Here is a 72,089-nt window from a genome sequence, read left to right as displayed (position 1 = left end):
TCTCGCTTGAAGATCCAGCCATGTTTCTTTCCAAAGTTTCACACCTCCATTTTGATCTTGATAAAAGTGCAACTGTATCTGCATATCAGATTTCCTTAGAGCTACGACCGTTATTCATAGTCAAATATTAAATAAATTTTATAATTTTGTAATCATCCACTAGATTTTTTCAAACATTTTTTAACAAGTCCGCCTCTGTAGTGTAATGGTCAGCACGCTCGGCTACCGTTCTGGAGGTCCCGGGTTCGATTCTCAAGGGGGGTAAAATAAATATATGTGATTTTTTCACTGTAATATTTATTCAATATTACCATGGACTGGTACCTGAAGCGGAGGGCTGATCACCTTTCCTTCATGTGTAAACGATCAAGATAACACTGAGTTTATATAACACAGTGCCTTATGCACCACTGGGGTGCGGATAAGGGTTTTATTTATTATATTTATTATTTAAACAAACATTACTCATTTCCATATAGAAATTGTACTAAAGTTAAAAAAAGTAAATTAAAAATAGAATGCTTTATATTCATTATTTATGTTAAAATGTAATGTAATATCATATTTATAGTGTCCAATTTTACAAGAATAATGAGAACTTTTAATTGAAAATTTAATCAATTAAAAAAAGATAAATATTTCTGATTTTATTATCAACACAAATATTTCAATTTTATACTGTTTCTGTGAGCCTAAGCGGCTCATTATTAGAAATAGGTATCAAATTGTGGTTTAGTGGGTTTTAACCGAGAAACTCTGACTTAAGAGTCCGCGACACTAACCACGGGACCACAACCCGACATAGTATAATTCAACCAAGTCAAATATTGAAGTCTCACTCAACCCCTATTCGTTTTTCTATATTTAAGTTCATTTTGTTAAATATTCTATAAATAAATATAAGCATGACCTTTAAAAAAGCGCTTAGATAGGGTTCATCGTCAGGGACTTAAAGTTTATTGTTTTCAAATCGTTTGAGTATATTCTTATGATACGAGTACATATATTTCATTAAAATTTAATTTAAAAAAATCGATCTTAACTGGAAAAAAACTACGGATCTCACAGTTAAAGTAGTGAAGAAATCTAATTTTTGATGAATGTAAAAGAAATTACAGTTATAAGTTGGTGAGATTACGTCCTTAAATAATAAGTAATATTACAATAGGGAAAAATTCAAAGGAAATAAATATATTAAAAAAAAAAACAAAAAAAAACTAAACAAAACACTACTTAAAAAAAAACTATTATACTTGAATTCTGTGAAGTATTGGGATACTAACCTTTAAACCTTACATTGAATGTTTGTATTTTAACTTTTAAAAAATACTTTAAAAATACTTTTTACGTTAGATTAAAAATGTATATTTACCAGTTCATAGATATTTATTTTAATAAATATTAACAAATGTTTAAATTCGACCCCTTACGTTACACGGACTATGAATCGCCGAACCGGCATAGTTTCTTTCCATGAATAAAGTTTGAGTCTCCGTTGCGTCCCTCACAATCTATGCAGGTTTATGGTTTATTATTTATGCTTCCAAATCCTGTCTGGAAAGTTTGAAAGTTTAACCGTGGAACTTGGAGCGCTGAGCACTGCAGATGTTGAGAACCATTCGCAGGAAAAAGAGGAAAATCACTGCTCAAGAGTCATACAAGACCCAAATATGCGCAAAGGGGTTAATGTGTATTTATTAAATTTACTACATAATCTTAAGCATTGAGAAGTTTAAAATTTGATCTTTGTAGTAGCATTAACGTAGTGATATTCTTGGTTAATGTACGCAAAAAATGTGTTTTATTTTTTTTTCTTCTGCCTCCGTAGTGTAATGGTCAGCTTGCTGGGCTACCGTACTGGAGGTCCCAGGCTCGATTCCCAGGGGGGATCAAATAAATGAAAGTGATTTTTACACTTCAATATTTATTAAATATTACTCAGGACTGGTACATGAATCAGAGGGCTGATCACCTTTCCTTCATGTGTTAATGATCAAGATAACACAGCGTTTATATGATGTAGTATCCTATGCTCCATTGGGTGCGGATAAGGGTTAAACGAATAAGAAGATCATTTTGAAATTAGATTAATACATGTTTATTATAAAAACCAACCCAATTATATTTCTATTAAAAATTAGAAAAAAAATAGATATTAATTTGAGAATTTGTTATGAATGATTTTTTACAAAAAAAATAATGCAGTTTAGATTTTAAATTCAATATTTATGGTAAAAAGTCTTATTTGAAACATTTTTTTTAAATGTTCTTAATTGTATTTTTTTTAAACAAACATTTTTTTAATGATTATTTTCTTAAGTGTTTAAATGTATGTAGGTATATTGTTGTGGCCGAAAAATTTTAATTTCCATGAAAAAGTAATGTAATAAAGTCAGTACACAAAATTAAAAAAAATAAAGTACTGCTACATATATAAATTAAAAACAGCATACAAAATACCTTTCCAGGTATTTCAATTTTGTGTACTTAATTTGCAAAAAATATTTTTTTAGGGTAATACTTTCAATTATGAAATAATTTGAAACGGTCCAGCATAAACCTTGAAAGACCCTTTTCGATGTTTTTTGTTTCACATTTAACAAAAGCAATTAGTGCAGGGAAGAAAAAAGATTCACTGCCTAATCCCGGCATAAAATAACATAAATGTCAGAAAAATTCTGTACATTTTTTCTGGAACAAATTTTGCCCAAATAATTGAATACACGGTAGCACTTAACTAATGACTCTTTTAGAAAAAAAGTTTATTCACAATGCGCTTGAAACTTTTTTAAAACAAGACCTTATTTAAATTTAATATTTAAAAACTGATAATAAAAATCTGATCTTAGAATAGCATGATATTTTTTAAAATATTTTTATTTATTTACACGTTTAAAATAAAGATTTCTTTTATTTTTTAAATCATTCACTGAAATTCAGAAAACTCTTAATTAATTCATAATATTATCAGTGTGTTTAAAACGTTGTAAAGTAAAAGGAGTGAAAAGGAGGAAAAAATTCTAGATTTTACACAAAACACTTATTTTAACATACTTTTACTTTAAGCGTGAAAAATATAAATTTTTAAAAGTTTTTATTTTATGTTCATTCTCATAAAAATCCTTTAACGATAAAAAAATATATAAATTATTTGATACCGTTTTTAGATGGAAAAAAATTAGGCAAAAGCGCCAACCTTGTAATACAATCGTACAGAATAACAATATGAGTCTAAAAAATCCTTTAAGCTCTTTCTTCCATACACATGTGGGATAGGTACTTACTGCTTAACGCAGATGGTTAATTTAATCCAACAAAACCACACAATATATCTTGCACCAACCCCTTCTCTTTAGGGTTACATGGGGCGGATTCAAAAGGATCAACTTTGTAATAAAGAGAAAACCTTGAGCCAGCTGATTTGGTGTACAAATCGATACGTGTAAATTGTATTTATCTATTGATTAGGCGTTTAATTTGTAGAACTCCATTTTAATATATGTATTAAATTCTAAATCGAACACCAATTTTTTGAGTCTACTAAATTGTATTTATTTATATTTTGACATTTCTTCATCTTTGATGAGATGTCAAAAAATAATATGAAAAATAACTCCTGTAATTGGGAAGAATCCAGATTTGTACACAATGTTGTATTGGACACACTCAAAATGTTGTATTTTTAAGTTGTATTTATTTATATTTTGACATTTCTTCATCTTTGATGAGATGTCAAAAAATAAAATGAAAAATAACTCCTGTAATTGGGAAGAATCCAGATTTGTACTCAAAATGTTGTATTTTTAAGTTGTATTTATTTATTCTTTGACATTTCTTCATCTTTGATGAGATGTTAAAAGATAATATGAAAAATAACTCCCGTAATTGGAGAAAATCCAGGTTTGTGAACAATGTTGTATTGGACACACTCAAAATGTTGTATTTTTTTATTGTTAAAAAACACATAAAAATCAAACTGTAACAATTGTTTCGCCTAGTTATGGCATTTTCAAACGAATATGAAGATTAAATGGACTGACGGTCCTTATATGCCATTAAATAACAGGCGAAACAATTGTCACAATATTTATTTTTATGTATTTTTGAACAATAATTTACTACTTAGTTGACTCAAAAAAAAAAAGTTTGATTTAAAATTTAGTACATAAATTTAATGCATGAATTGTATTTGCTGAAAGCATACATATGCTTAAAGTGAACATGTCATATTCTTAGGTTCATTATTATCTTAGAAATTCACTATCGCAGTATAAGCTAATTGTACCTACTCATAATATTGCCAAGTAAAGTATTGTAAATGGCATTTCTTCAAAATTATAACTATTTCCATTCTATATTAGAAAACTTTGAAACCAATACTGAATTTTTTTTACTGATGTTTGTTCATTAAAAATAATAGTAATAAGGAAAGGATTTTTTTGTTCATATTGTTTTTATCTCATCAAAGATGAAGAAGAATATGGAAGTTTGGGCATTTACGGGGCTGACGACCGTCATAAGCTGGTTTAAGTGATCACTTTACACACGTGTTTTATGCCGTGCATTTAAGTGATCACTAAAACCAGCCTATGACGGTGCTCAGCCCCATCAATGCCCAGACTTCCATATTCTTCTTCATCTTTAATGAAATGTCAAAAAATAATATGAAAAATAACTCGTATAATTGGAGATAATCCAGATTTGTGAAAAAGTATTTGGACACACTCTAATTGTTGTAGATTTTTTTAAATCGAATATCCTACATAAATATCAAATCACGAATCTTTTTTATGTTTTATGCTAACAAAAGGGTGTGAATTGTCATCTGAAATCGTTTTGCGACATATATGGTTTCAATTAGTGAGTGCTCAAACATCGTCTCCTCACTTTTTTTCGTATCCAAAGCGTATACCCATATATGATATCCGCCAAGCAAAAACGTTTCTTATAATATTGTTAATTAAGTCAAAAATAGAAAATAGATTACAAAATTCGACAAAATGGTCATATTTATAGTATAAACTTGGTAAAAACTAAAAAAAAATGAATTAACAGCCACTTGAGTTTTGACATGTTTTTAAATACAGTTTTTTTTCAGCATCCCTTATAAAAAGTCACACCACCCCGAATATATATGAATAATATAAAAATGAGTGTGTTTGTATTTTAATTTTTCTCATTATTGTACCTACGCATACAATCTATTTTTATATTAATTTTATTATAAATTGATACTGATATTAAAATTTGTTTGCCTATAAATAATATGAAATCGAAGTATCTCGCACATTCCTAAGAATAATTTAGTACGAGTACATATCATTTTAGATCAGAAATACTAACTTTCTAAATTACTTAAAAAATAGATGTATTGTACATAATACGTCTATATTTTAAGCCAATATTACATTTACGCAGATACATCTCACAAAAAAATATAAAACTTTTTGTTTCAAATATTTAAACCAGAATTTTGTAAAGATCAAAATAAACATCATTCGTATAATTAAAAGTATTCTCAGAATTTTTTTGGCTCTTTCTATTCAATCTTCGTGGATATTATTTTTTAACCGTAAAAAACAAATATTTATATTTTCAACCTTTGATTTATCTAAGATGTTCTCAATTATGCGGGGGTTTGAAGGTTATTTATTAATAAAAGTTGTTTGTTTTAATTGAGTAAAATGAGTAATTAATATAATCAAATATTTAATCATCACTCAAAGTTGAAACTTTGTAGTAATTGAAATTCCGAGAAACATTTACAAAATATCAAAATGTAAATAATTTTTAAAGCATTTTGTCGAGAAAAGATAAAAAAAAATATTATTTTTAAAAAGGATTTAATGAGATAGTAGGTACTAAGCTGTTTGCTTAGGTTTGTTTGCTTGTTTGTAAAGTTAAATTTTAATTTTAATACATCGTACATTTTCTAGTACTCGAATTATAAGTTATATCCTAAAATGTTTCCATGTACTGAAGAAGTGAAACCTTTGAAAGTTCCAAGGCTTTATTTTTATTTTTCCGTTATTAGGTCTACAAACTGACTTCCGATATACGGAAAATGGCTTGGGAGAGAACGAAAAACTTTTCCGTAGCTAAATGGAAAACTTTCTGGTATAAACAGTTCTCCCTGAAGTATTATCAGATGTTTCGTGGGTAGTGGTGAAGAAAGGAAAATCATCGGGAAAGAGAGATCTAGAAATAACCATGGATATCTGTTAAAAAAAGGGATCATTTTTACATATTGGTAGAATTAATTATTCCTGAGCATTTTTTTGACATCTTCTTGACATTTTTGGACATTTGTCATTTATTTTATTTTATGTATATATTTGAAAAAAAAACGTTTGATGAATTGTGTTTAGGCTTATTATCATTACAAAAATGTAATAACTATGTTCTGTTTAAAAAAAATAGTTAATGTTAATATAATCTTCTTTTTCAAAATTTTATTTTAGGATTTAAACAAACCATTTAATAAGTATTGCATTATTTATATATTTTTAAAAATACATTTTAATATTTTTTTAATTTTTGAAATAAAATTTATCAATTTAACTTGATTTTTGTGATAAGTTGTAACAACTGTTTTATAATCAATATCATTTCGTTTTTATTGTCTGCTTTGAAAAGGGGTAAACTTCAAAAACAATTTAAATAAAAATATTTGTTAAAGCTTTCTTAGAGTTCTAAAACGCTATTTTAAAGTTTTATTATTATTATTTTGTTATTTATAGACGAAAAAGTAAGGGATGGAAGACTTTTACAAAATAAATAAATTCATAGAAAATTTTGACTGAAAAATGTATTTGATGTTATGAATCCAAAAAACACAATGTTTGTCACGATATTTCTTTTATTGATTTTAAGAGCGTATGAATGATTTATAGTTAGTAGGTAGAAATTACCATCATTAAACTTGTACTTAATTACCCTACATTCCCATTTTCCATTCAGTGAATCTAGCATGTTAGATAATTTTCCATTATTTAATAGGTAAACTCTAAGGGTAAAAAGTATTCTGTGGCGCCACCTTGACTTTCTTCCCAAAAACAGTTTTCTTGTTTTTTTTTAACAGACTCCATTTTAAATACATCCACAATTTTTGACTTCAGTATGTAACTTCAAATTAGATTAAAATAGCAACAAAAAAAATGCTTTATTTTTTTTTACCTTAAATTTACAAGAGAAATAAACGTTTCAAACCACATTTTTAATGACACTTTATTACGCTTTAAAAATGAAACGAAAAAAATTATATAACACTTAAAAGAAAGAAATATACAAATTTAAGCTTCTGTTTTACACATGTGTTTGAAGTAGAAAACTTATTTTTTATAAATCTTTGAAAATGATATATTTTCATGAGTATTTTGACTTTATACAGAACAGTTATTTAGGTGCTTAAGGAAGTAGGTATGAAATATCTACATTTGTATTTGCCAAATATTTATTTGGAAAAATGAGAAAGATTAAACGATATTTTCTACATTCAAAATAATTGCAAAATGGTTCATTAACACTGTTATTATTTTAATTAATTTAAATTACACATGACATTTTAAGAAAGATATTCTATTTGTGATAATTAAGGCATAAGGTAAAATGACCTGAGGCTGTGAAAATTCTTGGCTTCAAGGATATCGGATGGAAAAGACTGAGAAGAGCTATGATTTATAAAATGTATAAAAAAAAAGTCAAAAATAAAATTTACAGATTATTCTCTCTTATTTCTAATCGAAATCAACTAATATCTACAGTCGAAATACGTATTCATAATATTTTCAAATACAATTTACTGATATTTTACTTAATGCTTTAAAGCTGTAGAAAATATAGTACTTTCCCTTGATTTACCTCAATGAAGCCTGGCGATAATGAGAAATCCAATGAACTCATTTTAATGAGTGTAATGATATACGATATATTGCGGTCAGTAAAGTAAACCCATGTTAATTATAGGGAAAGAATTGTGTCTTAAAAACCATCGTTCCTGATGTTAATAGTTAGATTCTAAATGTTTATGGGTCGAAATAATACTGATAGATGAAGGCAATTGCCCTGTTTGTCAGGATGAGTAATTAAATGCTAGAAAGTTTAAAAAAGACTGTAAAGGATCAAAACTAGCTGTACAATTTGATTGATGCATAGGGTACTGCATCAAAGCAGTGTTATCTTAATCATTACTCACATGAAGGCAAGGTGATCAATTCTGCGTCACAGATCCAGAATAAAATTTAAAAAATATTACAGTGATTTTTTTTTAAAGTGGATATAAAAAAAGTAACAACATAAAATTAGTTAATCGTTTATAAAAATATCGATATTTTATACCGTTTTAGCTTACATGGATTTGTTGTCAGGCTGATTATGCTATGACTGACGCTCGTTACAGCCTTAAAATAAAAATTTGCATGGAAACCAATCCATTAATAAATATTCAAATTATAAACACCACAAAAATAAAAATTTTCAGGCGTCCCCAGTGTGTAAAATAAATCGGTAAGGATCTTGTATACACTTAAAAATAAGAATCTCTGCTAGGTAAAAAGTGTACTAAAAACAAGAGTTAACGTTTTCTGCTAGTACACCCACGATATATTCAAGGTTGAATATCTGTTAGTACATCGCTCATTCCTTTCAACAAAGTCCTATATCAAAAATTGTCAACTAACAGTTGTGCGTGCTTTCGGAATGCCCAGAAAATGAACTACATCCCAGCAAAAGCGGCATTTTTTAAACTTAATATTTACCCGCTAGAGGGCAGAAAGTGTTGTTTTTGCATTTTGAAGAAAAGGTATTGTTTAATTTTTTTTTAATGAATTAAAATGGAGAAAAAACATTCAGGTTTTACCTAAAAAGATCTGTTGAACAGTAAAAAGTTCAATAAGTAGCTTGATATTTATTTTTAATACATTTCATCAAATTCTGAAACTTTAAAAACGATCTCCTGAAAAATCAAGTTTGTTGATATATGACGTTGTTGAAAGGAGTGAGCGACATGTACTATATTTCTGTAACCCTTTAGTTTTTGAGTAGTTAGAAGGAGGCACGGTAGGCTCCAATGGCACCGGAGCCGACCGCAGAGCATCGAGTTGGACTGTCGACGGGTTGTGTAATTTATTATCGGACACGCTGCCTGAAATATTGAGGCTAGCCCGGCACTGCCCGCTCATTAAACACGTCATCGGGCAAGAGAAGTGTACTCCAATTTCGAAATATATCTTTGACTCGCGCCAAATGTTTGCTTGATGAGGCGTAGAACGATTCGCATCGTTTGTATTTGATGTGTTCTATTAAAAACAAAAAAATAAAGAAATAAAGAAATAATCGAAACACGTTCAGATTCACCCAAACGTACACATGCGTACGTGGCCGCCAAAGAATGTATACTAAGATTAAATTTCTAAAAAAAATATATAATTTTTTAATATTTCTTTTTACAATATTTAATATAATGCTGTTATATATTTTGTTCAATACTATATTTTTAGATGAATGCCTCACTGAGCAAAGCCCGTAACGAGACGTTCATTAACATTATTAAAAAAATATATAAGAGGATATAATAAAAAATACAGAAAATGAAAGCAACACAGCACAAAAAAAGGAAATTAATAAAAACAAAATTATAAAAATTATATGTTTATATTATATAAATATTGACTCTTTATAATTGATTTTAAACCCTTTTAAATTGAACCTGAATCTTCCAGCATGGGAGCCAAATGCCTAACCACTACATTATGGAGGTTAGATTAGGTTGCTGACGCATTTATAATATCTTATTTTTTAAAGAACGCTTGTATATATACCGTTAAATCATAAGAAAACATGGCTGATTTTTTTTATGAGTTTTTAGGAGCCCTAGTTATATTACTAAAATATTACGAACTTAATTTAAATTTAGACTATTTTTAGAAAGATAATTAAAAAAAGTTTTTGTGATTTTTTTTATTTCAATGATTGTTTCTACGGTCAGTTTGTATTTATCTATCTATTTTTAATTTAAATTTTACTTAGTAATTACGACTAGTCATTACATTTATTATGACACGTGTTTCGATACATTCCGCATCATAAGATGTTTGAAAATGATGTAGAATGAATCAAAACACGTGTTGCAATAGATTTAAAGTAAAAGTGGTATTTACAGAGTAATTTTTAAAATACAAATTAACGATATAATAAAATTATTGAATGAAAAGATACGTGTGATTTGATTAGCTGTAAGCGTAAAAGGAAAGGATAATTAAAATTTCCACTTCAGTCAGTATTTGACTGCTAGAGTGATACATAAAATAAGGGTGGATTCAGTAGTTAGAAATGTTTTAAATAGACTGGCATGTTCAGAAGACATTAGAGATAAGTCCGATTAAGCATTCATTCCGCGCATAATACTAGAATAGTAAGTGAGTGCACGGTGCCACTTAACTTAGGCGCATAATTTCGCGTAGCAAATTTTTTTTATTTTTTTTATTCAAACCATGAGGTGAAGTATGCAAGCCTCAAATGACGCATACATCACATAACAAACAATAAAAAATAATTAAAAATACTGTTTTGTTTTGACATTCACGCAGTTGACCTGTCTTACTTGTACAGAATCCACTGTAGTATTTTCACCGATGTATGTACTTTTTTTTAAACATAAGGTTAAGTTTAAGTTTCTATAAGAGAATCCATGAGTTGATTATTTTAGAGTTTTTGTGGATAGGTTTTCAACAGCTTAGTTACTTTATGTTGGGACTTGCATTAATAATTCATATCGAGCCCGTTGTAGCGTACCTACTGAACAAATTGAATGCTTAAAATTCGAGTATTACCATAACGCTTATACAATCAATGAGCAATTTTACCCATAACCTAGTACCATTGTATAAAATGAGGCATCCCAAATGTCCTGGAAATATGGCAGTTATTTTTATTACTTTAATATTCGTATAAATAAAGTATCCTGTGGATGATCCCACGATTTCTGTTGCACCGACTAGTTCTAATACCACGAAAGTTGTTTTATTGCCCGTAAAGTGGATTCGTTTCACTTAAACACTCCAAATGCCCATTTCACACCTTTTGTTTAGTGCCAGGTTAGTTTATCACCTTTCTAATTTGATGAAGATACACTTAATTTTCATTTGGAGTTTAAGTTGATCCGAGAAAAAGTAAAAGATAAAAGCAATTATTATATAAACAACTTCATTTTTTACTAACTTCATTACTTTTGAACATACCTGTTATATTTTGTTGTATTAAATTCAAATGACATATATAATAACTGAATAATGTACGAGTATTGGCACCTTACAAAATGGCAGCCTTCAAAAGAACTGGGAGTGCGATTAGGACTCGCAGGGTCCGCACTTAACAGTATGAAGGCTGTCTGTAGATCGGATTTATACTCGGTGAAGACCAAATGCCACCTATACAATGCCTGCATTGCTCATATTCTATTCTGTTGTATACATATATATAAATAAGAATATGGCTGTGGAACATCGCACCTTACAAGGGTCCAGAGCAGCCGTGTACTGAGCTTTGAGAAAAGGTGTCTGCGAAGAATTTTATGCGTGCGGTGGTTGAACTTTGTGAGTAATGGAGAGATAAGGCATAGAATGCAGCAAATCTTGGTCACAACTATTGTCGAGAAAATTCAATTCAGTTGGCTTGCCCATGTACTAAGCATGCCTTCCGAGAGCCTTAATCAGGCTTGCCTCTTTTACAAGGCATCAGGTTTGTGCCGCCCCAGATGACCACTGCTAACAATTCGTCTGCAGTTTTCGTCTGTACATCGGAACGCGGATCTGACTTGGGAGGATGCAAGGGAGCTGGCGGCCGACAAAAAAGTCTGGAGACATTTTGTGGACTCCATATGCTTAACACAGGGAGCGGGTATGGTAGAATAATAATAAAAAAAATTACCTACTGTATACACAATTTTTACAATTTCAAAATTTCGAATGAAAACGTAAATTATGTGTGTTACATTTTGTATTTTTTTAATGTTTTAAAATACACATATTCCTGCCAGGCTGACATACATACGCCTTTAATTAATTTCCAATTAATTTTTCAATTACCAACGCGACTTCATAAACACAGAGGCGTTGGAAAAATGAATGACTTCTCACTGCTAATGGTAAAAATAATGTAGCAAAATTATAGAGAACGCGAACCCTCACGCGAACAGTGGAAATGATACTACTCCCCACCATAATAAATTTATTTTAAGCTCTTTTATTGGGACGTTATTCTCCCTGTGGGGTTTTTGATCATACGTAACCATAAATATTTTTTTTGTCAACTCTGCAAAATTTTGTGTATGAAATTGTTTTATCTGCCAAGAAGCTAATTTAACAGAAATAAAATTAATATATGGCCTACCCAATGTTCTAAAAATAATAGAATATGTGTCATTGTACACATAAAAAGAAGAAAAAAAACAGAAACAGAAATTTGACGTTTATATATATAATAATAATAAAAACCCTTATCCGCACCCTAATGGTGCATAGGGCACTGTGTCTTATAAACGCAGTGTTATCATGATCGTTTTACTTATGAAGGAAAGGTGATCAGCCCTCCGCTTCAGGTACCAGTCCATGGTAATATTGAATAAATATTACGGTGAAAAAATCACTTTTATTTATTTTTACCCCCCTTGGGAATCGAACCTGGGACCTCCAGAACGGTAGCCGAGCGTGCTGACCATTACACTACGGAGGCGGATATATATATATATATATATATATATATATATATATATATATATATATATATATATATATATATATATATATATATATATATATATATATATATATATATATATATATATATATATATATATATATATATATATATATATATATATATATATATGTGTATAAATATTTGAACCCTTATCCGCATCCCGATGGTGCATAGAGCACTGCATCATATACACGCAGTGTTATCTTGATCGTTAACACACGAAGGAAAGGTGATCAGCCCTCCACTTTGGGTACCAGTCCAGGGTAGTATTGAATAAATATTAAAGTGAAAAAAATCACTTATATTTATAAAACCCCCGCTGGGAATCGAACCCAGGACCTCCAGAACGGTAGCCGAGTATGCTGACCATCACACCACGGAGGCGGACAACTACTCGATTATTTAATACGTAGGGTCCAGAAATGAAAAATTAGAAAAGTTTTTTTTCAGTTTTAAACGCAACCACTTTTACTCCATTGACATACGTATTGCTTAGCTACGCCTCTTCGGATGTCGCCCACAACACTCTGATTGCATCATGCGTGGCGCGACAGTATCGCTACCTGCTCACGCAACATCTGCGTGAACGAGTAATAAATTCCTTCCTTTATATTGTACGATACCTACCAATGTTGAACAATAAACTTGTAAATTTTATAAGTGGTTTTAGTAAATCCCTCTAATACCAACATATATAATATGTGTATCAGGTCAAATTATTTGAAAGGCATTTAAAATTCTAATAAAATTTTTATTTGATGATATGGATTACAGATTTGTGAACAAGTATTTAGAGTCAGTCAAAATGTTGTAAAAAATCTTATTTGGTACATTTCAAAAAAACAGTAAAGTTAGAACAAATAATTTGACCTGATACACATATTATATATGCTGGTATTAGAGGGATTTACTAAAACCACTTATAAAATTTACGATGATCAATCATTTTTGCGGTGAAATTATGCCATAGTTTGAAATTAATTTAACCACATGGTGTATAATAATATCTCAAATGAAACAAACACGATCTGTCTGCGTAAAAGGCACATATGTATGCATGTATTAAGATACATTCGCGTTCATTGATAGATTTATGCGATTAAATTAATGTAATATAAATTATAACGTCAGATGGTTTTCATGAAACCGTTTCCCAATTTAATTAAAGTCAACGTTGAACAGAATAATACCAATTTTCTATTTCATGGAATGAGCCACGTCCAGGATTCGGTTTTAACGGGTTCGTGTCTGAAATGCTTATGGGAAATTATACTTTTCTTCCATTTCAGTTCAACGATAGGAAAGAGTTGGCGCAGTTTTTTTAATTATTTGCTGATGCAACTAAAACTCTCTACTTTCCTAACGTTTGCTAAAAATACGAATTTCTAAGAAAAAATATCAGCGTATTTTTACACTCCTACCAAAAAAACACATCGTTCACTCCTTTCAACAACGTCATATATAAAAAATCGTCAATTTTCAGTTATGCATGCTTTCGTAATGCCCAGAAAATGTACTATATCCTAGCAAAAGAGACATATTTTTAACTTTATATTTACCCGCTACAGGGCAGAAAGTGTTGTTTTTGTATTTTGAAGAAAAGGTATTGTTTAATTATTTTTTTAAATATACTTAATATTTTTCAAATGGAGAAAAAACCTTCAGGTTTTACCTAAAAAGATCTGTTGCATAGCAAAAAGTTCAAAAAGTGGATTGATATTTATTTTTAATACATTGTATTATATTTTTATACTTAAAAAACGTTCTCCTGAAAAATCAAGTTTTTTTTATATATGACGTTCTTGAAAGGAGTGAGCGATATATCCTATAATATTTTTTTTTCACTTCTGGTTTTGTTTCATTCCTCTCTTACTTTATGTAATTGATTTCTTCCTCTAGTCTTTAATTTGTCATAAACATAGATTTTTAACAATCTTCCTCATTTTAAATATAAAATAAATCAAATGATCTGTTAATGTGAGGGGATGCATGAACGTGGAAGAGGGAAATAATGTTTTCAAAGAATAATATAGTGGAATTCTATTCTCTCTGCCTACCTTTGCGGTGAAGCGACGTGATGGTTAGTTAGTTAACTGTTAAATGTCGACCTGATCTCAATCGCATATAATCAAATGGAAGGGATGAGAAAATATAAATGGAAATTTAAGGTTATCATAGTAAATTAGTAGTAAAGCAGACATAGATAATGCCATACCACTCTGCGTTTGCAAATATTTCTCGCCTCTATCAAGAAGCAAGCTGTCCGCCATGTTAAGTATTGCGTGTGTTGCCGTTACAATCTACAGGTGTTGCTACCGTTGTGACAAAAAAACTTTAAAAAAAACTGTTATTCGTAATGTTTTTATTTATCAAAACACGCGCGTATATAAATGCAACGTTGTGTCAAAAATTCGATGGTGAACACCTTCAGGATATTCGATTTTGTCTAAGATTTTTCATAAACGAATATTTACATTTTTATTCAAACAAATTATATGACTGAAGAAACATATCTCTTCATTGTTTAGTAAAAAAAATACGATAAAATATTAAGCGAAATCGAAAAATCAAGATGGTGACTTTACATCAGTTTTTATGTAGAATAAAATGTTAGACTTAGTTACTTTGTTTTTCAAAGTGACATAAATATCTTATATTTGAAAAAAAAATCATTTTCATAAATTTAATTATTATATGTAAAAGTACTTTATGTTACTTGTAAGATGTGCCATAAAAAGTAAAACTTCAATATAAATGTGTGATAAAATTTCTGAAAACGTGGTTTACGAAGTAGAACTCGGCTGTCCAAACTTAAAACACAGTAGAGGACATTTTTTTGTAGTACGTTTTTTTGCATTTTTGGACTTATTAGCATCTACTTAGTCCAAAATGCAAAATCATACGTAGTACAAAAAAATGTCCCTTACTGTATTTTGAGTTTGGATAGCCGAACTGTTTCCGTGTGAGTTTTTACGACGGCAGTATACGTTTAATTAATAAAAATGTAACAAATAAATTAATAAAAAATATATTTTTAAATATATTGTATAATATATTTTGTATAAGTAAATAGAATAGAGTTATTAAGATGAAAAATTTTTTAAAAGGAAAATTCATTTCGGAGGAAGGTTGGAGAGTTTTATTGAAAATTGATGGAACGAAGAGTGAAGTGTGGAAGGGGGTAGTGACGCATTGTGTCTCCAAAACAAGCAAACAATGAGTCCATATTTTCGTTTTTCCTTCGTCTTCTGGCCTGCATCTGACACTTCATTAACGTTTGCCGGGCCACAAGAGGAAGGGAGACAGAAATGTGTGACAAAGAGACCATTCTTGAAAATGCTGCCTAAAAAAATCTACGAGAAACTTTTTTTTATATTTAATAAGGTATAACTTTCATACGAGGAAAGTATCCAATACATAGCGCAAACTAAAGTCAACACTTATATATATATATATATATATATATATATATATATATATATATATATATATATATATATATATATATATATATATATATATATATATATATATATATATATATATATAAATATATATATATAAATATATATATATATATATATATATATATATATATATATATATATATATATATATATATATATATATATATATATATATATATATATATATATATATATATATAGCTTGCTCCTTTTGAACATAGGGGACATTCATTCCGAATTAGTTCACCGATATTTTTAGGGGAGAGATCCTGAAATAAAACTTCAGTTTTTCGGATACTTCTTTCAGACCAGTTGGTTATTAATTTACTATTATTCATTGTATCGCCAAAAAATACATAAGTGATTTAAATTAAAAATATGTTATGTTCTGCCAATTTAGCTTTCGGAGAAAGGTTTTTTTGTTGTAGGTTTAGGTTTCCCATACTACGCCTCAACACAGTACACGCGGCACATCTATGACTATCTATGAAGTATACTACGGAAAGTGTTAAAACGATTATCCCACTCTTTACATTCAACTTCCGGTTGAATTCAGGGAAGGTGATGAAAGCATTTCACTTTTTAGTTTGATCCAGGTCAATTTGTTCCACTGCGCCTAGAAAAGTTTTATTTTAAAAACATGTGGCAAAACGAATATGTCATACAGGTTATTCATCAGAACAAAATGTTTCTCCAATCTTGATGCAGACTTAGAAAAGCAGGAAACTGCTGTACCTTACTAAGACTATCTTACCCTTACCCGCATCTCATAGTATATATGATACCACATCGATCGACACAGTGTTAACTCTACCATTAATTATATAAGGCAAAGTGATCAGTCCTAGATGCTTGGATATACATAGAAATAGAATATATTTGGAGGGATACAGATGATGCAAGTGAGGACGCTCTTGATGGAAGATATCACATATGTATGGGAAAGAAGATTGAGCAGAAACGGATATATATGTAATAAAATAACTAGGTACCTACCTATACATTTTATTAAGTACTTACAAATAGTACCTACATAAAACAGTTCTACCACCAGATGTCGCATGCGTCGCACTGAATAAAACAAAAGACATCAGATAGAAAAAATATCATATTCTGAACTGTCAGAATCAGATAGATAGATAGAAAAATATTATAAAGATAAATTAAGAATAAACATTAATTATAAACTTTAATTACAAAGCAACACATTGTTTATTTTATTACTATACACCCACTTTACATATTATTTACACCCAATTTACGAAGGAAAATATTACCACGTTATATATATGTACATGTTTGTACACGTCTAGTTTTGTGTATGTAAGTTAGACAAGGCTGCTGACAATACATACGAGGTATTCCAGTTTAAGTTTTCATTTAAGAAATAAAAAACATTTTTAAATGTTATTTTTACACAAAAAAGTTAACTAGGACGTACTCGTATAAATTTCTATGCTGTATCTCACTCAGTAGTTTTCTGCTTCTACTTTTATCACGCCGTTTCTTTACAAGGGTAGGCAGAGAGAAGAACGCCACATCCTTCTATCCTGACATACACTCTTAGCTTCCTTCATATCCATACATATAGTCCAACTACGTAGCATTTTGACAAAACCAGATTTAAAGTTCTGATTGATCTGGTCGTGTCAAGTCTTTTTCGGCCATCTTCATTCTGTTCCCTCGTTTAAATTCATCAAACATAATTTAATTTCTTAGCCGTTTTCTCGCTACCCATTCGTTCCACATATCCAAAGCACTATCCTTATTTGAGAAGTTTTCTATGTACATAATTTTTTTTATATTCAATGTTTGCTTTGAAAATTAGATACAAATTGCATTCTTCGCAAGCATTGTAAAACTTTATATTGTTGGAATGTGTGCTTTATTTTTTTCCTTCTTTTCTATTTAACTAAACTGAGCTATACTAACCCTATGGCCAGGTACAGTTATGTATATGTTAAACAGTGCATTACGATTAAACAAAGTAAACTGTTTACGATAATACTACCCGAAACATCCTTTTTGGGTGTCAAAAATTAAAATCTTTTAAATTATTAATAATGATAACAAATAAAATTAAAAAATTACTTAAGAAAAGTAGAATTTTCTTTAATTTATTTCAAACACACGAGAAAAATAGTTTAATATTATCGAGATAATCAAAAGTAATCTATTTGAAATGAGGTAAAGCATTAATATAGCAATTACGATTTAAACATATACCCTATATATTTTCAAAATGAAGTTATGATCTCAACCTGTATATTAAAGTATAAAATTCCATTACTTCTATTTTAACGAGAACTGCCAGCTTTCATGCACAAAGAGATCGAAGTATTTCATTTTGAAGGAAAGCACGTAGACTCTCTATTGACTATCACCGATTTTATTACTACACGTTGTCGTACAAGATTCAAATTCTCTTTTTAATCTAGCAGAAATATTATTTTCTTTAACGTTACAGTCGCAGGTTGCGTTTCCTATATTCCAACTGGAAGCGCTCAATGGAATAAGAAATTTAATCAGTTCTCTCTATCCGTTTCCGATGGAAGGAAGAATCTATTCCGGGTTACTTTATGATATAACGTTGTTCTCTAATATGGTACAAGTCTACTAAGCAGTCAAAAGAGGTGTTCAAAAAATGGCTGAGAATTTTCTTTTTATTTAAATTTGATATTAGATTTAAGTTTGGTACTGACATTTCTTGGTGGAACTGCATTTTGTAGAATAAAATAACAACTTTGTAGGTAATTTTTTTCTCACATGAAAATGTGGAAGAAATACAAATATGTGATTTTATTCTATAAATTTGATGTGACTATCATTTTCTGCGTTATTCCGATTATCGATTTACCGTTTTTAAAATTAAATTTTACATTTTGCTATGACTCAGTCTGGTCAGACAATTCTTTTTATTTATTTATTTATTGAACGGCTAAAGCCTTAACATAATATATTTACAGTATCTTATATAAAAATACACTAATAGAGAAACAAAACGTCTTAAAAATAAAATAATAGTAAAAGAACAAGTACTAAGCACTTAACAGACTTATTACTCCACGGTTCATGTTCTTTGCTTGACCGTTTTTTTTTTCTTGTGATCTTACGAGTATAATGAAGTTTAAGGTTTTTTTTAATTGGTTGTTTGTCCATATGATCATTTAGAGAAAAATGCGAAATTAAATAAAAATATTTTTCCCATATTTTTTTTCGATGACTTTAAACAGTATTGTTGTTTTCTTTTTGAACCATTAAAAAAGCAAGCATTTGCCACTTAGTAAAATAAATCGTTGACAAAATTTATTCTTTTTTCGAAAAAAATATATGGTTTCGAAAAGAAGAATTATTAAAAGTTTAGGAGTTAAAATTAAAACAACAAATATAAAAAAAAAAATCCAAAACAACCGTTTTCTTAAAAAAATCTAAAAAATATGCGCGGAAACTCGTTCGGCCCCTAGTGTGGCCGGTCGAGTTCTATATTTGAACGTTTGAGATCTCAGCCTTAAACAAACTATGAAAATTGACAATTGAAAAATTTCAACATTTTTATTTTACATTGGGTATTTTTTTAATTACAACAATATAAACATTTTATTTGATACTCCAAAGTCAAAAATCCAAACTTGGTACACATGTGGTCTATATCATTAAACAAGTTTGTATAACTGAAGTCGTATTTTCCGAGAGTATATGGCTCAATCTGGCACGCTGGACTCGGAATTGCTTTCTCCGGGATTAAGAGAGGGAAGAACAGTTTTACAGGAATGCTTCATCAAGAAATAAAGCGAGAATGTAGCTGACAATTCGTTTCCAGAGAGTTTGAATCGTTCTCGAAGTTATTCCGTTGTTTACTCGATCAGGTAAAAGTAGGAAAGGTTTAATTATGTTATTTTCATCATACAAAGAGTTTCGATTCAATTTCATATAATAATAATACCGATCTATTATATTTCTTAGTAATGGAACCCATTTATTTTCATGCGTTGACATTGAAACAATATTAGCTGTAGAAAATTTCTTAATTTGAAAGGTCTTAATGTTTTTTTTTTACCATTCTGATCAAAATAAAAAACCTATTAAAACATTTTTTTACGAAGCAATGTTTTATGATTAAATAACTTAATGTACATTTTAAATTATAAAAAACAAAAGCTATCGACTATGTTATCTTAATATTTTATAAATAATACTATGTAATTAGTTATTTACTGTATATATTATAAAATAACAAATATTTTGTTATCATTTGGATTTTTTTACGTACTCGTATATTAGTACGTATTTTCGTTATATACGCATATTAAAGGTGACTCAACTGAGTAGAACAATACATTGTTTTTACACAAAGGGAAGTTTTAACTCTGAGCATTCCAGAGCTTACGACCCGGCACTTGGCTGGCTTGTGGTCACTTTTAACATTTTTGTTACGTTTACTATTCTGCCCAAAATTGATCATTTATATTGTATTATGTTTTTAACTTGTACATATATACTTATGCTATTTTGTAACGTTTCTTGAGAATTTATGAAGTTTACATTTAGTTTATGGATACATTCATTTTAGGAGAGAGAGAGCCAGAAAAAACATATTTTATGTTTTATATATTTATAATGTATGTAAATAGTGATGTGATGATTTTAAACGATAAATATTTCGTATTTCAGTTTTGAGTTTTTTGGCGCTCTTTTGTAAAAATCAGCATTAAATAAAATATTTTTAAAAAAAACACACATTTTCATGACATCTTTGTTTTGACTACTTACCTTATATCTGACAATCGTAATATTTAATGATTTTTAAAAATACGCATTTTATATTTTCCGACCGAAAACCATATATTTTATTAAGCAATTTGCTTTCCTAAAGCCATTTTTCATCGATGAAAACTTGAATGTTTACGTTTTTAATATTGTAAGTAAAGGTCAAAAAATAAATCATGTCTATTGAATCCAATTTACGAGGATATGAAATGATATTTCTTCCTGCTTTCAGAAAATCTTTCATCTGCTTCTGGCGGGCCACGTTAGTTTCTCGTAGAGTTCCGTTCAATAACTTAAATCAATCATTCATCCAGCTCAGATATGTGATCAATATTTGATTACACAATGTACGTGATTGAGGAGATTCCTCGTCTAAAGAAGAGCATTTTTCATTGTTATTCCGTCGTAAGATACTATATTTACGCGAAACCCGACGGTAACCGCTCTTATGAGTACCGTAGTTAGAGTATGGCCTATCGTAAATTCGGCAAGGAACGGACTTACATTTTTCCAATTTTCTCCAGCAAACACCGTTATAAGACCATTGGGGATGTTTTCCGAGGGTTTCTGGTTTATTGCGCCTTTAAATATCTTAGCGCGAACTTAACACAAATTTAGAAAACGGGGCGTGACTTTTAAAATTTGAATAAATTGAGCAATAACAACGTTTTATTTCCTGACATTTTTTCAAAGACTTACCTTAAAAACCAAACAAATTGATACCAATATCTAAAAACTGATATATCAACAAAAATAATCGTTTGATTCATGTGATTTTTATTTCATTTACTACCAAAACGAACTTTTCATAATACGAATTATAAAGTAAATAATTCGTATAATCAAAAATGTGCGATAAATCCTTTATTAAAAATGAAAAGATTCTTATCGTGTTTATTTTTAAAAAAATGTAAATATTCGTCGATTCGAAATCCTAACTAAGTCTCCAAAAGTTTTTAACCGATTGCTTCTTAATTTCGACATAACCTGTGCCCGGTATTTTTGCAGCGATTGGTGAAAAACATGTTATTTTTTACTCAATGGCAGCGCCATCTGTTGACAATTACAGCAGCACATATAGTACTAAACACTGGTTAAAGCGGACAGCTGCTGTCACCTAGCATTTTCAATATATTGGACTGCATTTACACCATTTTGAGTGCGTCCAAATACTTGTTCACAAATCTGGATTACCATTTTATTTTTGGGCATCTCAACATTTTTGTTTCATTGATTTTTAATATTTTTATTGCTTTACAAGCATTGAGAACTTAAACAAATAAAAAATGTTAATTTCTTTTTTTTTTCTTTCGTTTAAACAGACTTCATCATAGTAACACATAGTTGAGCATCACTAGTTAGATAAAAAAGTATTAATCTTACAACAAAAAACAACTCATTTATAAGAGGTTTACAAGTATTTTAAATTTTTTTTAGTTCTGAGAAAAGGGAGAATTCAATATTTTCCATAATATGATTGATCTTTTCATCTGATAATGCAAATATCTTCATAGTGCTTGTTACCGAAGAACAGATTCATAATGTGGAAAAGCTATTATACGCGCATATTACTTAGGTACGAACGCAAACAACTGACGAAGAGATTAATTCACAGATAATACCCAGGTTACGACCTAAGACAATCCGACAGTTTCGCAAGTGGGAATTCATATAATTCAACCGACTTCTAAATTCATGCAACTATCTGCAAACCCGTTCCAATTCGAGCAATCTCCAGATCCGAGGACCCTTAGTTCGCGAGAGAACAATGATATTTCTACGAATATCGAAGATCTTAATTTGAAAACTTGGCCCATAAACTAGTATGTATTGCGCCAATACGTGGAGCAGACGATTTTCTATCGTGCCAGTAATTGCACTCAGTACGTACTTGTTCTTTGTAGAAATTAACTCGTGTTCGAAGAAGTACTCGATTCCTCGTACATATAGAACACGTGTTTGTTTTGTGTTACCTGAAGTCGTGGGGATTTCCGGTGAATGGTGGAAATTTCAACGGAAAACAAAGGCAACTAGCCGGATTTAACTGTTATACGAGTACCTTTGCTAACAAATCCATAGTTTTGTGCACAATCGAACTTTGATTGAAAAAGTAAATGAGCTACGCATATGCTTCGTACATTTGTATAGAAGACTCGGTGGAAATTAGTTACCTTTGCTTTAAAATTAAAAAAAATGTCAAAACTTGACTTAAAAATTTCCCGAATTCTGCATTCCTTATCTAGTGACAAAACGTCAAAACATATTTATTTCATTAATTGATTTAGCAGTCACATTGTAGTAATAAATATACCCATTTCTAATTTCTTCTTCATTCATCAATGTCTTAAGGATACAACTCTAAAATTTGGACTTAGCTTCACATACTCACATTCACAACACGTGTCACGATAGATTTTAAGAAATACTAATATTTTTCATGTTAAACTTTTACTAACTAACAAACTAAATAATCACGCCGCTTCTTTAAAGGGTAGGCAGAAATAATAAAAGGCCACACTACTCTGTCTTTGCAAACATTCTTCGCCTGTTCTACATTCATTCATCGCCTCATACATACCTGCCGATTATTTCCACTCCCAACCTGACAGCTTTCAAGTATTTGACATGCCTGATCATGCAAAAATTTTCTCGGTCTTATATTGCTCCTTTTTCCTTATTCATTAGCCACATACATTTGTTTTACCGTTCTTTCCTCACCTATTCGTTCCACATGTCCAAACAATCTAACCCTACATTTCTTAATTTGATCAGTACTGCTTATCTCAGTTTTGCATTCCATTCTTTATTTTACTATTTGAACATGTACCATACACCTCTCTGCCACACATTCATCTGAATGTACTTTCAAATTTGCTTTCTTATTTAATTTAAAACATATTTATATAGTGTAACCTTGTTTTATAAAATTACTTTATATATCTTATTAGTACTTAATTATAATGTCTACCGGTTTCGAAGCTAACCGCTTCTTCATCAAGACTGATTAATACTAAAACACTATCTACTTGACAAAATTCAAAATATTTTGACGGTTAGGGAAAGAAGCATTGGGTAGATCTCATTATAATTTTGTTAAAGGTAGATGTCATTATAATGAATAGACATCATTATAATTGTGTTTTAATAAAATATTTGTGGTGATTTTTTAAAAACTATGTTTCATTTTAATTATAAAATGGCAAATCACAAAGTAAATGCTTCAAATATAAATTATATACATATTTGTTAATGAAAAAAATGATATTTTACAATTTAATTACATTTAATCGTCTCAATTTTTAAATCTAACTTAAGTAAATTACGTATAAAATGTTTTAATGTAATAAAAACATTAAAACAATTTATACGTATTCTTTAATAGATTTATATTATCCACTGACACTTCGTGATGGAATTGCATTTTTAATTTATTATTAGATTAAAACCAATATTTTTAGTAGGTCTGATGATGTCGGTAACGACGAAACCCGGTCGCTGGTCAAATAAAAAAGTGGAAAAGCTAAAAATATTGGTTTTAATCTAATAATAAAAAAAAATTAAAAAAATTAAAAAAAAAAATTATACGTATTCAATTCAAACCCCTCCCACTCCTTTCATCCAACGAGTATTTAAGCTGTTTTGATTCATACGTTTAACCTTAGTGCATGTTTAACCTCGGCTCGTAACGCATGTCTGTGGTGAAAACTTTAGTGCATGTTGGTCTTCGGGTCGATCAAAAATCGCATGTGTTAAACATTTTGTGTAGTTTTGAGTGTGTAAATGGTGCTATGGTGGTGAAGGGAGGTATTGTTTGCATGCTGTAATAGTGATTGTCCTGACGAAGAGACGGGTACGTCTCGAAACCGGTAGACATAGAAATCTCCGTGAGTGGTTATATAATAATAATAATAAAACTCTTATCCGCACCCCAATGGTGCATAGGGCACTGCGTCATACAAACGCAGTGTTATCTCGATCGTTTGCACATGAAGGAAAGGTGATCAGCCCTCCGCTTCAGGTACCAGTCCAGAGTAATATTGAATAAATATTACAGTGAAAAAATCACTCATTTTTATTTTACCCCCCCTGGGAATCATACCCAGGACATCCAGAACGGTAGCCGAGCGTGCTGACCATTACACTACGGAGGCGGACTACTAATATTATTAACATTTTTGTAAAAAAAAAAGTTATGGAAACATGTTCTCATTTCCAAGAACCAACTATGGCAGCCGTATTGGAGTCGAAATGGCATAATGATGGACTGATTGCCGGTCGTGTGAATGGTCGGCGACTGTTCCGGGTCAACGGGTCAGCGAGCCTTATCGCTAATTACCCCCGCCGGTGAGGTGGCTCGTTATCCAAATAATGGTCGAGGTGGAACATTTGTGCAGCCAATTTTCCATTTTACGTAATGCACTTTCAAATGCGCGGGAACGAGAGAGGCAGTAAAGGAAAAAAAGGAGCTCACACATATGAATTGCAAATTCGTTAAATTTAGTACAAGATTCAAACGATGTTAAGTGCCAGAAACGTACGCTGTTTTACACTCTCCTTATCATTCATCGTTTGCTTTGTGTAATACCATTCAAAAAATTAAACTTTGTGTACGATCACTCACAAAAAGTGAACGATAAATGATAAGAAGAGTGTTATATTACCCAGTGGCGTGCCCAAGGTTTACCAGTAAGGCAAGCCCATTATTTTTCAGAATAAAATCTTCTTCTCTGTCTTATTCCTCATTGCTGAGGGTTGTGACCCTTGCAGATGCAATGACTCTTCTCCAGTTATCCCTTGACTGCGCTGCACGTAGCGCACCATCCACTGAGGTGCCTGCTGCTGCCTTAATTCGATCAGTCATCGTGTGGGGATCTTCCTCTCCCTCTCTCTCCCTTCAGGCTACCGATCACAACAAGTCGTTCCAGGCTATTCTCGTTGCCACGCGCAACGTGTCCAAAGAACTGGAGAATCCGTCGGGTACAGATATTGGCCAGAGTCAAGCCATCCAAGCGTAGCCAGAATAAAATAGCGACTTATTTATTTTTTCCACATGAATTTTATTTGACCAGCAACCGGGTTTCGTCGTAACCGACATCTTCAGACTGGTGGTGTCAGTTATGACGAAACCCGGTTGCTGGTCAAATAAAATTCAAGTGGAAAAAATTACATAGTTATTATTTTATTCTATAAAATGCAGTTCAACCAAGAAATGTCAGTACAAAACTTTATTTAAAAAAATATTATAGTTAATTACCCTTCCCTTACCAAAAAACAAGGTAAGGTTTTTGGTAAGGGAAGGGTAATTTACTATGAGAGCTTTAAAAATGTGATTTTCTTCAATCAAATTAGTAAATGGTAGATCGTAAGCTCTGTCAATACTCAGACCACCATATTCTTCTTCATATATGTTAACATATCAAAATAAAAATCTAATCTAAAAACCATGCTGAATCATTTCAATTTTGTATACATATACAATGTACTCGTATATTGGTATACCCACGATATCTTTATATTATAATACTCTTCAATATGCCCGGACCGCACTATCAGAATTTGAATTGTTACAGTCTTGATCTTTGGGTATAAAACGTCAATCTCGATTGTAATTACGATTGTCAATAGTTGAGCAACCGGAGAAAATTTATCGACTCATTTCAAGTTATAAAGTCTTGCGTCCCATCTATTATATTATCTGATATAAGTACTACTGCCTAGTCACTTCTCATTACTAATAAAATTATCAAGAGTTTGGCATATTACCTGTGTAACTGTGTAGGAAAAGCTAATTATTGAAAGTAAAGAGCGTGATAGAACACGTTGTGACGAAAAAAGGTGTACTTGAATATTTAAAGTAATTAATTTCATTAAATTTCGTTCACAATAATTAAAATTAATTTAATAAAATGACGTGTGTATACTTTAATCCACTTAGTTGTTTTCGCCGGTAAACTATTTTCATTTGAATAATTTTCAAAGAAATTAATTGACAATGATGCTTTTTTGATGGAAGACCACGAAAACATTTGTCACTAAGTAACTGACCACCACCCTGCCTTTCGCAGGGGTAGGCAGAAAGAAAAAAACGCCACCCTGCTCTGTCTAATTCTTCGCCTTTTCCACATTCGTGCATCTCTTAATTTTAATCCTTGACTTATGCTTGTAAATGCAAAATTTTCGTATGTTTCGATTTCCACCTACATTCGCCTCATATATTTATTTTACAGTTCTTTCCTCACTCATTTGTTTTACATGCCCAGACCATCTCAACACGTCTTCCTGAATTTCACCGATTTAGCTTAACTCAGCATTGCATTATTTCCTTATTTCACCATTTGAATATCTATCATACTGCGTTTTGTGGCACGTAAGTCTGATTGATCGTATTTTGACTACGCTCAGTCTATTTTTATCATTATTTTACCAACATAATGCTTCACTTTCAAACATTAGGGCTGGCAACAGGAATCCTTTGTGCACTGCCAGTTTAGCATTTGTTTCTTACAAAAAACATGCCTAAGCATTGGTTATTATCACAAAGAAAAAATCTACATTACAAAACTAAATACTTTATAAGAAGACAAATAATAAATATCTTGAATTGTATGATGAAACCGACTACATGAATAGACAAAACGTTTTCATCAAAACATAAATATCTAAATGAAAATTGTGAAATATAATATTTCGGAAAAACAAAACGTAAAAGTTTTTTGAGTGTCTATTATAAAATTTTACTTATTTTACACAAAAGTGATGATCATTCCGTAAAAAAATAGAAAATGTATTTCAAAATATTATGTTTGTGGTGGGTGATGTCGATTGTTGGTTTTTGTTGGATTGAATGCATGCATTCGATATTTTATGTATGTTAAATGTAAATAATAACCTAGATTGACTGTGAAAGTATTCAAAGTAGAATTGATCAATATACAAATGGGTTGTAAAATTACAAAGCGTTCATTTCACGTTATTCTTTCAATTGATTTTGAAAAATGAAATCATTTGAAAATAAAATGTGAGTTATTATGACAATTCTCATTCGTTTTTAGTTTGTTTTGTTTTTAAAATTATTTTTAAATACAGATATTCATCTTGTCCTTATCCACACTCAATGGTGCATAAAATACTGCACCTCTTTAAATCAGAGTCATCTTAATTACATTTAATTTTTTTACTGATATTAATTGGTTAAACTGCGTTTTATATAATAAAACAGCAACTACATAGTTTTTTTTCAAGTTAATTTTATTTGACCAGCGACTAAGTTTCATTGTTTCATCATCAGATTGATGGGAGGCTAGACAAAATTGATGTGATGCCCTATGCACCATTGGGTGCGGACAAGGATAAGATGAAGACGAAGTACTAAAAAAAATATGTATATATATAGTAACCTTCCTGGTTATTGAATCTGGGATCTCCAGCACGGGATTGCAGATAATTAATAATATGTTATTTTCAATTCAAGTTCTTGACTTTAATTTTCATCAAAATCAAAAGTATTTTTTGGGCAAAAATGTGGATATGTCGAGTTTTGGACCATCGAATACAGCCTTTGGGGAATCGAAGGATGCCGTTACGATAAGGGAAATGAAGTTTGGTTCTTATAAGTTACAAGGTAGAGGAATGGAAGTGGTTGAATAGTAGAATCGCGGAGGGGTGTGATAAAATCTACTTACAGTGTGAATATCTGAATGAAAAACAGGCTTGCTAAAAAGGGTGATTTTATAAAATGAAACAAAAGAAAAAGACTTTTTACTCGACCAATATAAAGAACATCAGTCTTATGAATATCAATGAAATTCCCCATATATTTTTATTACCTGTTCACATAAGTAAATTATTAAATGTCATTATTTAGCACAGTAATTCAGTTAATCATTTTGAAACCAACTTCTCAAATATTTTTGAAATTTGTTCCTTTGCAATGGTCTTTCATTTCAAGTTGAGACACCTTCAATATTGTATTTGAAAAAATTCTTACATACTCCGAAAAATCACATTTATCAGTATAGCACACGAATCACAATTAACACACTTTATGGAAACGTAAATAGAACTACAAAATCCAAAATAAAGAATTACATTAAACATTATTAAAGAAAACACTTGTTTTTTTTTACCACTTGAGTATTACTCAACATGTCTTACCACAAAGTAAATGTCGAAACAATACATTAAATATTATCTGACACATAGCTCTTTTGATTAATAAGCAATGAATTTGTACAATCTACTTCTGTTATCCATAATGTCATTTAAAAAATTAAAAAAATAAATATAAAATAACATTCGTAAATGACTAATGGAAGTCAGTAGATATGAAATAGATAGTATCATTCAGCCATGTCATATTTGATTACATGCCATCAAAAATTGTCTATTATATAAGTAATTTAAAAAGAAACATTGAAAAACTTTACCGTTGGCACGAGGGTAAAACACGAGTTATTTTTAATCATGCATATGATGATATAAGGAAGTAAGTAAATGAATAGATTATCCGAAAGGTGAATAACTCAGTATTTCATAATACATTTAAAAGAATAAAATGTTCCTACCAATTTTTTCTTAACTCAATTTTTCATTAATTGGTAATAAGTTAACATTTGTCTTCGTGACTATAGGAGATAGTTGCGAATCTCATGAACACCCTGTAAATACATGTTTAGGGTTGTGCGTGATCAGAAACAATTGCCTTAGTAGTACAGTGATAAGTTTCTCGTATGAACCAATATATTCCTCCCTAAAATCCTTTATCGTTTATCCAATTGTGGAATCACTTCTTGATAGGGTGTTAACAGCACATGCTCCGAGATTACAGTTCCATTGAAGAGTAGGAAGGAAAAAAGTAGGAAGATATAAGATCTATGACTATTTCCTTATTGAATATTCTGGAATACGTTATCCTTTTTTTACTAAAAGCCTCCATTCGTTTGCGAGTGATTTTGGCTCTTACAAACAAACGCATTGTTATAATAATAAAAAAATATATATAATTAGAGGTAGAGAAAAGATAAAATAAACAAAAAAACTGATATTAAGATGTTTAAAAAAAATATTCGATCTAAATTATTTCGCAACTTATAAACTGTTCTTGATCGTTTACTCTTATTTTTAAGCGATGTAAAATGACAGATGGCGCATCAGCATCTTCGACGCATTTTGATCGATATTTGTATTTAGGCACGGTGATCATAGGTTAAATCCAATATTGAATACAATAAATAATTAACTAATTAACTATTCATAACGTCGCTTTCACGCTGGAGTAGTCAAGGAGAATAGGACGCAACACCAATCTGTCTTTGCAAACAATCTTGCCCTCTTTCAAATTCATGCATCTGCTCCTAAGTTACTTTGGCCAAAAATGGTATGATATTTTATTTGATGTGTTTCTGTATTCTGGATCTTGTAGTTTTATGAACGTTACTAAAAGGTGTTTTACTGTGATTTGTATGTTTTACTAGGAGTTACTTTTTTTTGCTTTGTGAGAGCGATTCTTAAATACAAATAAAAGGATTATTTTAGCATATACTTTTTTTACTGTCATAAGTTATAATCTGTTGAATATTTCCTCTGTGGGAATTTTTATCGTTATTTTCAGTATTATCCTCTTTCTAGATTTTTTGGCAACATTAATACTTTTTTAATAAGGCATTTTTCATTTACTTATTTTTCATTTTTATTATTGAGGCAATTAATATAACCAAAATATATCTAAACATTTATGAGGGAAACAACACTCTCCTTTTTTTTCAAAACATATAACATACATAAGTCATATATACAGATAATATTCCCGATGAGTTATTTCTATTTCTCATTTTAGGACATGGGATCAAAGTTCACAAGACTGGAATACAACTAATAAAGTAGCAAAAAAGTTGTTTTTAAATAACCAAAACTAATACATGGCAAAATATAAAAACAATAAACAGGTATAATAAATAGGCATTAGGAGCATATTTAAAACAAACAAATGAGAAAAATATAAGGTTAGAAGCATATTTAAAATAAAAAAAGGAGAAAATAAAAATAAAATATATATAACACATGAGAAAATATAAAAAACATAAGGTAAAAACAAAACAAGAAAATATGACTAATCACTACATATATATCTTTCCATAAAGTATTTTTTCAGATCATTTATTTTGGATCCCCGAATGGGTTTTATTATCATCATTATCATGTATAGTTTACTTTAATAAAAGTGGTATTACACAAAGTGAACGATGAATGACAAGGAGATTGTTATGTTACCTTACCACAAACTTAACAATGCTTTTAATATACAAAATTATTCATGAGGGAACCTATCTAATAATATAAATCCAGTATTACTAAGACTAACTTTATACTTTCTTATTGTACGTTTAATCATGCCATGTAATTTTTAATCATGCCTTCGAGTACTTTTCATGACGATATTGATTAACCAATTAAAGCCAGATTTCCGGCTGCGTAATAAATAGAACCATTTCAATTTCGTCTCTTTTGGTAACGACTCAAGTTAGCCCAATTAAAACTCCTTCCCAGTATTTTATTGACACTGTAACAAAGAATGGTTTTATTAGCTATAAAGCTCTCTCCACTGAAGGGTTGTTGTGGGACTATCGAGAACTCGGGCAACCGCGAAGCAAAGTTGGGCGACTGGATTCTCTCGGGTTATAATGCATGCATAATTATGCATAGTTCTCATCCGTACAGTGAATCGTCGACAGCATAGTTTCAGGCGTTCCCTAAAATGCCTAATTGAAAATAACCATTTAAAACTCGGACCATTAAATTTTCCTCAAATTGTTCCGAAAGTTTGTTTCGTTGATTAAGTGCCCACTCACTCTAGGCAGGGAAATTGCTCGAAAGTGATTAAGATGACTAATTCATTAATTGTTCTTTCCGATCACCTTACTTTGGAGGAATAATAATAAATCTTTGTTATTTTATAAGATAAACTTACTATTATGCCGCTTCCCCAGTGGTAACAAGAGATAATATAACACCACAGCACTCTTTGTCTTTGCAAACATTGTTTGCCTCTTCCACATTCATCCATGTCTCCATACATACCTGCCAATCATTCCAAATCCTGTCATGTTTGCTTTCAAGTATTTAAATTGATTAGATACGCCACGTTTTCCTTGGTCTTCCTCTGTTCCAGTTTCCAATTACATTTATATAAAAAAAAATGTTTCTGTACTTACCCCTTCAGAAAATATTTTTAAAGGTGGTTGGTTAGTTAGTTTTGTAAAAATACCATATTTCACCTTTCATTAGGTTTTATTTTCTCATAACTTTAGATATCTTTGAACATTTAAATATACACACAAACGGTGAGAGTATAAAATAAATAATTACAAAATAATAATATTAACATGACTAAGGTACACTATTCAAATTTAAAAAAAATTTAACGTTGTATTGTGAAATGAGAAATCAGAATTTAAAAACATTGAATTTTGTTTTATACAATAATATATGAGTATGTTTTCCGTATTAACGTACATATAACATACTCGTACATTATTGTAAAACTTATATTATGCACGTTAAAATAAAAACAAGTATATAATTTATATTTGAAACAATAACTTTGTAATTTTCCATTTTATAATTAAAATGTAACTTTGTACAAGACGAATTAATACTTAATAAAGAAGCGGTTAACTTTGAAACCGGTAGACATTATAATTAACTTATAATAAAATATTCGTAGTGATTTTAAAACAAAGTTACATTTTAATTATAAAAAAGGTTATTCAAAAAACTTGTAAAAAAATGTTTTTGGTTCAGTAACATATCTTACATACAAATATTCTCGTTATATTTTTATTGCTGTTATATTCAACTGGTTGTATTCTTCACCTGGTATTTTAAAAGGTTGCGTGTTGATCTTAGCTTTTCACAGCTAAACACATAATACCTTTTTTCTTCTTTTATGTATTTGAAGCCATTAACTGTTATGATGATAAAATGTCTCATTTTTATTCAACAGGGTTTATTTTTAATAAATGAAAAACTTAAAATAAATGAAAATCGCACTTTTTACAAGACATATTTTTTTCTTATATTTGACGTTCATTTTATAATAAATGTTTAAAAAATAAAGTTTTTTCACTTATATTTTATTTGACCAGTGACTGGGTTTCGTGTGGAAAAAAAGCTTTTTAAGTTGTTAATTTATTATATAACGGTTTTAAAAAAAAACTTTTTTGACGCACAAAAGTTATAAAATAACAAAATAAAAGAGTTACTGGGTTCCGTCATTACAAACAACAAGGCAGGGGTTGCAAACCATGTTTTTTTTTATTTAAACCTGAAAAAAATTAAATACTTAAATCCGTTCAATTTCTATTCATTTAGTCAGAAAATATTAAATGAAATCGTGGTTTTGAACTCTTATCTTGTTGTGTATATAGTAAAACATTTTTTGGTGAAACTGCATTTAATATAATAAAATAACAACTACATAATTTTTTCCACGTATATTATATTTTAACAGTGACTGGGAAACTGTTAAAGCTATAAGGTTGTTAAACTTTATTAAATAGAACAACTTTGTTTTCAACTACTTTTAATTGGTACACTTTATCCAACCAGTTTCGACAAGAACCTTGTCACTATCAGGGTTTATGTACTAAATTCTAAAACATTAAAATAATAGCCCTTACCAAAATCTTCCACGCACTTGCGTGAATTTAGTACATAAACCCTGATTATGACAAGGCTCTTGTCGAAACTGGTTGGATTAAGTGTACCAATAAAAAGTGGTTAAAACAAAGTTGTTTTTATTTTATAAAGCTTATAAAATGTGCCACAAAATATCTGCGAAAAAGATTCAAGAAATAAAGTTGTTTTTTTTTTTAAATAATCTTATTTTATTATTTGTGATCAAATAATAAAATCCATCGTTATTATTTTGTATACTTTGTGTAGTTCAGCACTCATTTGAAATCGTTTATCCTCATTCCTTCGTATTGTTATTGATGATTCATTATGGCTCCCGATATTCCGACCCAAATCAAAACGTAACAATTGATTAATGTATAATAATTCTTTTCTGACAGGGGCGTGCTCCTACAAGGGAAAAGACAATACGAGGAAGCGATCCAGAGCTTCGAGAGGGCGATTCATTTCAGGCCATCTCTAGCGCGTGAGTATCGAAATTCTTTAATACAGTATAACCTAGATATAATGGACCCCTATCTATAACGGACTTCAGATACAACGGAAAAAAATTCCGATCAAATGAAAAATTAAAAAAAATACTTCCTGCTATTTTTAATTTAATATTTTTTAGAGAGCTTCAGAAGATTGTTTTCCTGTTCATTATTTCCATATTTCATTAACCTTGATTTGCGTCTTTTTTACCATTTTTATATATTTATCATATTTATAAATTGAGAAACAAATTGATTTTTAGATATTCACTATTTTTATAAATTTCCTGAAGCGGAGGGCTGATCACCTTTCCTTCATGTGTTAACGATAAAGATAAAACTGCGTTTATGTAACGCACTGCCCTCTGCACCGTTGAGCGCGAATAAGGGTTTAAATAAAATAAAATATTTTTTAAAAACTCTTGTCCACACCCAATGGTGCATAGGGCACTGCATAAAATAAACGCAGTGTTATCATGATCGTTGACACATGAAGGAAAGGTGATTGGCCTTCTGCCTCAAGTACCAGTCTAAGGTAATATTGAATGTATATGAAAGTGAAAAAATCACTTTTATTTGACCCCCCCCCTGGGAATCGAAGACGGATACGGTAGCCGAGGGTGCTGACTAACATACTACGGAGGCGGATAAAATATTATAGATGCTTAAATTCAAGTGTCGCCGCATGTAAACAATTTTTCATGATAACACGTCAAACGTCTAGCACTATTATTTGAGACATATTTTCCATCCTGCTCGTAGACTGCACCTAGCTGGGGCAACAACAATAGGTACTGCCAAAAATGATGTTATCAGTGGTAAGATCACATCTTGACGATCAAATATAATTTATAAAACCACTCAACAGATAACGAAGTTGAACAATATTTTACGCACTTTCCTAATTTTAGAGATTTCATTAAAAAAACATCAAATAAACTTGATTCCTTTTTCAAAGTAGGATTACCGAAAGCAAGGGTTTCGATATCGAACAGCAACGCCACTTTACGACGAGTGTCTGAAGACAGTAAATAGATTTTTGTTTGTGTTTTATATTGTTTATTTATACAAACCTAAATGCAGTTTTCATAATTTCAAAATATCTTTTTTGATTTATTTTAAACCAATTTTTATAATGGACTTTCGGCTTTTCGCCCATCCTTCCTTTTAGTCCGTTATATCGAGGTTTTACTGTACATATATATGTAAGGAAAACAAAGGTTAAAAAATATATAGCTTTGGCCTAGTTGATTTGATAGATTACATGTATAAATATGTAAAATGTGCCATATTCATTGTGAGAAAAACAAAACAATTTTCGACAACATTCAGCTATTCCAAAACTATATGAACAAAGGAATGAGCAAAAAAAAATTATCTTTTCACAATACTTTCTTCTTTACAAAATACATTTGTTTTTAGAATTTAAAACTTTTTATGGTTAAAAGAATCTTATCTTAAAATGGGTGTTATAAATTTTTATTTTGTTTTCTTTAACATTATTTTATTTATCTTAATATGTTGAATTATATTTTATATTATTTTCGTTTTTTTATATTATATGTAAAAAAAGGACATATAACATAGTTTAGGCATTCAAAATATTTGACTTATTTTGAAAATTACATTTCTCGGTAATATCCAAAATATTTGAGGAAATTGTAGGCCATGATTCTTAGTTTTTGTAATTATAAATAATATTAAATGAAATCTCTTTTGAAAACGACTACTTATATACTTTACTATTGAGATTCCAACAGTCTAAAAGTATTAATTAAAACATAAATGTAGATATTTAATTAAAGTTTCACTTGGTAAATACCACTATCTCTGAAAATTTATCTTGACACGTGTTTCGATGCATTCTGCAACCTTTTCAAACACATTAACAAAACAATAATTTCATTTATTTGATGTTTCTGTACATGAAAAGTACTGATATCTATGTAGTAGGTAATAAAACTCTATTTTTATACAAATGTCAAATCGTAATAATTTTATTTTAATGACCCGATTATGGAGTGGTTATTACGAAACCGGTAGTCTCGAATAAGTGTTTATTGTATAAAAGTGGTACTACACAAAGTAAATAATGAATGATAAGGAGAGTGTTTCACTTGTATGACTTGTTCTAACCTTTATTCGTACTAAATGGTGCATAGGGCCCTGTATCGACCTAGTGTTATCTTGGTCGTTAATTGCATGAGTAAAGGTGACCAGTCCTGCGCAGTCCAGGCAGATATTGAATAAACGTGAGACCAAAATCACTTATTTGAGCCTCCCCTGATATCAAACCCGTAACCTCCAGCATGGTAGCCAAGCGGGCTTCTCACTACACCATGTAGGTGGACTTATATGACTTTTGATCCAACTTTGACTTTAACTTTGTTACCTAACTTAAATAATTAGTTACTTACGTATTCATGCTTTACGAATTTGATAAACTTAAAGCAATATTTTGACAGCTGTGACGTTTATGTAAAATGTGACATATATGTTTTACCCTAATTTAAAATGTAAAATTATGAATCACAGAAAACTTGCACCCTCATTAATAGAAAACTGATTTCTCAAAATATTCAAATGTGAAAAAAGCGCTTGTACAAAATACTAATTGATGTTTGAATTTAATTTGTTTGAAATCTTATAATGTAGCTAATGCCAGTTTATAAGCCCTATTCATTAGCGAAATTCAGACTTCAATATTATTTTTACATTAAACATGATGCTCAGATTGATTAATCAGTATTGAGATGTCTATGATACAAATATTCAAATTATGATTCTCCTGTTTTGATATTATTCTGGTCAAAAACTATTTAATGACGTCGGCTATAGTATGTAGAACTGGTACAAATAAATAAATATATTTTAACCAAAAAAATTACTCTTTCTTTTAAAAAATTAAGATGTTTGGTTATCCATCATAACTGTAAAGTGATCACTTGACCACCGTATAACAAGTCATAAGCCCTGTAAATACCCAGACTTCCATATTCTTTTTCATATATTGTATGTTGAGATGTAAAAATAACATCCAAATGGAGAATATATAATTCCAATCGAAAAATATTTTCGCAGTGTTGGTTGAGTTACATTGGAGATGTAAAATGAAAAAATGGCGTACAGCATTATAAATTATTGGATGAGATTGACCTAAAAAAAGAAATAACGCTCCGAATTTGGCCGTGCAAGTAAATAAGTATATTTTAATACATAACAGGCTCTGTGCCGTGATAAATACTGACAAAAACGGAAAACAGTCTCGGGTTGGGGTGGACTTAATGCTAAACGAAAAGTTATGTTATCCTCGAATAGCTCCGCCGTATAACCTACCCGGCCCATCCCCTGCGCGAACCTACCGACACGACCGCGTCATCATACAAAATGTGAACTACCCCATTACCGAGCTTTGTACGTACTCGTGTATATTGGGGCGCCTAACGCCGTGCTTTTTTCCGTAAAAGTATTTATAGTACTCTCATTACTAAATAACTTTTTTTTGAATAACCTAACGTCCAAGTGACTCTGAAATCTAGCTACGGCTTATGCAACATGCAATATCATGTCCCTACTCAGGCTTCAACTTTATAAATTTCACAGCCTATGCCTACTTGTGAGTGGATATACTCTTTATGTTTAAAGTTACCATAATTTCTGAGTGAAAATTCTAGGCAAAACCACTCGCTTTACTAAATAACTATCATGTCACTTTCTCATATAGATTGGCGGAAGAAAAAAAAACGCCACACCATTTTCATCTCTTTGCAAACAATTTCACCTCTTGCACATTTATCTACCTCCTCATATATACATACATAGTCACCCATTATTCCGACTCCTGATTTGACCACTTTCAAAAATTTGAAATATTTGATCATACCGAGCATCCTATGGCTTCTTCTGCTTTTACTACAGACCACATTTGCCTCTTTGTTTTACTATTCTGCCCTTACTCATCCGATTCACTTGCTCAAACCATTTTAACCCACCTTTCTAAATTGTATCGATAATGCTTATCTCAACCTTGCATTATTTCCTTATATCAGCATTTGAATATCTTTCATTTATCAGAGAAATCGCAATTCGACTATATAATTGACAAAACAAATATTTACGACACTATCAAACTGGGTAAAGTCCATTTATTGATTCGGCAGTCACATTGTGGCAATATGTTTCTACTTATAATTTGAATGTCGCTTAGTAAATACCACATTCCAGAAATCTACTGTGATAAGTGTTTCGATGCGTTACGCATATTATTAAACAATGTATACCATGTGATTAATATGCTGAAAACGAAATATTGATCACAGATAAAATCACATTAATGTGGATAAAGAAATATTGCACATAACAATAACTACAAAAAAAACAAATAAACAGTTGTTATTTTATAACATAAAATGCAGTTCCACCTAGAAATGCCCGTGTAAAACTTAAAACTTATAAATAAATGTGATATATTAGAAGCTATAAATATCTTCTTTAATAAAAAAAAATATCTCTAGAAAATCATGCTGACTAGCAATAATTTATCCTTGTGAGTGTAGGATAATGACTTTACTCTTCTCGTACTCTGTCTCATTATTTGCACTTACGAACCATCGTTCAGTCACTGTCTTTTAAAAAAATCTCCTTTCTTACACAATTTTATTTCTAGGTATCATACGACTGAGGAGATTTTGTGAGCCTAATTTTGTTTTAAATGTGACGATAATAGGATGCATTACCACTCTACCCACATGCTAAGATCTGCGTAGGAAAAAAACCTTCGAAAATTCCGCCCTCTTTTTCTTCAAGTCCTACAAAATAGTGGCATTAGTTTTGATTTTAGCGTAATGTTACCTTTTATTCCTCGGAATGGCTTTGTAACGTTTTTATGGCACACATTTGAAATTTAAAATAAGAACTCTTAATTCGCGCTGAGGACTGTTTCGACAAAGTTAGCTTTGTAAAAATTTAAAACAAAGAGCTTATAAATTTTTATTATGAAAGGGTCTTATTGGAGCATTATCGTGAAATATCCGTTATTTGCAAAACTAGTTTCGTTTTGTAGGATATTCGAATGAAAAATAATCTCAAACTTGAATAATATCCTCATATCACCATGCAAACATAAACAATTTTTTTAATATAATTAGAACAAGGTGAAAATTCTTTTTTTTAAATTTTTTGTTTCTATTATTCTACAAAAATACTTCAATTTCATACTATTTCTGTGAGCCTAAGCAGCTCATTATTAAAAATACGTATCAAATTGTGATAGAGTGGGTTCGATTCCAGAAACTCTTACTCGAGAATCCGTGACACTAACCACGGGACCACAACCCGACACGTCTTAGTAAGATTGAGATAACAAAATATGCTTCATAAAATAATATAAAAATGAATATTTTTTTTTAAACATTATTAAAATTATATTTTTCTTATTGCCTAAATAAATTTCAAAATTCTCTTAGCAGACCCGCGCACCCCAAACTTTTGCTTTTAATTTTCATTCTTCAACTTTAAATATTTACTCGAAAAGTCAAACGCATTGTCCCCACTTTTGGTTGTATCTCACCTTCGCAACATTGTTCCTTTTATTTGTTAATAGATTTATATTATCCACTGACACTTCGTGATGGAATTGCATTTTTAATTTATTATTAGATTAAAACCAATATTTTTAGCTTTTCCACTTTTTTATTTGACCAGCGACCGGGTTTCGTCGTTACCGACATCATCAGACTGGTGAGAGGCTTTACAAATTTGTATGTTATATATAAAAGAAGGCAGGAGTTGATAACCATGATTTGATATAATTTTATGAGAAATTAATTTAATTTTAGTGAATTTAAGTATTGTATGATATTTTAAATATTTTTTTTTTATAAAGGTTTTTTGTATTGAAAGCACGATTTTATATAAAGTTAAAATAGATTTGTATTTTTTGTAAATGAATTTAAATTATGTAACGAGGTATCAGGAAATGCTGGTTGACGGCTCCTTCCACTAAGCTGTGGTTGTCCGGGGGGAGTCCGAAGTTCTCTGAAATGTAAATTTCCCGGCAGTCATTTCTTATCGACAAGACATTAAGGCATCTATTGTTTCTTTTCTAATGGGTAAAGTAAGGGAGAATGAATGTGTGTTACTTGATCATTTAATATGTCTTTATTATGACAATTTTTTAATCTATTTATTTCCAAAATTTCGAGCCTATCTAATTTTTTACCTTTACTACATTTGTGTAAGATTTTTACATTAAAATTTTTATCGAAATCATGATTTGACTCTATCAAGTGGTTTGCAAAAGTGGAGTTTTCTTTTTTATTTCTCCAACTTTGGACATGTTCGTTTATTCTTATTTTAAACGATCGTCCTGTTTGCCCCACGTATTCAGCACTGCATGATCCACAACTTAATAAATATGAGCCTGAATTTGTTTCTTTTTCCCTTTTATCTTTATTATTAATTAGTATCTTCCCCAGATTTGAATTATTATAAAAGGCTATGGAACATTCATCTTTGTTCGCTAGTTTTCCGATTCTGTTGCTACTATCCCCTATAAAAGATAATTTAGCCCATTTTTTAACTACTTTTGAAGTCTCTGTAATGAGAGCTTTATTTAATTGAGATGTTGCAAGTCTCTTTTGTTTTTTCCTAATTAATTGATCAATTAAACCACATTCATAACCGTTATTGGAGGCTATCGTCTTTATGATATTAAGTTCAGAGTTGTAATTATCATTATTTAATGGGACATACAACAGCCTATGAATTAAACTATGAAATACAGCGAGTTTATGGGAAATATGATGCTTAGATTTGTTATGAATGATGTTATCGCTGTATGTGGGTTTTCTGTAAATCGCAAATTCTAATTTATTGTTTTCGATGCTAATTTTTAAATCAAGGAAATTTATTACTTTACTAAATTTCCTTGATTTAAAAATTAGCATCGAAAACAATAAATTAGAATTTGCGATTTACAGAAAACCCACATACAGCGATAACATCATTCATAACAAATCTAAGCATCATATTTCCCATAAACTCGCTGTATTTCATAGTTTAATTCATAGGCTGTTGTATGTCCCATTAAATAATGATAATTACAACTCTGAACTTAATATCATAAAGACGATAGCCTCCAATAACGGTTATGAATGTGGTTTAATTGATCAATTAATTAGGAAAAAACAAAAGAGACTTGCAACATCTCAATTAAATAAAGCTCTCATTACAGAGACTTCAAAAGTAGTTAAAAAATGGGCTAAATTATCTTTTATAGGGGATAGTAGCAACAGAATCGGAAAACTAGCGAACAAAGATGAATGTTCCATAGCCTTTTATAATAATTCAAATCTGGGGAAGATACTAATTAATAATAAAGATAAAAGGGAAAAAGAAACAAATTCAGGCTCATATTTATTAAGTTGTGGATCATGCAGTGCTGAATACGTGGGGCAAACAGGACGATCGTTTAAAATAAGAATAAACGAACATGTCCAAAGTTGGAGAAATAAAAAAGAAAACTCCACTTTTGCAAACCACTTGATAGAGTCAAATCATGATTTCGATAAAAATTTTAATGTAAAAATCTTACACAAATGTAGTAAAGGTAAAAAATTAGATAGGCTCGAAATTTTGGAAATAAATAGATTAAAAAATTGTCATAATAAAGACATATTAAATGATCAAGTAACACACATTCATTCTCCCTTACTTTACCCATTAGAAAAGAAACAATAGATGCCTTAATGTCTTGTCGATAAGAAATGACTGCCGGGAAATTTACATTTCAGAGAACTTCGGACTCCCCCCGGACAACCACAGCTTAGTGGAAGGAGCCGTCAACCAGCATTTCCTGATACCTCGTTACATAATTTAAATTCATTTACAAAAAATACAAATCTATTTTAACTTTATATAAAATCGTGCTTTCAATACAAAAAACCTTTATAAAAAAAAATATTTAAAATATCATACAATACTTAAATTCACTAAAATTAAATTAATTTCTCATAAAATTATATCAAATCATGGTTATCAACTCCTGCCTTCTTTTATATATAACATACAAATTTGTAAAGCCTCTCACCAGTCTGATGATGTCGGTAACGACGAAACCCGGTCGCTGGTCAAATAAAAAAGTGGAAAAGCTAAAAATATTGGTTTTAATCTAATAATAAACCTTTTATTTGTGTTTGAGTCTTATAGCCGCAAAGTTTCTTTCTCTAGTAAGGGTGTCTATTGGTAGGCTTTGCGGGCTCGCCGTTTGAAGTCGGGCAATATAAAAGAAAAATAATAAAATATAATCAAATTTAACGACAATGCCTACAGTCGCTTCTATTTTAAAAAAAATGTTTTCAAATTAAAAAATATATTTTTTGATGATTAAAGAAAACACTTGTTTTTCACCACTTGAGTGGTAAAAAACAAGTGTTTTCTTTAATCATTGTAACATGTCTTACCACAAAGTTAATGCCGAAACAATAAATAAAATATCTTTTTTGATGTTTTAAATAAAATATTGAGGAACATGTAAAATACTTTTTTGAATTACATATTTCATGTTCAAAAACTGAAACCCAACTACAGCTTATGCAATACCGATTATCATGTCCCCTCTAAGTCTCCAACTTTTGAAGTTTTATAGCCTATTCATACTTTTTATGTTTAAGGTCACTTCATTTTCTCCTTCAATAAACAAATGGTGCATAGGGCACCGCATTACAACAGTGCAATGTTAAGTTGATTGTAAATTAAATGAAGGCAATTTAATTTGTAGCATCATGTGCTTGTCCAGGGTAATAAAAAATTAATTATACTGTAACAAAAGTCACATTTCCACTCCTTTGGGAATCGATCCCGGGATCTCCAGCATGGTATTCGAATGCGCTAACCACTACACTTTGGAGGCGGATAAACATAAGTAACAAAAATGAAGTAAAAATATGAAATTACAATTTGAATTTTTTTATTCTTTTATATTTCATCATACACATAATAACGAATTTCAATTTCATAATATTGTGACCTTACTGGGTATTCCCGTGCCGAGGGGACATTTTACAATACTTATCTAACAAATTATACCAAACGAAATTGTTAATATCATGCAATCAAATAAACCATGGATAAATGGTGCGATCACTTTCAGATATACCCACCTCCAATATCCATTTAGTAATAGCTGTTTTTTTAAATAAGTTTCGTTATTTAATACGATAATTTCCAGTCAATATATATTTATAACAGATTTTTTATGGAAAAACGTGAGTTTTACCGATTATTTCATTAAAATATGTATGTACTAGTAATAAAGAGACTTAATTTTATGAATAGATGAATAGGGATCAAACTACAGTCCTCCTAAGATCAAGATCACGACGCTACCATTAGACCAAAAACCTCTCCGTTATTTGACTTGTAATATTCTAGGGGTGGTATTTTTATTCTTTCTCTGAATTTCTTAACGTAGGCAGATACTTTTATATATTCTTTTATTTGCAGGGTTTAGGAAATTGTGTTTGCTTAGATTTACGAGTTTTATCGTATCTACACACTATCTCCCGTGGCGACGACATGTATAAGTATTGGGAGAAGAATCAATGTTTTCTTTTAATCTTCGGTAATGGAACCGTTACTCTGGGGGATTTAATCCAGCGAGCTGGGTCTGAATTCTTACATCCGAAATCACGGATAGCTATACTGTTTTTAGTATCACTTGTTTACAGCAGTAACACTTCTCTTTGTTTAGAATTCAAAATTATTTTAATATTATTTAAATCATCAGACACTGAACTATTCACCCTGATGTGGTATTATTAAACTTTAATGTATTAATACATTTTATTTAAGTATACAAATTATCGTTCATTGATGACCAATTTTGACATTATAAATATTATCCACGTTTATATCCAAGAACAAACCACCACCTTACATCCATATTTGTGATTATTATTAATTTATTAACATGATACATACATATAAGTATGTATATATGTACATACACATTGATGATGAAGTAAATACTGTAAAGTCTGATGTAATAATAATCAAAGTCATAATTTGATGCGGTGTTATATATATTATTAGTGCAAATATTGGTTAATAAATAAAACAGCATATATTTCTTTTTATAATTAACATGTAACTTAATTGTAAAATCATTGTTAAATATTAAAGTGATTTTAAAACAAACAAATAACTTGATTATAAAATGTAAAATCACATTTTTAAGTAATTGCTTGAAATTTAAATTAAACATATTATTTTAATTACATATTTGGTGTTTCATTTGTAGGACTCCATTTAAATTTGAAAATGCCATAATAAGCGACAAATTGTCACAAATTTTATTTTTATGTGTTTTTAACAACATAATAAAATTTAGTTGATTTAAAAAATCTATGTTTTATTTAAGTATTTACTATATGAACTTATTTCTTTGTTTCCCAGTGGCCTACGTGAACATGGGCGCCTCGCTGTCTGCGCTGGGCAGGTGCGCGGAGGCCGCCACTGCGCTGGGGCGGGCTGCGCGCCTGGACGGCGCGGGCGTGCGCGACGCGCGCGCGCACGCCGGCGCGCGCACCGCGGCGCTGCAGCACCTGGGCGCGCTGCACGCCGCGCAGGGCCGGCACCGGCGGGCGCTGCAGGAGTACCAGCAGGCCCTGGAAGCGAGGCCGCCCGACTACAGGCCGCAGGTTGGTAACTTCATCTTCTTGAGCCCATTTCCGTCCACTCTTGGACGAATTCGACGAGTCATTTTTTCTTCCTCTTCTTCTTCCTATTCTTCCTTCTCTTCCTCTTCCTTTTCTTCTTTCTCTGCTTGGTGTAGGCCTTGTGCCCTGTATTTAAGAGGGATTACCTTCCTGCGATGTCTATTCCCAGCTGTTGATCCATTTTTTAATGGTCTGCCCGAGAGTCGTATATCTTGGAGTTGGCCGTGCAGTGTAATGTGAGGGAGTCTGGATGTTTCCACTGTCCTCACATGTGCATACCATTGTTTTCTGCGTTCCCTTCCCCACCAAAATTTCTCATTTCGCATATTTCCCCTATCCTGGTGTTCCTTATTCCGTCTCGTAGACTCTTGCCAGTTATGCTTCTTAGTCTTCATTTTTGAAACTAGCACGTTTTTGTGACCACGGTGTCCTCTCTGCTTTCGATCTCATATGTCATGATGGGTCGCACACAAGTTTTTTATTCGAATTTTGCTGCCGATCCTTATTCAGGGTTTTTCTATATATAATTTGATCTTGCATCTTGAGATGAGTGCAGCCTTGTTTACTTGCCCCATCACTTTACATCGCAGATCCGTTTGACCACACAGGTCCATACCCAGATATTTGTAATTTTCCACCTGTTCTACTTAGAGGCCATCCACATTCACGCTACATCCCACCGGGATCCGAGAGAACACATGATCTTAGTCTTAGCAGATAGTCATGTTCTATTTTTGACTAGCAAGGATTGCGTGTATGAGTAGTTGCAGGTCCCTCTCAGTCTCAGCAAATACTACAGCGTCATCCGCATAGCAATTCAATTTCAAGGCAATGTATCCAATTATTAATATATATGTACATTACAAACTAACATTTAGGGCTTATACATTAAAATCATAAATTAAAAAGTAAGCAAAAAGAATCTTGCTAATTATGTAGAAGAATCCGACTTCGGAATACTCCTTCAGAAAACAAACCTATGGTTTTCTCTCCCACCCTTTACGCAGTACTTTTATAACCTCTACAATCCCATCCATGATAAGATTGAAGAGGAATGGGCTCAGACTGTCACCCTGTCTGATGCCAGTACCTACTCTTAAAGGATTTGAGAGTTTACCATTCGCTCTGATTCTGGTGTAGAGTCGTGTGGGGTAACCGTACGCGGAGTGCAATTGTACGCAATGAAATTCGCGACTAGTCTGTACATGGTAGAGATGCGCTGATTCAATATTTAGAAGCGCTTTGGGTGGTCATGAAGCTGGTCGTGTGTACAGGGGACCTTGTGTCATAAGTTTAAAATATTCAGCCAAATATTTTTTTTCATGGTTTTCCTACTTGTTTTTCCTGTATAATTGTTATATGCAGTTGTGAAACCGTTCAATGTAAAGCATGGGGCATGAAAACTGCACAAACTATAAAAATAGACATTTTACCCGCGATAATTGAAAGTAAATTACCCCTAACAGGAGCCGTACGCAATGCGTACACTTTACACTACGGTGGTATACTCACCCCGCATTTGGGGCAAGTGTACGCAATCGACATATACTTAAAAAAAATTGTTTAACTTTTTTGTTTAAAGACCGAATAAGGTTTTTTTAGTTTTTTTATGTTTCTAAGAAACGATTTAATTTAAAAATTTTAAAAAATCTGAATTCCAATAACGGTGTTTTTTTTAAATTAAATAAACGAATATGCGTAAAGTTACCCCACGCGACTCTTTGTTTTGTTTTATTTTATATTTTTAGTGATTTAAATAGCTAATATAAAATGGCTTACTCTTTGTTTGCCGACATGTTGGTTTGAAAAGTATACCGAAATGAATAATTTATTTTTAGACGTGTTTATATAAATGTAAAAAAAAACAGAAAAGCCTGGAGACAGTTTGTGGACTCCATATGCTCCACCTAGGGAGCGGATATGTTTATTATTATTATTATTATTATATAAATGTATAAAATATTTATTTATTTTTATAGAAATTGTACGCTCTGATGAGTGAGGCACTGGGACGGCTCCAGAGGTGGCCAGAAGCCGACCGGTACAGGGAGGCGGCCCTAGCCGCGGAAATCGGCAGAATTCCCTTGGCTGGACCTGTGGTGAGTGTTCAACCGATATCACCTGAAAATCAAATTCGACAATCAGCTCAGTATTACACAAAGTTCACAAAGGCGAGAAAAATACATATGCGCTTCAGATATCACTGCTGAGAAAGATTATTTTTACATATCATACAGAATATATAAATTATTCCACATTTACACAGTTGCGAAATAAACTCGGGATCTCATACGTGTATGAAAACTGTACCGATAAGAATATTACAAAGTGATATATTTATATGTGTGTGTGTGTGTGTGTGTGTGTGTGTGTGTGTGTGTGTGTGTGTGTGTGTGTGTGTGTGTGTGTGTGTGTGTGTGTGTGTGTGTGTGTGTGTGTGTGTGTGTGTGTGTGGTGTTCATTGCAAAGTATTTAACACCACACACACACACACACACACACACACACACACACACACACACACTGAAAGCTCTCGAGTCAGGAAATAATCGGGGTGTATGTATGAAGAGGTGCGTGATTGTGCAAGAGGCGAAGAATGGAGGTTAATTCTCTCTGCCTATTCTTGTATGCGTGCGGGGAAGCGGTGTAATGATTAAATCATATGGTCAACCGAAATGCTAAGCTTTTGATAGAATAAAAAATACAATTTACACTCAAAAATTAAATAAAAATGTTAATTAAAGTCAATTTAACGAAAACACATTCAAAATATAAATATTGCTGCAAGTAGTATAACAAAATAGGTGAGTAGCCCAGTTAAGTAGACACTCGACTGCAAAACATGTGTTGTAAATTCGATTTCGGCAATTGCTTAGTGAAATTCATGACACATTTTTTTAGTTTAGTACTGGTTGTATTCAAAGGTGTTTTATTTTTTATTTTAGTAAAAGGCCTTTTGCGTTTTATATGTTAAAAAAAAGCATTTATAAAGAATAACGTTTGTAGTTTTGCTCCAAAAAATACCTTTACCCGAAAGTATGTTACGTATACTATCCACCCGACAATTCCATAATAGAAAATCGATCTCAATCCAATCTCTCGCAATAGAATAGTCAACAGATGTTCAATACTCCGTTCTAGTGGACATCTTGTTGCTCTGTAGCTTGTTAGGCTTCAGGCGGGAAAACTCCTAACTACAAATTATCAGAAAACTGACACTCCTAGAAAAGCACTATAACTTCAATTATATATCTTTGTTTTTATTTTTTGTAAAATTGAAACCCTAAAAAAAACAAAAAATTCAACGGAATTGAATTAATTACAGATAACGCTATATTTTGCTGTTTTTAATATTATTTTTAATTTGAAAATAGCTAACTAACTAACCATCAAACCGTTTCCCCGCAGGCAGAGAGAAACGAACGCCATACCACTCTGTCATTGCAAAAATTATTTGCCTTTTCTACATTCATGCATCTCCTCATACATACCCGACGATTATTAGAACTCCTGACCCGGCCGCTTTCAAGTATTTGACATACCTGATTGTGCCAAGTTTTCCTCGGTCTTCCTCTGCTTCTTTTTCCAACTACATTCGCCTCATAAATTTGTTTAACTGTTCTTTCCTCACTCACACGTTCCACATGTCCAAACCATCTCAACACACCTTTCTAAATTTTATCGATAATGCTTATCTCAGCTTTGCATTCTTTCCTTATTTCATCATTCGAACATGTATCAAACATCTTTTTGCCACACATTCGCCTAAGGGATCGCATTTAGACTGCATTCAGTCTGCTTTCATCCTTCTTTTGCCAACTCTATGCTTCGCTTCCATACAATTTAATTTGCAAATACCATCTACTTTTGCTTAAAATCTATTAGTACACGTGTATTGACGCATTCTGCAACGTGGCGTTCGATGATGATGCGGAATGCATTGAAACACATGTTACAGTAGATTTTAAGAATTAGTGTTACAGAGGGAAAAAAAAATTATAATAGACATATACTATAAATTTTTCTTTTTTATTTATCTTGTAAGATTAAAGATCCATTTTAATTTTGCCTTAATTCTTAATTCTTCAATATATTGTTACTACAATATAATGTTTTTTTTTGGATTACATTGTTTTTCTTAGAAAATTTCAAATTATTCCTGTATATTGGAATTCAATTTGCCATATTCTGTTTATCCTTAATGCCATTTTCCGAAGCGATGTTTTATTATCGCCAGTCGTAATAGAATCGAAAAACAATATTGTGGGCTAGAATTTTATTTCTGCGATTTTTGGGATAAGAATGACTCAATTCCGCTTCTAGACCAGAAACGATTCAAACCATTACGTGGTTTTTATATTGTATCATTATTTTTATTGTTAAGCCGATAAGCGCTGTCCGCTGCCTCTTAGAGCCTTAATATCACTACTTCAGAAGCGACTCAGCGTACTAAGACCATCTATAAACAACTATTTTTATTTTTGGAAATTGGTCTTCGACATCGAAAATAATAAATTAATTGTGAACGTATCAAACCACCCTTGTAGAGTGTTTGCAAACCATTTTGGACTGATCCTGTAAAGACTTTTGGCTTACAGGATCAGTCCAAAATTATTTTTATAGTAAAAAGTGATCAAATTAATGTAATCATACTTATAATGAATTATCTATTTTACTATAAGAATAATAGACTTTTAGGCTTTTATAAATTAATGTAAAATAGAAATAAAATTTAAATTATCATAGTTATAAAGAATTATCTATTTTACTATCAGAATACTAGACTTTTGGGTTAATTTTCATAGATTTTGTAAGCAAAGATCAAAAAACCAAAAGGTATGATAAAGGCCTTTTTTTGTTTTTAATTAAACTAATATACTTTTCGAATGCAGTGATTTATTTTTCAATTAAACATTTATTTGGTAAATCCACTATTTCTAAAAATATTTAAAAAAAATAATTTAACCCCAGAATACTTAAACTATCGTAAAAAAATACGACATAAAATTGCGAATACTGAAAAAAACTATATTTGCGTTATTCTAGTACCCCCTGCCTCATAGTACCTTCCAAATGTACTTTTAATATTATTCATTATTTTACTTTTTAAGTAAGAAAAAAAAGATATTCTTATTTTTTTCGTTTTATTTCTGTGTCGTATTTTTTACGAATGTCTGGTAATAACGCTACTCGTAGGATAGTTAAGTAAACTAGGGTTAACTTACTAACTAACTGTCATACCGCTTCCCGCAGCGGTGGGCATAGATAAACGAATGCCACACAAATCCGTTTTTGCAAACAATTTACGCCTCTTCCACATTAATATATCTCTTCTTGTATAGCTATCAATTATTTCAACTACAGAAACTTATTAATTTTCAAACAACCTTTCAAACATTTTTTGAAAAATATTCAACTTTATAGAAACATTAATACGAGAGAAATTTACTTATTTATGTGTAAAATATGTAATCACATTTTATCATCTGTGTTTTGTGCCTCTGCCTGTACCTGGAAAATCGTTTGCCGAAAAATGTAATTATACCCTAAACTGAAGCGTATGATTGGAACACCAAATGTGTTATTTTTCGATTTTATCCCGCGCATCGAAGCCTTCAAATTGAACTACATGAACCAGCTTATCAAAACCTATTAATATTATGAAATTTTCTTATTAAAATTATTATGAAAAGTGTAGAGGATTAATTTTAAAATCCTGTACATTTCATCTATTTGTTAAAAAAAAATATTATAATACTATGATAAAATAAATGCTAGTAAACATAAATGTTTTATGTTTAAATCAATCTTTTTTTGTTTACTGACTGAGATGAGTAATGAATTTGAAATGAGCAAATTTGAAAGAGTAAAAAAGTGGAATAATTAATACAGAGAGCATGAAATTAATTAAACGTAATTTATAACTTTGTAATTTTACATTTTGTTTTTAAAATATAATTTTGTTTTAAAATCGCTATGAATATTTTATTATAACTCAATTTTAATGTCTACCGGTTTCAAAACCAACCGTTTCTTTTGAAAGACTGGATTAACCAAGTATTAATCAGTCATTAAAAATAAGCGGTTAGCTTCGAAACCGGTTGTATTATAATTAAGTTAAAATAAAATAATTGTAGCGATTTTAAAACAAAGTTACATTTTAATTATAAATAAATTAAACACTGGGTACATTTCAGCGTACAACGTTTTATGTACATACATGATATTAGTGATTTAAAGTTTCAGTCCATTATCGAACAACAAAAAAAGTAAACGCAAAAATGGTGTGTATATTATTTCAATCAAATGAATTACCTTTAAGCGTTTTATTTTACACGAATTAAAAGTAGAAACACGCTGAAATGTGACTTTAATACATGGCGTTTGATAAATTATCATTAGTTTACATCAAATAGAAAGGAATGGCTTTTAAAAGTGGTGTAATTTCGGCTAATGTAACATTATTACAGCTGTCGCCGGCTTCGTGAGTCCATTAGGGGCAAACTTCGTGACTGAAACACCCGGTGGGCGAAAAACATCCACCGAAATTACGGCTTTTAGATTTTTGTACATATTGCGACTTCACTCCGCTAAATTTCATAATGCCACATAACCTCTAACAGAAAGATGACACGCGAAGATACGACGGAGATTTATGAGAATCGCTAGAAAACATCAAGGCGTCGTTCCGAGTAAAAACTTTCGCCGAAGCCTGTTTCAATATTTGAAGGGATAACACGTGTCGGCTTTTATTTTATATTTTGTCGAAAAATCACAACTTAACCACGCTCCGAAAATTTCAATCTTAAAATTAATATTTACTGAAGTTTTTCATATTTTTATGAAAAGGGAATATTCGAAGAAAAGTGACAATTTTTATTATTCTTATTTTACAACAATAATACTATATAAAGCCTCCAAGGAACACTTGATTTCATTTCATATATAAGATATTTTACAAAAGATTTGAAGTAAGGATTCATTGTATATTCCATATGACTAGGAAAAAAATCATGTACGTATTCACTGACGCCATCTGTTGGATTTCATTTTGCAGTGTACGGAACATATTTCTTTATTAATACATGTATTAAAGATGAAATTCCATAAAAAAATTGTCACCCACCCTGAAAATAATAAAATAATATTTTGTTGTTGTCAAATGTACATGTAATATTTTGAGTGTGTCCATAAATACCTAATATGATCCCAAAGAGACTCTTGTCAAGTTTTTCATGAAAATCTTAACAGAGACATCTTTTTGGGCAGGAATGATGACGATAACAAAAAAAATAAGATAATAAGGATGTTCGATAATGGGCAGAATTTTTAATTCACAATATGTTGAGTGTGTCCAAATACATGTTCACAAATATGGGCTTTGTCCATGGTATTTTTACATATTTGACATCCCAACATATGTAGATGAAGAAGGATATCGAAGTCTACACATTAACAGGGCGTGTGACCTGTCATAGGCTTGTAAATTGATCACCTTTTACACTTTTATATTTATCACTCTATCCATGTGGATCCTTGGAAATGCAAAACAAAAAATATTAAAAATTTCTAAAATTATTTTCAGTTATATATTTTTATTAATATCTAATACTATATTTACTGGATGATGTTGTGTTTCGTGAAATGGTGAACGCGTTTAGTAAATTTACTTGAATCAAGTTATGAAGAGTATTAAGTTCAGCAATATATTTCACCATAACAAACATGAACGTAACGTATTAGATTACTCTTTTGCATACAAAACAACGCATGTTTCCTAAAACTTTTCACATATAATACAAATTCGTTACCGCAGTCAAAGTCTTTAATTTCCTGAACACGGAATAACTTAATGCTGAAAGATCTCGGAACATTTTGGATTGCTCCGAAGGCGGATGCCGAAATATCATTATTAACACATCGACCCCCTGAAACGTTTTCTCATTTACGCAAATATCTGAATATTAGTTTAAATTATTTATTGGATAGATGAAAAAGTATTCAATACAATTCTACCCATGATAGCAAATATAAAAATGTATTCTTATTATTTATTCATTATTGACAAGAAGTTATAAATGATTTTAATTATAATTTAAGGGCGTAACAAAAATATGTGGTAAAAAAGGTATTACGTTTGTGAAAATATCAAGCTGAATATTTTTTTTTATTTTTAAGATTTATTTTACACACTTACACACATACATACATACACACACAGACACACACACATTCACACACACACACAAACACACACACACACACACACACACACACACACACAGACTCTCTCACACACACACACACACACACTTCGTGCATACATAAAATTTATTCGTTTTTATATTAAATGTTTCTAAAAAAATACAAATAAAATATATGAATACAACCATATAACGTAGAAATATATACTAATAGAAAGCGAAGTAAAATAAGAACAGAAAAAGTTACTAAAATACACCGTTTTACCACGAAACATAAAAAAACTACAGAATGTAATATAATGTAGGCATTTAAAATAATTTGAAAAATAAGAGTCACAACTTTTTGTAAAAACTGTATATATTCATTTAAAAATGAAAACACAACCACAATCAAAAGGTTAAAATGTGTGAAATAAATTACTTCAATTTATTTATAATGATAAACATAGCTCTTTTAATTTTCCAATGTTTCCAGCCAGGCACACGACACGTTATTAATATTTGACCATTTTCATTTGATTGCATATTGATTTTTCTTCATTATACTTAAACACGGGCCGAGGCTGAACGAGTTAATACAGTTTCGTTTGAGTTTCACACGCCTCATACAAATGTAATTTCCGAACACCTACTTTATATCCGATACACGCCCGACTTCCGCCGAGTAATGAAAGGCTCCCCTGTTTGCCCGTAATGGTATGCCGCAAAAATTTACATATTACACAGGTAGGGTGGAAAAAATCTACCCCGCTTTTGAAATACATAATCGATTCCGCAAAATATTCGGCTGCGAGTGGATTGTCTCCATTTTCCGTAAACTGCTTTGATTTCGCACTATCTGCGGTTTCTGCAAATGGAATTTTTAATTCAAAAAAGCAGAACGGTTAACGCTCCGGGTGGCTTATATTTAAAAAAATCTTTGTGTGTGTTTCCACGTAGTTCACAGCTTAAGTTTTATTATTTTTTATATTAAAAGCATTGATAACTTTGTGGTATGGAAAAAAACAGACTCCTTATCATTCAGCGTTCACTTTTTATATTACTACTTTAATAGACTATTATTTGTGACTACCGGTTTCAAAATAATCATTCCATCATCAGGTCATTAAAATTAAATTATTACGATTTGACATTTGTACAAAAATATAAAAAAATTGAAAGAGAGAAAGAAGACAAATTAATTACAATGGGAATATTTTATATTTATAAGTGGAAGTTAAATTTAGTTCGTTATTTATGATGAGTTTATTTATTCCTCTGATTGTTTCTAATTTTTCAACATTATCTAAACAAAAGCCAGTTTTATTTACATGTGAAATTTCTACACCCGTTAAGTTTATTAAAATTACGGCCTGTATTATTTTTTAAATATTCTCATTGTGATTCATTTCTATCTTTCAAAAATTTTATTTTTGTACATACAAATGTCAAATTGTAATAATTGTATTTAAATGACTTAATGATGGAATGATTATTTCAAAACCAATAGTTTTGAATTAGTGTTTATAAAAGACGTATTGTACAAATTGAACGATGAATGAAAAGGAGAGTGTTTTATGTTTTATTATTTCAAATATTTTTTAAGAACGAACTCTCATTCATCATTTGGCATTTGGCACTCACGTTGTGGTTAGTATCTATCCATTTTTAATTTGAGTTTTACTTAATAAATTCTTATTTTCCTTAAAAACACTTAAGATGCAATTTACAATTTAAAATTTTTATTTTTTAAATATATTTACATAATTTGTTTACCTTTATTTAAAAGAACAATAATAATTTAAAATATATTTTTTCAGAGACGCACCAAGCCACTCTGTGTGTCTTGTCGGTGTAGTTCTTTTTACATACGTTTTTTGTTATTTTTATCTGTTTTAATGTAATATACAAATAAAAAAGAGAGATTTTTTGAAAGATACAAACTATTTTCCAATTTTCATAGAATAAGCTCTTGATCATTTACCCAATGCTTTATTTTGCCTTTGTTCCATATTTTATTTTGACCTCTTACCGCCGTCGGTAACAAATTAAAAATGTTCGGAACGATATATTGAAGTGTTCGACTCCCATATTTATTTTTAATTCTTGGGACTATCAAACCTTCCTTGTAGGTAAATCGTGTATCATGGTTGTGTACTAGAACACCGTACGTCAAAAATATATAATTAATACTATTTACCGAGTAAAACTAATAAAAAATACTGGAACAAAATTCAATCGTTCGTTTATTGAAAATCCCGGATCCCTAAATTATTTTTAAAAAAAAATGTTTATAAATCCTATTTCAAAAATATGGGTTTCTTTTGTAAGAAGTTATTTAGACATGTTTTCATATCTAGCTAATAGTTTTTTTTGTCTTGTAAATACTTATATGCATTTCTATAATTTCACATTAATAGATTATTGATCTTTTCATTTTTAAAATAAGTTGAATTTATTTTATTTCAGCAAAAAAAAGGAAAGTATTTTGTTATGAAAAATTCTAAATTTCTTTTAATTTATATAAATTTATTTTGGAAAACATTGCTTTTTAGCAATAAGCCCACCAATGTACTTTTTTTTCTTTTCTGTACATGAAGTTTAAATTAAATAAAATAAAAATATCCATTTGATCATAAAAAGTAGGCTTATTCGTTAAAAAAACAATTTTATATGAAAACTACTCATCTGATAGGCCCTGTTGGCGCAAAAGGTAGGCCAACCCATTCATTTATTCCACAACGCCTTTAGGGCTAATGTAGTTTTGATGAAGTCACGTGCTGGCCCCTTGAATTACTTATGCCCCTTGGTACCTCAACCAGTTGAGAGATACCAATCCCGAGATAACAACTTGCATCGTTAGGATCCTTAGCCGCAGACAGAAAGAGGAATTTATCGTAAACAAAATTCAGTATTTTCAGCTACTGAAAAATTTATGCGGTATACTTGCGAAAGTTCGCCTGTACATTTTAATAGGCGTTTTATGTAAAACTTTTCCCGGAACATCTTCAATTTCACTAAATTATTTTATATTTAATTAAAAGTTTTACATTTATTTTACACAGGCAAATTAATTATTATTTTATTCGAAACCCACGAGGTTTGCCGTAAATTTCAAATTCGAGGTTCAATATTAAATTTTTGACACTATCCCAATTTCACACCTGCTTTTTGATCCCATTTAAAATATAAAGAAAAGGGTTTATCATTAAAATACACACTCATTCTGAACTAGATAAAATTATAACTGCAAAACTAACTAAACATATCTGTGATAATTTATTTCCAACATTTTGAGTGTGTCCCAATACTTGTTCACAAATCTGGATTATCTCTTTTTATTATTTTTTTTTTTTTGATATTTCAACATAAATATAGAAAAATATGAAAGTCTAGTCATTTGCAGGGCTGACATTTTGGATATATGTATATATATATATATATTTATATATACATATATATATATATATATATATATATATATATATATATATATATATATATATATATATACATACACTAGCAGAAACCTTCATAAATTTTGTGTAAGATTCTTCAAGTTGATCAAAATCTAGAATCTCTGAACAAATATTTGAACCTACTCGAAATATTTCGAGAGAAAAGTTTGTAAAAATTGTGATACTAAGATGCGTTACGTGTATTTTTTCCACTCTAAGATATTTTCCCTGTAATAATAAATTTATCAGTTTTATAGATGCTCAATTCCATAATGGTGTCATAACACTTTTATTACCGCGTTTACGGCATAAATGTCAATAAATGGTATTTTTGTCTCTTTAAACATGCACAGTTTTGATGTTAGCTGTAAATTTTAGAGCTATGAATGGAGAAGAAATTTAATAGCCGTGATATTTTGCATTTTATTTGCAAGAGCTGATTAATAAAACATGGTAGTGTTTTTCTAATTATCTCAAAATAACTGAGAAATAATAAGCGTATTTAATGTAAGTACAAACATATTTTTTGGCAGTATTATGTATGAGAATTGAAATCATAATTTAAAAAAAATTTAATCTCAAATAAGACCGTTTTTATCAATGTATATAATTAATGTTATAATTAATGTTAAACTATAAACATTAATATAATTAATGAATATAGTTAATCAATATATATATGACCAGTTTTTAAAATTGCAGATGTTCTCTTTAACAGCTGAAAATTCAAACTATATTGGATGATGAGATTTTCATTTTATTTTCGAAACTAGTCTTGGTATCTACATCTTTTATTTTTAAATTTAAATAATTTGTTTTTCCAAAATGAGGATTAATATGTTTTTAATTGAAGGCAAGGTTTATGAGCAATCATACATTTTACATGTATTAATTTCACCATGTTTGTTACCATTGAGAAAATGAAAATATATGAAACATTACAAATTAAAATATCAATTTCCAACACTGTCAAGAATCACGCTCTGTACCATGAGCAATGTGAAGTATTGCGCGTGTTGCTATTACGTTTAACATTAAGGGTTGTCATTGCCTTTTAAAAAGGTGTTCAAAAAATCAAACATGTCAAACATAAATGAAAAGATTTATCAAAATTTCAAATAACCGGATGAAAACTTAGGGTTTTTTGAAATTTCGGACAAACTTATAAATGTTTTTAATTTATTTTCATATATACATAAAATATTCATGAATATTTTTGTTTTTGCAGAGATGGCGAGTTCAAAAGGCCGAAGATCGCTACAGACGACTACTGAAGACGGCAAAATACCCACACCTTTTGAAAATTTTGAAAAAATCTTCGACAAAGCACCTGAAATCCAAATATGGTAAGTACCAGACAGCAGTTTACATGATTTTTTAAAAACTTTATAACGTTCACTATAAAGATGGATAAAAGAAGATTAAATGCAGTCGAAATTTAATCTCTTAGACGATTGCGAAGCGTGGAGGTAGAAAACAAACCAAATACAGTTATAATGCAGTTTTTCAGAGGAATTTGTGAAAAAACGGTACACGATAGATGTCCGAATGGTCGATTAGTTATATTAAGGAAAAAATGCAAGGCTGATATGTACGAGTACATTATCTATAAAACTAAGAAAGCTATTGTACATTGAGATAGTTTGCACGCGTGAAACGAATGAGCGAAGAAATAGCAGTAAAACAAGAAAAGTTGGCATGATCAAGTATTTCAAATACTTACGATCTCATAGATGAATGTGAGACAAAACGATGTATAATAGATGTTCGAATCTTGATAAAAGGAAATAATGTGGGGTTAAGGTTAACATTATTGATAAAAAAGAAAAACGTATTGAGATAATTTTGCATGTGATTTGAAATATTACCATGTAAATGTACTTGGAAATAAAAGCAGAGAAAGACCGAGGAAAATTTGACATGATTAAGCGTTTTAAAAACCAGAATTGGTAAGATCAGGAGTTGGAATAATTGGCGAGTATGTAAGAGGATATACATGAATGTGGAAAAAGTGAAGAGTGGTGCGGCGTTCTATTCCTTCTGCCTACCCCAGCGTGGAAGCGGCGTCATGAACAATTTTATTTTGATTTCACAGAATATAAGAATTTTCAAACTCAATATTTTTAAAATACAAATATGTCAGCAAAATAAGATTGTTTTTCTTTTTACCATAAAAATATAGGATAGAAAAATTATAATACCTATTTGATATTTCGAAAAAAGTTAAATGTTACGAGTTTATCGAAAATGCTTATATTTATGAAGATAAGAGCGGATATAAAAAATATTGAAAGCGTAAAATTCGTAACAGTCGAGCGCATTTTATTGGTCCGAAAATTTAGCGCCATTCGATTACTTTGTTTCGGAATAAGGTAATTCCGTTACATATGTCTTTCCTATCCCGTTTTGCCGGGAAGATGGCAAACTTTGGCAGTTTCCACAATAAAATTTACGTCATCAATTCCGGAGCGACAATATTCGTAAATGGGCACCATCCAAAGAGCAATTCCGAGCAGAACAAAATGTAAAAAGTTTTAAATTTTATAGCCAATCGCCTTGTTATTTCATACGTGCAAGTACGCGAGTATGCTAAATTAGGCTTTTTTAATGCTTTTCAAACGACAAAAATTCACCTTTAGGTTAGGAAATAAATATCGACAAAATTCATAAAAAAACGTTTACTTAATATCACATATTATAATAATAACAACTATCAGACAATACTAATAAGTACCATACTATACGATGTTAATAAGGGTTAATGTGAGTGAGAACAAAAATTTCCATCCATATGTGGACACTGCCAGTTTTAATAACAAATATTTTATTTATTGATTCGGCATTCACTTTGTGGTAAGTCATGATTTAATTGCAAATGAAAGCACTTGTTGGTTACCACTGAGTATTATATTTATTTTTAAAGATTAGTTTTGGAAGCTACAGATATTTCTATCCACGGGTATGAATATAAACTATATAGTTTAAATCAAGTTGTAAAAAACAAGTGCTGTTCGAGACAACTGAATCATGAATATGGCATAAAATTGAAATATTTTTCTTAACAACACAAAAATTTCCCTTAAAAAAAGTAAAAGAAATTTACTTTCACCATAAAATTAATAAAAAAATGAAGAAAAACATCTGTTTTACTATTTTAATTAAATTCTTCGTAATTGTTACCAGGAAAAGATAATGTGAAAAAGGTGGTCGTTTGAACAGTACATCACATACATACATACATACATACACGTGTAACATACAGGCAATCCGAAGGCAATGAGAAAAGTTTCTCACATGACCAGGACTTTACTAGATAGTTTTCAAACGGGCTAGCCTGGCAGCCATTGTTGTACGTGTACATTTCCACCTTTTTCACAATATAACCATATAGAAAACTGTTGTTACGTGAATGAAAATATGTTGTCACTATTTCCGAAAACCTCTGATTGTTTTTTTTATGTTTAAAGTTATTGTATGTACATAAAATATGTTTGTTTTCCTTATGAAAACAATTTCAATGATATTTTATTTATTTTTTCGGCATTTACTTTGTGGTAAATCATGATGAAATTGTAAAAGAAAAACACTTGTATTTTACCACTTATTTTATTAAAACGAATATAAGTTTCGGAAGCTACGCTTCCATCTACAGGTTTAAATATAAAGTAAAAAATTATCTTTAGGGGTTCACCCCTTGATTTACCTCCCCTAGCCCTAATTTGCCCTCCCTCTTATTTGTAGAACTGATAATTTTTTATTTTTAAGTTTTTATTTATTCCTGAAGATGGAAGCACCGCATCCAAAACTGGTCGTTATAATAAAATAAACTCAAGTAATAGAAAACGAGTGTTTTTCTTTGACAATTTAAATAATAATATTATAAGTATGGTTTCTTGAAGGTAGAATATGATACACACACACAGGCACATATATCATACACACACAATCATTACTCTCGTAATCAAAATCGGTGAATTTTTATTCGCTTACATATTTATTTTATTTTCATGTTTCACTGTAAACAATTCACGCTGCATATTGAAAATGAGGCGTAGGTTGTCGCTGTAAACGTAATACCTCATTCTGGTTTTGTTGGTCTTACACCAATCTCAGTGTAAACTTTTCCAAGCTAATGCTCACAAAAGCTCCCTTAATTGAGATAAGTTCCTTATTGGAATCAGATGCTGTGCTGTTTATAGTGGGAGCTAAGTGAAAGATCCAAACACGGAATGGTTAATAAAACTCACGTTTTTTCATAGTTTTAAAATTATATAAAGAGAAATTGACTTATTTTTTTTTATATAATTAAAAATTGTATATGAGAACACTCATTTTTAACTACTTGAGCTATATTTACTTTAATGACTAGTTTCAAAACTTACAGATGCTACCATCTTCAGGTCTGAATATAAACTTTAATATATGTAAAAATACATAATTATCTGTAAAGAGGGGAGGGAAAGTAAAAAAGTCGTTCTTATTTACAATTTTATTATGTTTTACCACAAAGTGAATGCCAAAACAATGTATAAAATATATAAATATGCAAATATTTAATTGAATTTTACTTTGTTACTATTTCCTTAAATCTATCGTGATACGTTTTTCGATGCATTTAGCATCTTTATCAAACACTGTATTGTATAATGATAAAATTCTAAATCTATCAAAATATGAGTCACGATACATTTCAAGAAATAAAAGTAGTCAGTTTATAAAATTTAAATAAAAACTCAAGTATAAAACTTCAAAGTTATTCCATAATAAATTCACCAAAAAAACAGTATTCATTCAATATTTTATTTTTATAGGCTGTATGTAAATTTACCAAAGTTGTTATTTCTTATAAAAAGCTTTCATGAATACCTGTCAAAGTATTAAAAAAATATTCCTTAAGAAAAAATAAACGTAAACCAATATATTCATATTCACTTAATAAAACAACCCTCTTCAAATTTAGAACAAATAATCCATAAAAAGGTTTAGGATCAAAGGATTTTCAAGTATTTTTAACAAAAAGCTCCTCGGAATAACTCAGAATCATGTGGTATAAACGTAAATTACGTTAAGGTAAATAAATTCACTGTCTTTCTTTGTGTGTGAAGTACTTTGTTATAATTTCACCAAGTAAAAAAGTACGCTTACACTTTATTAAAGAGTCGGACGGTAAATCAAGTTTCAGTGTCGGGGGTTCGCCTCCCTCCGGGGCTATTAGCATCCCTCTGGGCTCTGGGATGGAGATCTAGGGGTGTGTTTCACGCCTATTATTATTCCGAGACTTAGTTAGTTCAATACTAATTGTCGCCTCCTAGTTTTTTCGCGTTCTTGTTAGTTTCTCACGAAAAATCATTAGAATAGTATTTAAAGTCAAAGCTGCTTTTTTATGAGATAGCATTATTTTTTCAGATAAAATTTAATATAACCACGTTTTTATTGATAATGTTGCGATTAAAAGTAATTATTGACTTAAAAATGTAATATAATAAATTTTCATCAAAAATTATGAATGACGTATTTTTCTTATATTGGAAAAGATTATTACATTATTTTTTTAATACATCTAAATCTCATGACAAATACACTATTTTTTTTTACCCCTACACATACGAACGTACGTGATACGCGTGGTTTTTCTTCACCATTTAGCGCTTACCCATATGACCTACGCGCATGAGAAAAGATATCTGTTCCGAAAATCTTTAATGCGTACCGGATACAATGACAAATTTTCGTCAGGTTTCATATACCTGACAATATTTTGTGACAACAAACGTTATGATTTTTTTGCTTGTATAAAAAAATATGCCTGAAAATAACCCGAAGGTAGGGTGTACAATGAACAATGTGCATCAAAGGACATGCAATTTATACAAAGGTTAGTAAAAAAATTACACTTAGTCTTAAATAAAAAAATAGAGAGAATTTACTAGTCTAGTGATCGGTTTCGAAAATACCCAGTTGCTGGTCAAACAAAATAATCGCAGATACAGCCATCTAGTTGTTTTTTTATACTTTTTTTATAAAGTCGAATTTATCATGAGTAACACGGATTAATAAAACGATAATTTAAACTATCTTTTGATATAAATAACTTATTTCGTTGCTCCTTAGTTCATGAATAATATTGTATATAGGAATTAGGGCCGCAAGAGTCTGATGCCGTTAGAAGCAACAAAATCCGGTCGATGCTCGGACAAAATTTATCAATTTTTGATTTTATCTTTATTCCAAAGCTTGAGTATGTGAGACTCTATGGTTTTTTATGAAAAAAACAGTCTGGTCAAAGCAATGAAAAGTAAATAAATAAAAGAAACTATAACTAACTAAAACTATAAATAAATTTCTAGGTGACTTACTTTTAAGCTTAAAAATATAATATTAGGATTAGAAACTAAAAAAGTAATGTTGAATATGTTTATTTTCTCTCAAAATATATTTTAACAAGATAAAAAATATCAATGACTAAAAGTATTTTTTAATGGTAATAACATTTTAAAACGAATTGAATACTCATTTTATTTTAATACCTCCAGTTACAAATGATTGGTTTTTCTTTCGGTGTTTAAAAAAAACCTTGCTTATTGTAATTTGCAGTACATTTATAACAAAGGATGGTTCTTTGGAAATAATTAGTCTAAAAATTCATTTGAATTTTAATTGCCTCCGCCAGTTTTCGCTTTCCAAGCTCGTTCCTACAAGTTCCGTCCGAAAAGTAACTCAAGCGATCACAACTAAGCTTCTGCGAGCTTTTACAGCCCGCTCAGTTTTTTAAATATAGTTTTTAAAAAATTAATTTTTAAATAAAATATTGTTTGTTAAAGTATAACATAAAGTTAATAAAATGAAAAAAATAAAGTTTAAAAAATATAAAAGTAACATTTCCAATTTAAATTTTTTTTTTAACAACCCCATACTGTGAGGAAAGTATTGTATTGAATAACCTATAAACTTACTTACAAACTATTTTATACGTAAGTTTTTACCTATGACTGCACCGAAGATGCAAAGAAATTTGCATTGTGGAAGTAGGTACTATGTTAATAACTTAGATCATCGATTAAATAAGAACAAATTTTTCTGCTTCTTCTGCTTAAAATATCAGATGATTATATATTTTGTCTACCTTCATAATGTAACAGTGATAAAGTATGGCTATTACGTAAGAAATCTCGGATTAAATCACATGTGGTGTCAAAATAATATGTCAATATAAATTTGGCGGGTTTAGTCAAACCGCCTCCGTAGTGTAATGGTCAGCACGCTTGGCTACCGTTCTGGAGGTCCCGGGTTCGATTCTCAAGGGGGGTAAAATAAATAATAGTGATTTTTTCACTGTAATATTTATTCAAAATTACCATGGACTGGTACCTGAAGCGGAGGGCTGGTCACCTTTCCTTCATGTATAAACGATCAAGATAACACTGCTTTTATATGACACAGTGCCCTATGCACCATTGGGGTGCGAATAAGGGTTTTATTATTATTTATTATTATTTAAAAGTATTATATTTTTCATTCATTTATTTGATATCTTCCTAGATAGATCTGAAGCGTGGGACAGATTACTTTTCCTTAGTAAATTTAACGTTCAAGGTTAAACTGATTGTTTTCGATGCATGTATGGTGCATATTACCATTGTCAATTAAATAATTAATGCAGGAAAGGATTAAAAGAAGAAGAATATTGGAATAAAATATGTCATATTAAATTACGCAAAACAAAACATGTAATTTTTAATTAATGTTTTACTTAGTAAATACCACTATTTCTTCAAATCTACTGTGACACGTATTTCAAAACATGTAAGTTAAATATTGATAATTATTGTATAGGTACATAGTATACCAAAACATTATATATTATTTAGCTTAAATTAAAAGTTTTTTTTTCATGAAAAAAAACCTGATTTAAAAACGCGATAAAGACGCTCAAAGATTTCACAGCAATATATGCAAAGCGAGGATCAGTATTATGTACACTTCAAGGACTTAGGATGTGAACTTCAAATAGAAATTCAAAAGCTCGACTCACAGTTTGAATTATATTTTACTAGCATATAAACCCGGCTACTCCTGTGATTTGAATGACTTACGAGTACTCTTAAATGGGAAAAATAAAAAAATAAAAAAATAAAAATATATATATATATATATATATATATATATATATATATATATATATATACATATATATATGTATATATATATATATATATATATATATATATATATATATATATATATATATATATATATATATATATATATATATATGTATATATAAATATATATATATATATATATATATATAATATATATATATATATATATATATATATATATATATATATATATATATATATATATATATATATATATATATATATATATATATATATATATAAATACAAATGTTTCGTTTTAATTAAGCCAAAAAGCAACGTAAATTCACACGTTCTAAACAAAGAATGTTTTTGCCTTAATTAGAATGTGTTTGTTCGAAAGCGTCGCACAAAATGAAACATATTTTACTGAGCCATTATAAAAACAGGCAAAATACAGAGAAAAAAATCCATTTTCGTATTTTTCCAAGAAATGTAGGAGGTTCATACGCCATTCTTCATTAATTTAATTTTAGTTCGTAAAAGCTCTCTCGCTATATTACTAATTAAAAATCCCCAAGAGAGATTTTTTTTCAATTACTCAAAGAAAAACTTTCGGATCGTAAAACATACTTTCAGAAGTGCAGGAGTAAAAAATGGCATTTTATCTATTACAACGAAGTATCTTCTGCAAATTAAAAATAAAAACTCACATCTGATAGCATATGTGATAAAATATTATCATTGATTCGGCATTAATTAAAAAAAAACGTGTTGATTAAAAAAATATATAAACCTTTTTGTAATAGCATTTAATGAGTTCATTTTCATTATATATGACAAGTTTCAAAAACTACATTTGTTTTCATATACAGGTTAAATTTAAATAGTTTGTTTCAGGGAACAACCCTCAAAGTCTCTATTTAAGAGGCTTGGCTGTGGGTAGGATGGTATGAAGAGGGAAGGTGATAGGGAAAAATACATCTAAAACACCCAGACCAATTTAAAACAAATATTTCTTGAGTTCACTTCGCAATTGGCGGGAATCGAACCCACGATGCCAGTTTCACAGTCGAGCGTCTACCCATCTACTCAGACTTTCATATTCTTTTTCATGTATGTTGAGCTGACTTCCATGTTCTTTATCTGCTTTATTGTGATGTAAAAATAAATAAATAAAAACTCCTAATTGGAGAAAATCCAGATTTGTGAACAAGCATTTAGACACTTTTTTCAGTTGTCTTTTGAATACTGTCAGAAAATCCTTCACCAACACATAAAATAATGCCTTAAAATGTCAGTAGTAGAGTACATTCGTAAGTATCAAGGTTTGGTATTAAAACGTTGATATAAACGAATTTCTATTTCGCATGTTGGCGTAATTAAACCACCCCGAAAGAAGTTTTGGATAATCAAATTTGATAGTGATCATTGTGTCAGAACATGAAAATCCGGTGGCTGGTCGAAAATGTCTGCAAAAATACTTTCGAAGGCTATTAGCCGCATCAGATAATAACAAAAAAAGAAGTTTTGGTTAATCAGAGCCATCTATCTCGAGGAGTTCGTTAGAAATAGGGTGGTAATTATTAAGGCCACAAGCTACCACATGGGAAGGCTTTACAATTCCCTGACATGCAACGCGCTGTATCAAAAATGGAAAAAAATTAATACCCTTTGTATTTGCATAGTGTAGGAACTCAATTACTCCTTCAATGTTTCAAAGTTAATTTGAATGGGGTGAATTTATTACGATCGGATGTTTTTCGTGTTCTCGAAGCTCGGAAGTGTTCGGATGCTATCGTAAATTGAAAATAATTACGTGGAAGAGAGAATAGCGTTTTTAAACTTCTTTCATCAATATACTAAAGATTTAATCGCCTAATGTAGGCGCTAACCTTAATTAAGCTAGATCATTGCATTAATGTTAATAATAACACATAAATATGATTATTCCTTCGAATACGTACATACTGGAAACAATTATAGTTCATCCAAATCTTTGTTCATAATTCTTCTAGTAAGTTGAATATTTCATGAAGTCTTCAACATATATTTCAAAAGGGTCCCTGTTTAATAAAAAGCTCCACATTTGGTGCCTTTAACCCACATATAGTATGAAAGAACGTGTCAATTTAAGCATATATATACAAGTTATAAAATTTTAGTAGTATGGTTGTCAATCATGGATAGAATGGTGAATTGCTTCTTTTTTCACCATGTTTCATGTATCACTAATATACAATTTTAAAATTAAGTCTACTCATTTTACAGATAATCTTTGTTTACAGCAAATATGACAATAAATTAGCCATCAAAATTACGAAACGAAAAATTAAACTAACCATAATTAGTACTTGAGTAAAGTCCATTTTTCAGATATTTTCGTTGACATGATCGACAGCTTCTCACATAACTATTTCAGATTCATTAACACTTAAAATATTTTTTTAAATTTACGTATAATAAAGCTTTCCCCGAAACGTTTATTATTATCATTGTTTTAATGCTTTTAAAATGTTACAAATGATCAATTTCTTTTTTTTCAGAAAATCTAATAGAAAAGTTGGGTCACCAGGTTATTATTTCAAGGAATAAAGAACGAAGGAAGATGAAATCGAGACTCTTCTCAGCAATCATCAATGAACCAGGCATGATTGTCTCCAATTGCAGGTAAAAATATTATTCTCAATTTGTTTATAAATAAAATATTTCAACTTTATCTTTAATGGCGCTTTATGAATGGCATCGAATCCTAATGACCTTAGTTTCCACTCTTTTATTAATTAAATATAATCTGATAACTTTTATGTACCTTCAAGGATTCAATGGTCAATATAATACTGCCTTGATACTTTGAATGAATGAATAAAATTTGTTTGTAATTCAAAAAATTATTTAAAATCACTGAAAAACAATTTAAAAAATCAGATTCTTTTTTCAGAACTGATACAGCTTTTTATGTGTAAATTAATGTTTGTTATTTTTATAATTACAGACCGGAGCCTCCTACTTCTTGTTGCACGTAATGCAAGCACTTGGCGCCATACGTCACTTATTCTACTGAAAAATAAAATGGTATTGGCGTCTTAAACATTTCAACGGTTTCAGAGATTCACTAGATTAATTTAAATTTATTGATTGTATGAGCTTTTCTTTAAAGTTACGAACATTCGTTTATTTTTTGCTAAATTTAATTCTAAAATATCATACTTTGGCTAATAAAATAAATTCATTTACTTTTGAATGCGACAAAAATCACTTTGCTATTTGTAACATTGATAAGAATATGTTTTATCATAGCCATATTGTATGTTTTAGTAATTCAAACAATAGAAATCACGTCAAGAATATTCTATAAAAAAATAAATTAAAATATTATATTATTTGCTTGATCACTATCCTTTATACCGCATAAAATCTAGAAAAAATCTTACTAGCTTTGTTTAAACTATTTACTTTTTCAAGTTCATTTTATACGCAAATATCACAATGTCTTCTTAATTTTCTTGCTATTTCAATATTAATGAAAGATAATAATAATTTTAAACAGTAACTACCCTTCGTCTTATTTTAAGCAAACAAAAATGTTTTTGCAAAACGTATATTTAGTTAATTTTTTATTCATAGGTATTTTTAAAAAGGTCTCATAAAAAATGTTTTTGGCATATTTTATTAAAAAGTCCATACAATATTTACACATTTTCATATAACAATGTAAGAATACCTTCAACGTTTATTGAAATAAACCTTTTTATGGTCTTAAAAACTCATTTTTGATTCTAAAGTTACATTATTGTTACATAACTTTTCCCTTTTTAATATATAATTTTAATAATTTTTAATATATGACATTTTTATACAATTTTAATTTTCCTTGCTACACTATTTAAAACTTGCAATTTTTTTTGAAGGTATTGTAATAAATTTCATGCATCACGAAGGTACTTTAAGAATATCATTTCATATATAGAAATTTGTGCTACTTTTTTTCTTCATATTGAGTGATCTTTTAAAAAAGAAGATCGTAACATCCGCTGTTATCTATTATTATAATGTATAAATCATAAGGTAGAATATTTTCCATGTTATTTTCTAACGTTACTTGTTATTTTGTTACGATATCAAATTCTTCAAGTGCCTAAAAACTTTTTTGTTTCGTTTTAATATTGCAACTGCTTTTTAATGCTAATGTTTATTATTTGATTATTATAGATCTCAATTAATTAAAATACTCTTTGCCTAGATTTAGAAAGATTATGAAAGGTTTCCCCAACGAAATTCTAGCTATTTTTATTATTATTACGTATAAATTGTTTGCAAATTAATATTAAATTATGCGCATGCATATCCCATTATATAAAATATGTATATAAATAAGTTTTTTAGTATCTATGGACCTTGTATATAAAAAAATCCTTTGAGCGAATGTTTCCAAGGCCTAATTCTGAGTAATCTGTACATAATTATATATAAAAATTGTTTTTTTTATGTAGGTTACCTGAGCACCTTTTTTTAAAACACAAATAAATCAGTAAATATACAAAATACCCTTAAAGTATGAAAATGTTCATTTCAAATACATATTTTATTTAGTGATTACGTTTAACCTTCCCGGATGTAAGAGAAGGGTTTGAAATTCCCATAAAAAAGGTTTCAATTTATAACTTCACAATCATCTTTTTGATTAACATTTATCGTAATGTCTAAATTAAAAGATACGAATACATCTCCATTTTCCGTATTCAAAATGTGTGATCTTAAATATTGTTGAAATGAATCTGCAGTTAAATCCATGATACCTGATCCAATGTCATACACGATGACGTTGATCGTTCGGCCAACTGACGCTTTTTATTTAATTCACTCTAACTACTGCGCGCCACACCTGTGTAGAAGCGTGACAGCAATGACGAACTCCATTCTTCCAATTATTTACTCCATAATTTACGCAGTCAATCTGTACACATGTTACACACAGCAAGTTGTTTGTATCAAGCATGAATACCAAATACCCCCTGTCTTTCAAATAACCCCTTTCGGACTTTGGATGAGAAAGCCGAGTAAAAGAACACTCTGTTTACATAAATAAATTGCCAAAATAATATTTAATATAAAATATTATTTGGGCAATATATTTTTCATTAAAAATTATAACTTTAATTAACGTATTTTAAATAACCTATAATCTTTTTATTAATAAATATTTCTATCGGTTTTAGAAAAGAAAGATTTACATCATTTTACATTTAATGTAGATTTTTCCATAAATCTGCTAATGAAATAAAAAAATCAGACTTTTTTTTAAAAATGTTTTGTTATTTTATAAAATATAACGAATTTTTAAACGGCATTTTGAATAGTCACATTTATCTTGAATTTATGACAACTACTAAAGAGAAGATGTCATCAAAATATTCTTCAATGAAAACCGGTGATGTTATAACTGTTACATATTTAAATTCATTTGTATTCTCCTACTTCAAAGCTTAAAAAAACTAATATATTTCGTTGTTTGTATATTTGTCATAAGACTTTAAATTAATTGAAAAAAAAATATATCACACCACCAAATTTTGTAATGGTATATTTCATAACATATTTTATTACCTTAAAGATGCTTTTTAATAAGAAAAAGTGTGTGTACATAAATATAACAATATTTGAAATATGTAAATTGTAAAAATGCATGAGTTTAGTGTAAGAAATGTATTACCATATTTTATAATACTAAAACATAATATTGTCAAATATTTTTATCAGTATAAAATTGAATAAATCATTATTAATTTTAAGAAAAATGTTGGTAAAAAATGGAATTGTTTCGCAAGTGATCAGTGTGTTTGTGAAGATTTTAAATAAATTTGAATGAATGTATAAAAACATTTGAAAAGTTTTGCTATAATTCCAATCGTGACAGATAATAACATATTTGTAAGGTAATATTCAATTTATAGATATCACAATAAATAAATAAGAGTTTAAATCTTTTATTTCTAATGGGAGAGACAGCTTTCTGACATAAAAAAAGTACGTTGGGTTTCATATTTATTTATGCCAAAGTTTTTTTTATTTTTTTTTTCTTGTTTTAAAATATTATAAATAAAAACTTCTCTACCTACACCACTGATTTCAATATTTATCAGAGATTTCTTTACTTTTTTGGTCTAGCATGCTTCCTCCAGTGGTGGAGTTATTTTATTCATTTATCATATAATAATATATCTGATCTCCCATTTCAGACTGCTTATATCTTAATCAACTAATTGCATTTATTTATTTTAATAAATTCTTATATAATCATACTTACTAAGTAACATATTAAAATATTATTAAAAGCTTGAAATATCTCCCGAAAGATCATGTATAATATTTAGTTAAGAAATGTGGAAATAAAGCTTATTTTATTTTATGTAAAAAAAAACTTGTTTTATTCATTTCGCCCATATATGCTATGGATGTTCCACATCACTTGAAATTTTGTATACACAACGTAAACATTCTTGTTTTTTGTATACGACTAGTTGTTGATTTCAACAAAATGACAAGAGCACGTTTTTATCAGCTAAGACAAATTTAAATTATTTTTAATCCACTTGTTGCTGCCCGTCAATTGATAAATGCGTTTGAATTGTCTAGGAATAATTGTAACAGAATATGCACGGATCTTCCAAATAAATCAAATAACTCGAAGGCAAACAGTGTTACATATTACAACGAGACTTTAAGTAAATTCTGTCTACCCATATATAAATCGATACCTAATTATAGCTTCAGAGTATCTAAAACAGATTTTTTGATTTCTAAATGGATAAACATACACAGATAATGAAAAACTGTAAGCGGAAGATAAAAAAGGTATAGTAATAAAAATGGTGGAAAAAGAATATTCAAATAATTGCCAGAATACTGGGTAAGTTAGACGAGCTACTGACAATATGTACGAGATTATTTAGATGAAAATGAACTAACTTGAGAAAAATATAACTTACGAACCAACGAACCGTCACGCCGCTTCTCCACAGGGGTAGGCAGAGATAATAGAACGCCACACCACCCTGCCCTTGCAAAAATTCTTCACCTCTTCCACGTTCATGCGTCTCCTCATACATACCCGCCGATTATTTCAACTCCTAACCTGACCCCTTTCAAGTATTTAGCATGACCGCTTTCAAGTATTTAGCATACCTGATCGTGCCAAGTTTTAGAAAAATATGTACATAAATATGATATGAAAATAATAATTCCGCAAACACGTTATTCCCAGTTGACATAATCAAAGTAACAGAACAATCCCCATCGCATCGAAACAATTCCCGCAATAATCCAATCTCGTTCCTTTGTTTCTTTGATTAAAAATAATCCTGAAAAAAATCAGAAACAAAGGAGAATTTCACAATAGTGAAATTGTAAGATTTAAATTTATTTGCACCAATGGGTGTGTATGCAGCAGGGTGGAAAAGCTTTCCCGAGCT

General features: G+C 30.0%; 1 protein-coding gene across 1 annotated transcript; it reads left to right on the top strand.

Moving 5' to 3' along the window:
• Window positions 1-44,617: 44,617 nt before the first annotated feature.
• On the top strand, window positions 44,618-70,990 carry LOC148300951 (uncharacterized). Its single transcript, XM_088274049.1, has 5 exons — window positions 44,618-44,856; window positions 46,854-46,973; window positions 57,744-57,861; window positions 67,164-67,287; window positions 67,613-70,990. The coding sequence occupies exons 1-5, from the start codon at window positions 44,626-44,628 to the stop codon at window positions 67,641-67,643; spliced, it is 624 nt and encodes a 207-aa protein (XP_088130175.1). The 5' UTR covers window positions 44,618-44,625; the 3' UTR covers window positions 67,644-70,990.
• Window positions 70,991-72,089: the final 1,099 nt, after the last annotated feature.

This window comes from Brachycentrus maculatus, unplaced genomic scaffold (genome assembly GCF_059751285.1).
Source record: "Brachycentrus maculatus isolate JH-2025_06_01 unplaced genomic scaffold, ASM5975128v1 h1tg000630l, whole genome shotgun sequence".
Taxonomy (NCBI): Eukaryota; Metazoa; Arthropoda; class Insecta; order Trichoptera; family Brachycentridae; genus Brachycentrus; species Brachycentrus maculatus.
This window is presented reverse-complemented; position numbering and strand designations above follow the sequence as displayed.

Bases quoted from the DNA above. Each gene is read 5' to 3' on its own strand.
- LOC148300951 (XM_088274049.1), top strand. From the start codon at position 44,626: ATGGGCGCCTCGCTGTCTGCGCTGGGCAGGTGCGCGGAGGCCGCCACT. The intron at 57,862-67,163 runs GTAAGTACCAGA...CTTTTTTTTCAG, and splicing joins GCACCTGAAATCCAAATATG to AAAATCTAATAGAAAAGTTG. The intron at 67,288-67,612 runs GTAAAAATATTA...TTATAATTACAG, and splicing joins ATGATTGTCTCCAATTGCAG to ACCGGAGCCTCCTACTTCTT.